Source organism: Chenopodium album, chromosome 11 (genome assembly GCF_948465745.1).
Source record: "Chenopodium album chromosome 11, dcCheAlbu1.1, whole genome shotgun sequence".
NCBI classification, from domain to species: Eukaryota; Viridiplantae; Streptophyta; class Magnoliopsida; order Caryophyllales; family Amaranthaceae; genus Chenopodium; species Chenopodium album.
This window is the reverse complement of record NC_137844.1, coordinates 45,095,703-45,167,791: the sequence shown is the minus strand read 5'-3', so window position 1 is coordinate 45,167,791 and position 72,089 is coordinate 45,095,703. Positions and strand designations below refer to the sequence as shown.

At 35.2% G+C, this 72,089-nt stretch overlaps 3 protein-coding genes across 4 annotated transcripts; 2 read left to right on the top strand and 1 right to left on the bottom strand.

The window, feature by feature from the left end:
* The first annotated feature begins 23,842 nt into the window (after positions 1–23,842).
* Positions 23,843–28,374, top strand: LOC145568948 (protein NRT1/ PTR FAMILY 8.1-like). Of its 2 annotated transcripts, none has more exons than XM_081628326.1 (5): positions 23,843–23,889; positions 25,764–25,939; positions 26,037–26,254; positions 26,579–27,093; positions 27,300–28,374. In XM_081628326.1, the coding sequence occupies exons 2-5, from the start codon at positions 25,828–25,830 to the stop codon at positions 28,129–28,131; spliced, it is 1,677 nt and encodes a 558-aa protein (XP_081484452.1). In that variant the 5' UTR covers positions 23,843–23,889; positions 25,764–25,827; the 3' UTR covers positions 28,132–28,374. The 2 variants fall into 2 exon arrangements, with proteins under 2 accessions (XP_081484452.1, XP_081484453.1); XM_081628327.1 differs by lacking the exon at positions 23,843–23,889 and adding an exon at positions 25,429–25,557.
* Positions 28,375–28,590: 216 nt separating this feature from the next.
* On the bottom strand, positions 28,591–35,661 carry LOC145567606 (digalactosyldiacylglycerol synthase 1, chloroplastic-like). The gene is made up of 7 exons (XM_081626924.1): positions 34,685–35,661; positions 33,919–33,951; positions 32,603–32,690; positions 30,483–30,967; positions 30,128–30,394; positions 29,590–29,939; positions 28,591–29,476 (listed from the first exon to the last, which is right to left on the bottom strand). Exons 1-7 carry the CDS (start codon positions 35,366–35,368, stop codon positions 28,951–28,953), a joined length of 2,433 nt encoding a protein of 810 aa, XP_081483050.1. The 5' UTR covers positions 35,369–35,661; the 3' UTR covers positions 28,591–28,950.
* A 13,506-nt stretch (positions 35,662–49,167) lies between these two features.
* LOC145568947 (exocyst complex component SEC10b-like) lies at positions 49,168–70,811 on the top strand. Its single transcript, XM_081628325.1, has 25 exons — positions 49,168–49,341; positions 49,515–49,577; positions 49,741–49,992; positions 50,094–50,168; positions 50,545–50,646; positions 50,873–50,923; positions 51,001–51,106; positions 51,272–51,391; positions 51,775–51,866; positions 57,159–57,327; positions 57,521–57,597; positions 57,828–57,926; positions 58,019–58,109; positions 58,653–58,738; positions 58,850–59,026; positions 65,254–65,307; positions 65,395–65,523; positions 65,708–65,800; positions 65,874–66,020; positions 66,220–66,317; positions 66,623–66,707; positions 67,980–68,038; positions 69,632–69,730; positions 69,819–69,902; positions 70,276–70,811. Exons 2-25 carry the CDS (start codon positions 49,524–49,526, stop codon positions 70,352–70,354), a joined length of 2,478 nt encoding a protein of 825 aa, XP_081484451.1. The 5' UTR covers positions 49,168–49,341; positions 49,515–49,523; the 3' UTR covers positions 70,355–70,811.
* The last annotated feature ends 1,278 nt before the right edge of the window (positions 70,812–72,089 follow it).

Here is a 72,089-nt window from a genome sequence, read left to right as displayed (position 1 = left end):
TCGATTTATCGTACCGGCATATAATAAAATAAGTTATTCATCAATTTTTGTGTTATCGGCTTATCGCACTCGTAAATTTTTTTTAATTATATGCATTGTTGTTTTTTGCTAAATAATACGGAGTAATATAATAATAGAAAAATATAAACATAAATTAATAAAATTATTTATATGAACTCAATTTTAAAGTTGTTCAAAAAAAATATATATCGATTTATGTATATATATATATATATATATATATATATATATATATATATATATATATATATATATATATATATATATATATATATATATATATATATTAAAAAATAAATAAATAAAAATTAAAATGTTGGGTCGGCCCGCTGCCAGGCAGTGGGTCGTCGTGCCGTGCCGTGGGCTGGGGTGTGCCAAAAATTGGCACGGCACGGCATGGCACGATGCCCATGTTTACTACGCATACACAAATATTCTTATGCACATACGTACCTTGAATATTGCCTAAAATCGGCCACACTTGCTAGAAATCACCTAGCTCGAAGCTTCCTGCAAATAAAAATACATAACTATAATTAATCTACTATTTTCTCAAATTTCCAGTAACTATAATACTTTTTAATCCTTACTAATCAACCCAATTTAATGACATAAAAGCCATAAAACCTTTTCTTTAAGTGGGTACTTTAAATCCTTGAAAAAAGACTTAGTTTTCATGACTTAAATAAAATTCCAGCATACTTATTTGATATAAAATATCACTTTTAGACCTGTAAATCATATTTAAATCATTAAACCTTTTTCCTTTTTATGGGTCATCAAACCCTAACTCAATAATTAAAGAGTAGTGTGTATAATTAAATTACATCATTAAATTGAGGGCTTTAAACTCATTAAAAACATGTTTAAACCATAAATTAATCAATAATAACAACCTAATCAATCCCTAACCAATTACATAAAATCCTCAATTTCTAGGGTTCATAATTTAGGGTTCTTGATTAAATAAAAATTTGAAATTTATATCAATAATTTAACATCATAATCCCAAATCAATACCACAACATAATTAAAATCATGCTTTAAAAACAATAGAATTAAATTAGGAAGAGAAATAGAGTTTTTTTTTTTTGGTACCAAAATTGAAAAGAGGGAGGAGAGAGAAGGTGGCCGACAGTGGTGCGCCGACTGCTGTTGCTGGCCGTTAGTGGCTGGTGGTGGCGCCGGTGGCTATTGGCGTGGGTGAGGGGAAGAAGAGAGAGAGTGGCGTGGGAGAGAAGAGAGAAAAAGAAGAAGAAAAAATAAAATGAAAAAGGAAAGAGAAAATAAAGAGAGAATTTTTGGGATTTTTGTGAAATCTGACAATTATGAATCTTGAGTGGAAAAATCTTGAACTTTTAAAGTATTTATACTCCCCTTTTAAAACAAAAACTCATAATTGCAAAAGTGTCATTACTAAATCCTACTCCCCCTTAACTTTTCCTTTGGGGCCAACTTATTGAGTCCTTAAATTTCCTTAACTCCCCAATAAGTTGGTCCAAGTCATTTAAATAAGATTGACTTAATTAAAAATATTTTTGTTGCCTTAATTCATAACTTATTTAATTTATACACACTTACATAATATTTAAATAATTAATTTCTATTTAAAATGAAATGAATCGTTTTAATGAATAAAATAAATAATTTATATATATAAAAATATAATAAAAATACGGAGTATTACAAATGTGATGCTAAAATATCCCATTTTTATACATATTTCCAAAAATACAATTTAGGATAATAAGCTAAGTGTAAAGCCCGATTTATTTCACCTTATTTTTGCTTATCTGAACTTAACTGGACTGATTTGATCCGATCTTATTGTCTAATTTGACCAAAATTTGACTTTAAGTGTATGATAATCTATAAAGAAAAAATATATCAAGTAGGATCATGTTAGATTAGTAATAATGAGTATTTTATTAATATGTAATTTTCATAATTTTTCATTACGAAATTAAGATATTTAGCGATAAAAAAATTGCACATAAAACGTTAATCTGATCTGAACTTGTTTTTTCTTATCTGATCTGATCTGAACATATTTTTTCTGAAATAATTAAAAATAAGGTGAACTAAACAAGGCCTAAATTGACAAATATAAGATCCAAACATAACAAAAACTCACTTTATTTCGTTATATTGCAACACTTTTCTTTTCATCCATTTCATAATAATTAAAACACTTTTTTATTAGGTCTGAACTCACTGCTATTTTACTATTTAAATAAATATTTTATTATGTCTCTTTCCAATCAATTTCACTTTAGGCTTGTTTGGTTCACCTTATTTTTTCTTATCTGAATTTATTTAATGTGGTCTGATCTGATCTGATCTAAATGTCAAATTTGACCGAACTTTAACCTTAAATATACGATAATCTATATGGAAAAAATTATATCAAGTGAGTCTTGTTAGATTCGTAATAATGTATATTTTATTAATATGTGATTTTCACAATTTTTTCATTACGAAATTAAAGATATTTAGCGACGAAAAACTGCACATAAAACGATGATTTGATCTGAACTTATTTTTTCTAATCTGATCTAATCTAACTTATTTTTTCTGATCTGATCATCATAACTTATTTTTTATAAAATAAGTAAACATAAGATGAACTAAACAAGGCTTTACATACATTTTTTTTTTACTTCATATATTTATTTTTCCTACTAATCATTAAATATATAATCCTACTAACTATAATTTACTACATATATTATAAAATTTCTTCTTTAATCCCTACCTTATAATTTTCCTACTACTTTGTAAAGCTTCTAATGTGGTTACAATTTACGAAATGAAAGGAATAAAAAATAATAAAAAAAAAGTATAAAAATATATGCGGAGTATAATCTTCATATCAGAATAATTGACACAGTTAAACTTGACATACATGTCAATGCAGTAGTTTAATTTACATGTATATAATTAAATGCTGCGGAGTAGTAAATAAGTATCAAAAAAAATTGACACTCCCTCCGTCCCTTACGCTTTGTTTTAATTTTATAGCAAATAAGGAAGGGCAGGGAAATAAGAGGAAGGGAAGGGGAAAGAAAGGTAGGGAGAGGTGAACACCATTTTCCCTCCAAATCTCTCTATATTTGGAGAAATTATGCTTATTAAAAAAAGAAGAAAAATGGATCCCTCCATCTCTTTTCCCTTCCTTCCCTCAATCTTTTACTCAAATAAGAGAGTTTGTGCCCTTCCCTTCTCTTATTTCCATTTTCTTCTATCCAAAATAAAGTGTTATTAATTGTCCTTTTTGGCTAATTTTTAGTCCCAAAATGTTCATTCCATTTGCTTTCTCTAACAATCATCAATCAATAACTATATACTAAAAGACACACCAGCAATGACGCGTGTCATCTCCTGGTGTGTCCTTAGATTTTTTTTTTATTTTTTTTTTCTTGGAAAACAAATTATGTTTGAGAAATAAATCTTTACATATATATAATAATGAGTATTTATGGAGTAAAATAGAAGATTTGATTCATCCTTTCAAAAAAAAAATAAAAAAAAAAACATTTGTGAAATATGGAGTTTTATTTCGGAAAGACATATTATATACTATGTTTATTACAACAATATATATATATATATATATATATATATATATATATATATATATATATATATATATATATATATATATATATATATATATATATATATATATATTTCTTGAATATAATTAATATGAAATCGAAGCTACAAATTTTCACAATGAAATGTGAATATCAAATCAACAATTGATACTTTTGTTATTTACTTAAATAATTTATGATTAATTAATCAATTAATAATCTACGTAGTATAATTAACTATGGGCACTTTAATAATACTTGACAAGAACAATACAGGTTGTTATTCTTAGTTTGATTTTTCTTACCATTTTTTTGTTGTGTTTACAGCATTATTCGATTTATATGAATATAACATATGAAAATTGGATATTTAAAATAATGTTAATTTAAAAATTAGTTATTGAAAATTACCGTGCATGGCACGGGACCTAACCTAGTTAATATTAATTTTTTTTACCATAATTCCCTTCAATTTGCAATAATATTTGTGCACATGTAAATTTTGCTTTTCCATGTACTTTCATTTCTTTTTTTCTCTACTTTTTTGCATGCCCAATATTAATTTACCTTTCCAATGTACTTTTACTACAACTTATTTATTTTTATTAATTCCCGTGAAAATTGCCCATAAGAGACTATCATTAAGGGTCGGAGAGAGTATTATAAAACTTTATATTACTCGTAATACTTATGTACAATTTATCATTTATGCATGACAAAATTTTTTGTTTCTATTATGTTATTAAATAGCTATGGTCAAAATTAGTTTATAAATAGTGAAAAAAGTCAAATGTGTCAATTATTCTAAGACAGATGGATTACCTTCTAAAGAAATCCCCCCCCCCCCCTTACTTGAGAATAGGTTATAATGTTGTGTTACTTTTACTACTTTCTATGTCACTATTATATGGTAATATTAGTTGTATTCATTTTATGGTTATATTCCTTAACTTTCTTAAAATAGAATGCTAATTCTACACATTTACCCCTATTTTTTCACACTTCAATATAGTTACCCTCATACATAATATATTTCCAATGTAACTATACTCATCTATCAAAATATCTACATACAGTATTCCAAAACAACTATTTTTATTTACCAAAATATTTTTCTCTTCCTAAAAATTTACTAAAATTAGCTATTTTCAAAATGCGTATTCTTATTTTACATAATCTAAATATTTTTTTAATCATCAATAATCAATAACTATATACTAAACGACACACCAGCAATAACACATGTCAGTTTCTGGTAGAGATGTCGATTCGGGTAAATGGGTCGGGTTTGCGTTGGGTAAGAGTGGGTCGAGTCAACTTGGGTCGGGTCAATTCAGGTTAATGCCATAACCTATGTGGGTCGGGTTCGGGTTGGGTCATTCTTGAGTCGGGTCATGTCGGGTCATACATCTTATCGGGTTTAGGTCGGGTTAATAACAGGTCGGTACATTTGGGTCGGGTAAACAAAAGGTCAAGTTTAATTCGGGTTTTCACAGGTTAAAACGAGCTAGGGTAATTCTCGGGTTCGATTCGGGTTCGGTTCAAGTCAATAATTTGCAGGTTAGAATCAAGTCGGGTTATTCTTGGGTTTGAGTCGGGTTCGGTTCAAGTCAATAATTTGCGGGTTATAATCAGGTCGGGTCATTTTCAAGTCGGGTCATTCTTGGGTTCAAGTCGGGTTCGGTTCAAGTCAATAATTTGCGGGTTATAATCAGGTTGGGTCATTTCCAAGTCAGGTCATTCTCGGGTTCATGTCGGGTTATGTTCAAGTCAATAATTTGCAGGTTACAATTAGGTCGGGTGATTTCCAAGACAAGTCATATTCGGGTTCAACTAACTATAAATAGATAATTATCATTTTATCAAGCTAATTATTTCCTTTGACTATAATATATATGGCAACATACTAAGGAACTATAGTCTATAATTTAGAAAGATAATTATCTCTTTTGACAATACAACAAATATATACTATATTTAACTCTTAAATTAGGGGATGATGCTCCTTTCTTTTGCTGGCCTAGACCGACTTGGTCTCACTAAACAAAATGCTTTGATCAACAATAATAAGGTGGTCTAAATTGAATTTATGGTGATTTGAAATTGGGTCAGGAATAATTTGGGTTGAATTTAGGTCGGGTCAATAACAAGTCATGTTGATTTTGAGTCGGGTTAGTAACAGATCAGGTAGAAGTTTTAGGTCGAGTTAGTAATAGGTCGGGTAAAATTCAAGTCGGGTCAAAAACAAGTCGGGTTGAATTTGGGTCGGGTCAATAACAAGTCGAGTTGATATCGGGTCGGGTTTGTAACATGTCGAGTTAAATTCGGGTCGGGTTAGGAACGAATCAGGTTGAATTCAGGTCGAGTTAATAACAAGTCTGGTTAAATTCGGGTTTTGACGGGTTAAAACGGGTTTGGGTCAATTTTGGTTCAAGTTGGGTTTGGTTCAGGTCAATAATTACGGGTTACACTCGAGTCGGGTCATCTCCAGGTCGGTTCATGTTCAGGTTCGCACTACTATAAAAATAAGCAAAGAGACCCGTTGAAATATCCTTTACAAACTGCCTATCAACGGGTCTCTATCTAAGGGGTCTGTCAGATAAACAGACCGCCTATAAGGATAGGGTCTGTTATTAAATGAAAAAAGAGCCGTTACGCAAAATACCAGGTTTGTTAGAGTACTTTTTTTAGAATAATTTATTAAAGATAAGAGACCCGTTGTAAAAGAAATAGGGTATGTTTGCTAGATATAACAGACCCGTTAAAAGAGAAATGAAGTCCTTTTGAAAATTAAATTCAGACCCTATATCAAAGATATGGGGTCTCTTTGGTTTTTTATTTTTTTATTTAATTCATCAACCTGTAAGATCCGTTTTTAATCTAACAGGTCTGTTAGCATACCTTTAATTTTTTATTTTCCAAAAAATCAAAAAAATAAAATATTTAAATGGCTTTTTTTTTTCCAGCAATTTCTTCAATAATTACCTGTTAATTTTCTTTTAAAACTAATTAACCTGCATATATAATATGTAATTCAATAAAATTTCTTGACAAATAAATTTTTAAACCTACTTCATATATAATTCAATCAATCCCATTACAAAAAACACACCCATATAATTTTGTGCCACCCACGATTACACCATTACAAAAAAATAACTAACCCTTAACTTTCTCCCATTCTACCATGTACACCATTACAAAAAAAAAAAACCATGGCACTATACATCAACCATTGTTTCCAAAAACATCAGCACAACATATATTCAAAAGCGTAAGTGCTGATTAAAAATTTGAACCAAAACGCAAGCAGTTACCATACTACTGTCTTTGATTTCGTCATTAGCTTAGTTTAGTTGCTTAAGCAAATATTCAACCCAAATATCTCGTATCTCATCAATTTCTTCTGCTGAATAAGCTTCTTGAGTAAAGAACTGCAATGCAAATAGCAAAAAAAAAAAGAATTAAATAGGATCATGGAAGTAGTGTTAAATTTCAATTGAAAACTGAATATGTGAACCAAAGCTCATAACTGAATTTCAAAACCAAACAAAAATTGAATTTCAGAACTTATTTTCAGAACTAAATTTTAGAACTAAATTCTAAACAGATTTTAGATCTGAATTTCAAGACTGATTTCAGACAAGGGCAAGGCAGGGCAGGCGGTGTTGCGGGGCAGGGGGTGTGCAGGGTAGGGGAGTGTGCGTAGGGGGTGTGGGTGCAGCTGCCCTGCCAAGGTAAGGCGGCTGCTGCTGCCCTACCAAGCCAAGGCGGATGGCTTTTTTTTTTTTTTTTAGCTCGAATATTTAGCTAATTCCTGCCATTTCTTAGGAGGGGAAATATACCTTTTTCAGACATCTGGTGAATGATGGTTTAATCAACCCAAGAAAAAAAATAAATGAATTTACTTTAAGGAGGATGTCTTTGTTTAATGATTATGGAGTATTACTTAAAATACTAATATGTGTTACTTTAATCACAAAGTCATAGATAGAACGGTTTCATAGAGAATTTTTCGTGAAAGGCAAATATTAGATGATTTCAGCCACCAAATAAGTCTCTTGGGTGTAGGAAGAAGCATCTCAAAGCCTATATACTACTGAGTTTCGAAATATTTATTAGAGGCAAAATTAAGTCTTTATAATAAAATATACACGACTTCAAACCTTTTTGGGGCTTTTATTTAGATTTTCGAGATCGATGTCAAAAATTCAAGTGATAATAGAGAATGTTTTTTAAGATTGTCAAAATTTATTTGAATTCATATACACTCACTAGTTGGTCACATAAAAGCCTAAAATGATCTTGAAGCAATAAGGCGCGTACATACTTCATAGCAAACTATTTAAAAGGCATGCATTTTAATAGAATAAAATCAAATGAGTATCATAACACAATTACATTCAAACAAAATTCAAGTATCCAGTCCCAACTCAAGACTCGAAGGCGGCTGCAGCTGCTGCCCTGCCAAGGCAAGGCTGCTGCTGCTGCGCTGCCTAGGCAAGGCTGCAGCTGCTGCCCTGTCAAGGCAAGGCGGCTGCTGCTGCCCTGCCTAGGCAAGGCGGCTGCTGCTGCGCTGCCTAGGCAAGGCTGCAGCAGCTACCCTGCCACGGCAAGGCTGCTGCGCTGCCTAGGCAAGGCTGCAGCTGCTGCCCTGTCAAGGCAAGGCTGCTGCTGCTGCCCTACCTAGGCAAGGTGGCTGCTGCGCTGCCTAGGCAAGGCTGCAGCTGCTGCCCTGTCAAGGCAAGGCGGCTGCTGCTGCGCTGCCTAGGCAAGGCTACAGCTGCTGCCCTGTCAAGGCACGGCGGCTGCTGCTTCCCTGCCTAGGAAAGGCGGCTACTGCCGCCCTGCCAAGTATAGCTAGGCAGAAATATTTTGGTTAAAGTGAGCAAATTTTGGTCAGAAATATTGAGTTGAAACAACTAAAGTATCCGAAGTGCATAAGTTCTAACCTTGTCAGTAATCCATAACACCCTTTTTTCTAAAATCTCGAGCATGTACCAGCACAAAACGTATCCATAATCCCTCTTGTGTTTAGGTTGGCTAGGACACTACAACAGATCATTCATGAGTTACTTTATCATGTCCAAGACCTACAACATATCATTATATGTTAAGTTTACAAAGAAAAAGTGATACCTTTGGTTGCTTCCACCCAATATATGCATCCTTTTTTATTTTCTTGATATCCTTGCGATGGACAACGCTAAATTGTTTGATTCCCCTACATAATTATGACAATATCAAATGATAATAATGATTGTTATACCAATTACTTGAACATCAATACAAACATAATGAAGTCATTAAATGATTACTCAATTGCTTACTCATTGATGATTGTTTTAGCAAACTCAGGTATGCTGTCTGCTCTACTTGGGTCCAACCAATAGACTATCCCATTCCAAGGGCTAATAACAGCTAACATCCAATTCCGACTACATACAAATTACACGAAAAGTTAATAAAGTAACATATCAATAATTATCAGCTATTGTAGAGAAAACACATATTGCACGTACTTTTCATTATAAGGTGTAAAGAATAATTGGTTACGATTCTTTCCTCATTGCACCCAAACACACAAGCTAAGTATGTAGACGGGTTTTCCTCTTCTATTGTTGAAGTCATTGGGGATAGAACATTGGAATCGCAAAATCTAAACATACCCGAAATTCCTTCTTCTTGACATTGCTCTTTCAAGTACCTTTCCCCGCCATCCATAAAAGGTCAAACATGTAAGAAGTTACTGAAAATAGAAATTCTCAAATCTTAAAAATGTAAATGAACTTACTTCATGAAAATATTCAAGTGAGCTGCTCCGATCTCTTTCTAGAAACACCAATTAAGCAAATCTTCGTAGTTAAGAGTAACATTAACCACATGTTCAGTCAAAAATACAGTTTTTTGGAAACTTAAGGAGATGGATTCACTCCTCTTTTTTATTCCCAGAGCATGACTTTTTAACGATTGTAACCAACTAGTAGTCACTTTTTCACAATCTTCAGCACTGAAAAGATACATGTCAGTGCTTGATGTTTGGGATGATGCCGATCTTGGGGATGGAGTAGTCACATCTTTTTCCAGGTGCACATTAGCCTTTCACATAAACAAACAACATATATCAAGTAAATGCAACTCTTATGTTAAAATCAATTCTGAACTAAATTTAGTTCTTTAAAAAACTAATATAACATTAATAGGGAAAACAAGGAATTTATAGTTAAAACTTTCAATACAATACCTTAACTGGAAGAATCAAGTGAATTGGCCAAGCAGTGTAACTCTTCTTAGCTTGGCAAACAAAGATTAATTCTTCGTTTGGACATGGCAAGGGAGCATTCGGCACAATATCTTCTATAATAGAGACTCGGCGGTGACCAGGGGGTAGTGATTGGACATGATTTCTGATGACTTCTTCTGCCTTCTCTATATAGACTTTCCTATTAGCAACAATTACATGTCCTTTATCACCATCCTCAATAGCCAGTTGACAATCACTCCAGCCTTATACAAGTTATCACACAATCAAATTTCATATACATAATTTACATTTGAAGATGTATGACTTTTAATACAATACCTCAGGAAAACTGAAATTGCTCTGTTGGAGGCCAAGATCAGTTGAGATATCATCATGATTGTTCTGATGTGCATGGTCAGGTTGATTAATTTTCTCTGTTTGAGGCCAAGAAACATGGTACATCTCAACCTCAGAGCTTTGATGATGAACCTGGTGCACGGGAGGACTTAGTTAAGCCTCATTATCATGTAAAACATTAGCAGCATCCTCAAATTGAGACTCTAACAATTGATGACCTTCACTTTGTTGTCTCTCAACCCCTCTAGTTACTAGTTGTGTAAGTGGAATGTTAAGCATTCCATGGTCAACCAAATTATTTAATTGGGTAAAACCTAACCTATTACCATCAAGACCACCAAAACCACCAAATTCAGCTTGACCACCAAAACTAGTCTGACCAGAAGAACCAACCTGTTGACCATGACCAGACTGACCACCAGAACTAGACTGACCACCAAAAGCAGGCTGACTACCACCATTGCCAAATTGCCAACCAGCCCACCCAAACTGCCAAATTGACCAAAAGTATTTGATTGACCAAAGATGGCCATGAACGATTTCAATTGCTCCTGATTTAAGCATGACATGATGAAAGACAATAAAAAATTCTGATTATTTTTCATAGTTCCCATCTCTGATTGCATTATGTCGATTTTTGCATACAATTGGCTTGGTGCGGTTGGTTTGTTAAAGCCAAAATATTCCTTATTTGTGATACCTGATCCAACTGCCCTCACCGAACCACCATGCTCACGCTTATTCAATGCTCTTGCTAATATGTCATCCCGACCATTGCACACGAATTATCCTCTTTGAGCTTGAGCCTCCACTGCAATCTGCAATTTAATAGATGAAACCAATTGACATAAATTCAAATCAATAAGTCACAAGAATTTAATGAAAAAAAAAATTGTTGTGCAGAAGAGTCTTCATTAGATTTCTTACTATAGCTTCATGGATTTCTCTATCGACTGGATTTTCAAAAAATATGATTCCATCTTTGACCTGAGAATGAGCTTTGATCCAAGTCAAGTGTCGAGGCACTTGTGACACATGGACTCCCTGTTTTTCAAGTTCTTTTCCTGGCATTGTACAAAATTAATTTAGACTTATGTTTGAAGTATATTTGGAGGAAAATTTCAACACCAGTACTATATATATGGCAGTTACATATACAATAAATGTCAAACTCACTATTTGTTCTTCAAAATATTGATACCCAAGTCGGCCTCCTCGATACTTTGAGGTCTTCTTCTTTGCCCTCACACGATTTTTTTCACTCAATTCCTACAAAAAAATTTGAGATTAAATTCACTATACACTATCTTGGTAGAGGAAGCTTAACATAAACTTATAAAGCATCAAAACATATAAGCTTTGTAAAGGGGATAAACTGAATTTCAGAGTTGAATTTCTTTTTTTTTTATGGGAAGTAGTGGCAGAATTTATTAAGCAGCAGGGGGGCTGAAATCAGCCATTACAAGCTCCATAAGTGCACCTGGGATGTCTTCCATCCATACCATAGCATCCTCATAGTTACTACTTAGAGAAGCTATACTATGAGCAACTCGATTCCCCTCCCTCTCGACAAAAGAAAAAGAAACAGAAACACAAGACAAAGAAAGCTGTAAAATGTCTAAAATTATTTAACCAAACTCAGAGGGACTAGCATCAGACTTTCACCAAACAGTGGTAAAGTTTCAAGCAATCGGTTTCTAAGCATAGCCTATTGAAACCAGATTGTAGGAAGATGCTCAGAGCTAAATTTCAGAACTAAATTTTAGAATTGAATTTCAGAACTGAAATTTAGATCTGGATTCAGAACTGAATTTTAGAAATACTGAATTTCACAGCTGAATTCAGAACTGAATATCAAAGCTAAATTCAGAACTGAATTTCAGAAATGGATTCAGAACTGAATTTCACAGCTGAATTCAGAACTGAATTTCAAAGCTGAATTCAGAACTGAATTTCAGAACTGGATTCACAACTGAATTCCAAAGCTGAGTTGTTTCCTAAATTCAGGACTGATTTAAGGAAATGGTAGGAAAAAGGGTGTTTGCAAAGCAGGGGATTGTGTAGGATCATGTAGCTAAATTTGAATCTAACACTCAGATTATTTCATAAAAATATAACAGCTACTTGAAACTCCTTCGAAGTACAATATTTGACGAACATCTCCCAATCTGTATCTTTTATAAAAGGATATTTTCATGGGGGTTGTTGTCTAACTGCTCCATCTTCTAGATACATCCATTCAAGTCTTAACCTAGTCTTGAAAGCTTTCCATCGCTTAGAAGCTTGTGTCAGTATCCAATTTCTGCGATTCTCGATGACATAAAATCCCTTCTGCATTGTTGATACAGAATTATTAAACCTTCCTTTGTAAAAGTATATTGTATGACTTATTCAAATAACTTATAACTGAATATGTTTGCTTACTGTGATAGCATTGTAGACTTCGTCTAAGACTCCATTTGGAAGGTCAGACCACTCCTTATAAGTAATCGTTACTCTTTCACGGGCAACAACACCAATGTAGGTGGAGAAATGAGACGTGTGCCCTCCAACCGGAATTCTTTTAATAGGATGCCACTCCAAACGAATCTTGGTGCCAGCTTGGATCGCCTTCCCCACCATAGCAAGTACAGTATGACCCCTCTCATCCTTACGCCTTATTTTCTCATAATCCTCATAATGTAGTGTGTCACCATCATTGGATGGGCGCACACGTTTTTTCTTTCTAGCCATCAACCTATAAAAAAACAAAAAAATAAATTTAATAGGTTAGTTGAATGCAAAAATCATTGTAATAATAAAACCAAAATTTTAAGTAGGACTTCCTAAAGAAAAACCAATAATAAAAACAAGTTAACACTTTATAAAAAAAAATATTTACATGTTTTACGAGATCGCTTTCGCTTGACATTTTTTTCTTCTTTTTATCTTCAACCCATGTAACCTCATTATGATCATCTCTCACATATATTTAAGAGTCATCAACATTATCATCCACTACTTTTCTTGTTAAAGAAGGAGTCTCCAACACACTATAAAAACAACAATCATCAATGGAGTGTCGAGGCCTTGGTGTTATGACTACTGACCTTCGCTTATCTAAGGGGTCAGTCATATAAAAAATTTGCTTAGCTTGGGTAGCTAAAATAAAAGGATCCTCTTTGTGACCAACCTTGTTAAGATTGACCAAAATAAGTCCCAAATTACTTTCTTCAACACCGTTGTTGCTGTCAACCCATTGACATTTGAAAAGAGGAATCAAAAACATGGTGTAATGCAACTCACAAATCTCTTCAATGACTCCACATTATCTCATTGTACCACACACGGGATTCTTATCTTTTGCACTAGCAAAGTGAATAGCTTGAGCCTCTAAAGTGACCCCACTATTTTGCATAGTGCTATTTTCATCTTGGAACTTTGTGTAAAAAGTGCAACCATTTATAACATATCCTGAATAGTATGTTGCACTAAAGTCAAGTCCATATGCTAAACTCTTGACTCGATCTGAAATTACTATTGAAGAGTCATCGAGCTCCCTCATTACTTCATCTTTGAACTAAGAAATGAATGATTTGCTATGTTTGTTAGCTAATGCCTTTTCGCTTGCTCTTGGATTGTACTTTCTCAAGTGTCTCATATGTCTTTCAACATAGGGTGCAACTTCATCCTCATTATGCAGAATATATGAGTGTGTCTTCTGCCAATTGTCATAACACATATCACGTTGCTTACGATCTAAGGTTCCCACACCATCCATTCGTCCACTATGATGAGATGCAGGAATCCCTATTCTCATTGAATTTACCATAAAGTCACCTGCATATTGTAGTACTTCTTCATAGAAAAGTCGCTCAGCAATACAACCTTCAGGTCGATAAGCATTCTTCACATACCCTTGGTATGTTCTCATTTGCCTTTCAAAAGCCCATTGAACTCTCAAATATATTGGACCACAAAATCTTATCTCTCTTAAAATGAACCATGATATCAAAAAAAGATGGAGGAAAGTTCATCTCTAATTGACATAAAATTATAATAATTTCTTCCTCCAAAGCATTCAAATGTTCGGGATCAACGACTTTACTATAGATTGCATTAAAAAACAAACAAAGTCTAGTAATGGCATATCGAACATTTTTAGGCAATATTGAACGAATAGCTACAGGCAACAAATTTTGCATCAAAACATGACAATCATGAGACTTAAGGCCCACAAGTTTCAAACTTTCCATGTTTATCAGGTTGCGGATGTTAGAAGAATAACCTTCTGGAAATTTCACCCCGGCCAAGCTTTGACATAACTCGATTTTTTCTTTTCTAGAGAGCGTATAAGCAGCCGGTGGCAAGTACTTTCGACCATTCTCATTCTCAACCACATGGAGTTCATCTCTAATCCCCATTTCCTTTAAGTCGTCTCTAGCTTTCTCCACATCTTTGGTCTTTCCACTAATATTTAATAGTGTACCAATAACACTATCACACACATTTTTCTCAATATGCATCACATCAAGCGAATGTCTCACAAAAAGGAATTTCCAATATGGTAAGCTCCACAATATTGAACACTTTTTGAATCCTTGCTGAGGAAGAAGTTTTTTATGCTTCTTACCATATGTGATCTTGAGATCTTTGATCTTTTGAAACACCTCTACTCCAGATAGTATCTTAGGGCGCACCCTATACTCTTGTTGTCCATTGAAGGCCTTTTTCAAGTTGCGATAGTGATGAGTACATGGCAAAAATATACGATTCCCATCAAAAACATTCTTCCTAGATGCACTCAACCACCTTCCTGGAAAACCCTCCATGCATACGGGATAAGCAGTTTTCCCGTAAACAGTGTATCCTGATAGATTACCATATGCTGGAAAATCTTGAATAGTACAGAACAACATTGCTTTTAAATTGAAATTTTCGTTTCGATGTGCATCGAACACCTCTACACCTGTTTCCCACAACATCTTCAAATCATCAATTAGTGGAGCCAGATACACATCAATATCATTACCAGGCTGCCTTGGACCAGAAATTAGTAGTGATAACATCATATACCTTCTTTTCATGCAAAGTGCAGGAGGTAAGTTGTAGGTAATCAAAACAACAGGCCATGTACTATAAGTGCTACTCAATGAGCCAAATGGATTGAAGCCATCTGTAGACAAAGCAAGCGTAAATTACGCTTTTCTTTGGCAAACTCTGGAAATTCTCCATCAATAAACCTCCATTGTGGGGAATCAGCAGGATGTCTAAGCATTCCGTCATCCTCTCGACCATAGGCATGCCATGTTAACTTTTCAGCATCTCCGGCATTAGAAAACAGCCTTTTAAACCTAGGTATTATTGGAAAGTACCATAATACCTTAGCAAGCACTCGTCCTTCATCATTTTTGTATCGCGAGGCATTACAAATTGCGCATCTCTCTAACGATTCATTCTCGTTTCGATACAACATGCAATCGTTAGGGCAAGCATGAATTCTTTCATAAGGTAAACCCATGACACTCAATGTCATTTTTGCCTCATATGTACAACTCGGAAGGACATTATCATCTGGAAGCATGTCTTTTACCAATTCTAGGATCATATTAAAGCTTTGATCAGTTAAACCATGACCCACCTTCAAGTTATACAGCTTAAGTATGGCAGACAACCTTGTGTATTTAGTGCAACTTTCATACAAAGGCTTTTCAGAGTCACTTAATAAGCTCTCAAATCTAGTGGGATCTTCATCAAAATTCTCATGTACTACATGGAGCATTTCCTCTAATCTATCTCCCTCATTTGTATGTTGACCTTCATTAACATTATCTGAAAAGTTACTCACCGAAGCTTCATCCCTACATTCTCCATGCCAAATCCAACGGGTATATGTTTTATCAAATTCCCATTTCTCCAAGTGATTAAGTATCTCTTCGGGTCTCTTGTACTAGAAATTATGGCACATGTGACAAGGGCATGGTAGCTTATGGCGGCCTCCACTATTCTTAACTGCAAACTTAACAAATTCTCTTACACCTACTTGATATTTTGGGTCACCTGGCTTAGTTGTTGTTATCCAACTTCGATCCATTTAATATTGTCTACAGAACAACTAAAATAATTAATCCCATTCTAATTATTTTATTTAGTTTTTATACACTCCTGCCCCTGCCCCTGCCCCTCTCCCTCTCCCTACACCTTTCCCCTCATATTCTAATAATTAAATTAACAAAAAGCATAACTCAGGAACCAATAAGCAACGAAACTCACGATTTTGAGTACATGCATGAATCTATAGTGCATTTGTAATAAAAAAAAACAATTTGGAAATCCCAGCCACAATAAAGATGTCATACAATCTAAAATTATGAAGTATTTAAAGGGAAAAACCCAGAACATTAAACATCATAAAGCATAGAAACTAAAACCATCATAAAACCCAGAAAATAAAACGACGAACCAACACTTGATATGAAAATTCAAGTAGCAGAAATCTGAATAGACTTACAACTTTTAATAAGCAACCCAACATTAACTAAAATAATAGCAGATTTTCCCAACATTGACGAGTTACTGGTGCAATTTCTTTTTCATTTCTATAATAGCAGATTTCGCCAACAAATGTCGAACAAGATAAAATTTTTATTTCAATAATTCATCTCCACAAACAAACCAATAAGTCTAAAATAAATTAAATTAAAAAAGTCACAAACAAATATATAATCGATACACAAGACCCAAACAAAGCATACATGCATTAATTGAGCCAAAATTCTAACCTTTAAGTTTGCGGTGGAGTCGTGGAGGAGCTGTGGAGGAGCCGTGGAAGAGCCGCTGCTCTTTCTTTCTTTTTTTTTTGTTTTTTTGAAGAAAACCCAAAGATGGGCAGCGCTACCAATAACACTGGCCGTAGTACAATCGATGAAATCAAATGTTCATTTGGGAATTTGATGAAAAATTGAAGACATGAAATCCAATGTTCTTCGGCAATAGAGGCAGCAATTGAAAAATTGAAGAGGGTTTTTTTTGATGAAATTGAAGGGTTTATTTTGGGTAGGAATTTGGGAGGGAATGGAAAATAAGATAGGCGGCAATAATGGAACTCTGTAGAAATCGAAGTATTAGCATTATTTTTTTACCTTACATGTATGAGACCCGTTGTAAACAACAGGTCTCTTACCTAAGAGATCCGTTGTAAATAATAACGGGTCTTTAATATTACCTTGTAATTTTAAACCGCAAAACATAATATTTGGCGCCTACTATTACAGACCCGTTACGTGTAATGTAGGGTCTTTTATATAAAATAAACCCGTTAAATTGTACAACGGGTCTCTTAAAAGGGGTCCCTTTGCCACTTTTTGTAGTAGTGTCGCGTCTCACATACTCGGGTCTAGGGTTGGTTTCCGGTCGGGTTTGGGTCACCATTTTTTCGGGTTCAAATGGATCGGTTAATAATCGGGTTCGGGTCGGTATTTCGGGTTGGGTCAGCTTTTGACAGCTCTAGTTTCTGGTGTGTCCTTAGTATTTTTTTAAAAAAAAAATTAAAAAAAGAAATTATTTGTAATTTTTTTTTTTTTTGGAAATTATTTGTAAAATTCAGTTAGTATATATATGAGCAATGATATTTACATTTTTTAATATTGACATTCAATCAACTAATATGGAAATTTAATAACATAAAATAAACTTTGTAAAATATTTTTGAAAAAGGAAAAATTGATAAAAATAATCTCAACTTTTGTTAATCCCAACTTTGAATTATTTTTAAATAATTCGAACTTTGGGGTTCATTCGCTCAAAATGATCCCAACCAGTTACCTAACCTGTTACAACAGGTTAAGGTGACACGTGTCACCATGTAATTGGTTGAAAATTAAAAAAATTAAAAAAAACTTAAAAAAATTGAAAAAAAAAGAGAAAAACTTTTTTTTAAAAATAAAAATAAAAAACAAAACAGCTCCACCCACGACCACCTTCCACACCACCAGCCACGCCCCTGCCCGGAACCCCCCATTCTTGCCGGCGGCCAAACAACCTTCCCCCTCCCTAGAGCCGGCGACGGTGATGCCCATTGCCTTACCCACTGAACCCACACAACAAAACCCCTAAAAAACCCTCCCCTACCTCATCAAACCTCTTGAACGACCCTAACCTACCCTCGAAACGGACTAATTAGGGGTTTCGGGGCTGCGGGAGGGTGGTTCGAGGGCTTAATGCAATAGGAGATGGTTATTTTAGGGGTTTTGGTCTGCAGGTTAGTGGTTGCGGTTTGGTGGTTCATTGGGTAAGAAATGGAGGAATGGGTTTCGCCAGCGTCGGTGGGGGGGGGAGGGGGGAGGTTGTATGGGTGCTGATTAGGGAGGGGTTGTCGGAATAGTGGTGGTGGTCGTGGGATTGTGTGGGTTTGGTTTTTTTTTTTAAATAATTTTTTCAACCTATAAAGGACTGACACGTGTCACTTAAAACTTAAAAAAATAAATTATCTATTCAACAGGTTACCGATCACTTGGGACCATTTTGAATGAATAATCACCAAAGTTCGAATTATTTTAAAATAATGCAAGGTTGGGATTACTTTGAGCAAACCGACGAAATTTGGGATTATTTTTAGGAAATTTTAGATTTTAACACCACACAAAAACCCGAAATTGGTTTTTAACACTCCCATAAAAAAAATTATTTTAACACTAGACAAATTTTAATAAAATGGATTTTACTACCACTTAACTGATTCCATTTAGGAATCTGTTAAGTGGGGCCATAAAGCCATGTGTCGCTTTATTTTTGACAAAAAAAAGAAAAAAAAATTTAAAAGAGAAAAATTTTAAAAAAAAATAAAAACCTAAAACTACCTAAGCCACCCCAGCCCCACCACTGCCTCCCCCAACCCACCACCGACGACGCATTTCCTCCCCCTCCCTCCCCCAACCCACCTGACCCCCATTCCCTTTCCCATAACCGTAATTGGCTCCAAAAACCACCAAACCCAAAACCCTCCTTCCCCAAAATGGCCACGAATTCAGCCACAAATGGCCGAAATCAGTCGGTTAAGGCCACTCAGCCCCCAAATCCGGATTCATGGCCGCTTTGGGGAAGGAGGGTTTTGGGTTTGGTGGTTTTTGGAGCCGAAATGGTTGCGGGAAAGGGAGGGGGACGATTCAGGTGGGTTAGGGAAGGGGATGCGCCGCCGGTGATGGGTTCAGGGAGAGCAGTTGTGGGTTGGGGGAGAGCAGTAGTGGTCCATCTAGAATAGGTAGATCGGGGTCCATAGAAGAATTTGTAGACCTTAAGAAAAATCAAGCCCAAAAAAATAGCAAACTCTTTTGATTTTTGTATTGCTAGACAGTGTCCAACGCTATGAGACGGGCATAGGCCCATTCTTTACACCTTTACCCAAAAAAAAAAATAAAAAAAAGTAACAATTCAATACTATGGAGTATTTGGGCAAGTGAACTAAGATTTGATTCAAAAATATTGGACTAAAACAAATGGGATAGAGAAAATTATAAAACATGATTTGTTCTTATTTATTGCGAAAAGTTTGGAGTAACTTAGCTTGTTTTGTAGCATAGAGAGTTCATTTTAAAAGATGATTTGTTCATTTTAATTACAACTAGTTTTCAAGCTTGTATAGGCAAAAAATAATGGCGGGGGATTGTGGGTTCAAACCCCACTAGAGATAATTTGGGGCGGGGATTCCTTAACTCAAACCGAGAAGATATATAAGAGGTTTCGATCTGATAAGATCCTTCTTCTTACCAACTTAAGACCCTTCTCCTTACCAGCCTTAAAAAAAATGAACATGACACACTACAACCTCTTAGATACTCGTACACATATAGTGTTAATTAATATTTGTGACCTCTTTTAACTATAACATTTTATTGATTATGAGTAACTTATTAACTGTAACTTTAGCAGATTTTATAATCTTTAACAAAAAAGTGTAGAACTTTTATAAAAATATCTTCAATATGATGAATTTTCAACCATAACTTTGGTAGAAATTGTTAGGATTTTAACAGAAATCAGTACTCCCTCTATTTTTTTAATTGCAACATTTCATATAATAGGTCATAATTTAATTGCAACACTTCTTTAAAATGGAAATACACTACACTATTTTATTATATCTCTTTCCTTACCTTTCTCCACTTTTGACTTACTTACACTTTTTATTACCGGAGCATTTCTTTTCATTTATCTCCCCTTACTTTTACCTAAACTATCGAGGAAGCCCTAGTTTATCATCATGATAAACAAAATCATTAAACAAAATCGTTTATCTAGTGATATTTTTGTAAATAAGTCAATCTAAATTCCCACTCAGCATGACATTTTTGTAAACAAATTAACATTTGTGGGCCTACATTTAGTAAAAAATTGTTGATTTATTTACAAATATACCACTAAATAAATGTTTTTTTTGTTTATGACGATGATAAACTTGGATTTTCCCTAAACTATTCATATATTATTATGTTTTAATTTGTGGGCCCACATAAAACTCTGCGTGCGATCAAGCTAATGCAATTAAAAAAAAGAGAAGGTATTGTGTGCGGACTATTGTACACATAATTACGTGCGATAGACTTGGCTGATATGTTTCATTTGTTGGCTAATATGTTTTTTGTGTTTCTTGATATATTCCTTTTGTTGGATGATATGTATGTTTTTTAGTATTTTTTATTTTATTTTATGTTTGATATGTTCCTTCTGTTGGCTACTATTAGACATCAGTTGACTGATATGTTTCTTTAGTTGGCTGATATATATATTTTAATTGTTGGCTTATATGTTTTATTTTGTTGGCTTACCTGTTGCTTTTGTTTGCTGATTTCATCCTTTTGTTGGCTCATATGCTTCATTTGTTGGCTAATATGTTCAATCTGTTGGTTGATATGTATCTTTTGTTGGCTGATATGTTTCATTTGTTGGCTGATATGTTCATTTTGTTGAATGATACGTTTTTATTAATGTTTGATATTTCCCTAATGTTGATTGATATCAAACATCAATTGGTTGATCATATGTTCTTTTTATTGGCTGATATGCGTTATTTGTTAGCTAATATGATTAACAACATACGAAGTATATTTTTATCTCCTTCTCTCTCTTCTTTCCCCCTTTTCCTCTCATTCTTTCGCTCTCTTTCAAATGAGTATGGGGTTTCTTCTATGGCTCATTGACAATAAACAAATAAAATCCCACACTCCACGCCCACAAACTCACTCCCTCACTCAAACTCAACGACTCGCCCACTCTTCACCACCCCAACCACCTACTTCACCACCACTCGCCGCCCTCTCCTCCGCCGTATTTCCCTCTCCACCACCACCACCCGCTCCACCTTCACGACCCCCACCACAATGTCCACTATCACCAACTCCACCATCATACACATCGTCCTCTTTAACGTAAACCCAACAAAACCCACTATCGAACAACCTTCTCATGCCACCACCGATCCCAACAGCCGTAATTCGCACCGCATCACCAACCATCGTTCACAACGCATCACTAGCAGCGAACTCCACTGCACCGCAATTCGCACCGTTTCACCTTTGTCATCGTCATCTTCATTTTGAGGGGTTTTCGACTCAATAAAAAAATGCATCATTCTTTTAATTCGGTTAGCTAGTTCAAGCATAATGATGATGTTGTTCTGTGAATTGTAAGCCCTAAAATTCCAGTTTTCTTTGAGAATTGAAATGAATGGGTGGGCTTCTTATTACAGTGGTAGTTGTTGTGTTTGAAGGGAAAATAGGCCGCCGCACGAAATATTTGGTGCAAACTGGCGCACCTAATAGTTTGTGTTAAAAAAAACAATTAGAGGTGATCAAGGTTAGCTCAGCCTGATTTTGGGCAGAATTTTTCGGCTCGGTCCGAAAAATTAATTTTTTTTGGACGGGTTTGGGAATACATTTTTACGCATATTTAGTTTATTTTTAGGCCCGGCCCGAAGGTTTGGGCACTAAAATTCCCGCCCAAAGCTTGGCCCGGCCCGAGAAGTGGGCATAATTTTTTAGCTTCGGCTCGGCCCGCCTAATGATTTTTTTTTGACACAAATCCAAGCTTAGCATTTATTAATTCATTAAAAGTTCAACATCATTACAAATAACCCCATGAAGCTCCGGAGGATATTCCTCCAGCCACACACCGTACTCATTAAAATTATTATTTAACAAAGCTAAGCTATGGACAACGCCATTCCCTAACCTCTTGACAAAAGAAAAACAGCAAGAAAGACACTCCCTAGACATACGTATGATATCCTTCACGACATTCCCAAAAGCATTAGGTGGCCCGCCCAATGATTACCTCTAAAAAATGGAGAAACTTTCATTAAAATTTAAAATTCAATATAATGAGATTTCAATCATAACTTAGAGCATAAATTCTTGCAAAAATAAAATTAGAAAAAACTTGAGCAGAAATCTAATCTAATATATATAAATAAAGTAGGCATTTTTCGGGAGCATTTGGCGCGCCACATAAGAAAATGTATTATTTTGTCCAATGAAAAATTAGATTAATAATTTATTTTAGAATTAAAAAATTTACTCGCCACAGTGACGAATAAGTTTTTAGAATTTTGACACATAGGTAAAAACAACGAATAGAGAATAATTAAAATTTAAATTATTTTTAAAAACCAATAATTATCTTCTCAAAAAAAAAAAGTAATAATTATCTTTTTTACATATATGGATGCAAATTTTTGATCGCAAATATCTTTAATCTCTCCCTAACAAATATTATAAAAGTTTGATATTAATAATGTACTCATCGAGACGAATAAAACTATCTCATATGACTAATTTGCCATAATTTTTAATAGTTAAACGATTATAAATGAGACTAACATTTTAAACAGAACGAGTATATTAAATTAACGCATAGGCAAAAGACTTATTTTGATCAATAAGAAAACGAGATTTGTCATTTCTTTTTTGAATTAAAAATTTAAATTGTCACATAAGCAAAATTAGTGAATAAGATTTGGGATTTTAAATTCAAGCATCACATAAAATAAATAAAACAACAAAAGATAACTTTAGGGATAAAATTAAAACTTATGATATTAGGAATTTTATCCCTATATTTAATGAATGATCTTCATAAATTTACAAAATTTTAAATTAAATAAAATGATTTACTAGAAACGTGCATTGCACGGGATTACATCTAGTTATCTTTATTTTCCATTGTTTTCTTAATTCACATTATTAAGGAATAAATAAATTATTTCATCATTCATATAGAAAAAACAACCCCATAATTAATTTTGACGTGAATTTACAGCTAATATATATATGTTTTTTTTTTTTTTGAAAGAAATTTACAGCTAATACATATTTTCTTTTTTTTTTTTATGTTTTCGGATAGAAAATTACAGATAATATATTTTTTTTCTTTTCTTTTTTTTTTTTTAATGCTTTCGGATAGAAAATTACAGCTAACATGAATGTACACACATAATTGTATGTATTTTATTAAATTGAATCATGCCATATTTTCAGGACTAGTAACAAACAAAATAGGCAGTTCACATTCGAAATCTTAGTCAATTAATACCCCCTTAAATAGGTCCTACCAGTCTACCACCACTGGAATCTTTAACTCAAAACTTCTACTTTCTCTCTTCTCTGATTCCTCTAATTCTTCTGCGAATCAAGTTCCTAGGTACTCTTTCTCCTACTCTTTCTAAATTTTACCCCGTATCTTTTTCACGTTATTTTTATTTCACTTTAATTTGATCTCTGTTTTTTCAGATTAAGTTAATAATTTGTTTTGCAGCGGATTTGCTTAAACAATTAATTTATTTGACACTAATTTTGTTTTTTATACGGAGTAGTATAATTACGTAGTAGTTGATTACAAATTTGTTGTGACTTTTTCAATTAGTGTCAAATTTGTTGGCCAATTTGAGTAAATTAATCATGTTTTGGATTAGTTTTTTTAGGTTTAATTTATTGTATTAGCTTAATTGTGCCTGAATTTAGGTTGATAAGTAGTCGTTGAGTATTGTGTGATTTTCTAAAGACTTCGATTAATTTTTTAATCATAGTCAGGTTTTTTGGCTTGTGCAATGATGTTAAGGTTTCCAGCTTTATATAATTATACTACATTATTTAATTTTTTAGTCCTTCCGTCCCTTAAAATTGCTCCTCTAATGCGATTAAACCGTAAATATCTTCATTTTCATTTTGGTAAAAATCATACAGGTGATATTAGAAAAAATATACATCAAAGATCAAAGTGGCAAATTTTTAAGGGAATTTTGACTGAGCAAAATGTTATTGTACATCCTTATTGAATAAGGTTTATACTCTGTATATTATTAAAGTTAGGTGCAACGTCAAACTCTAGCAAAATGTTGCGTATATTAAGAAACTTAAGAAGTATCATTATTATTTTAATGTTCGAGTTGATTAAGAGTCAACGTTCTAATCATAAAGATTGCGTGTATGTTTTGGTAAGTGGATACGTTATGATTGGCGGTCATCACTTCTTTGCTTGTATCTTAAGATTTACCATAACTTTTGTGTTGTTGTTTGTCGTGGTAGGTGGAAAATCTTAGTACAGTATAATATTGTAGTAGGACATTTATCCTCGTTAAATTTTGTTGGGGTGGAGGCTTGGACGGATGTTCAGCAATTCTTCTAGGTTGCACCGGGGTCCACGGAGCCAAACACCCACCAGCGCTTGCACTCGTACTATTGCGTTTAATTACACGCCTCAGCGTGCCCCATAATCCCGGGTGTAGGATATAAATTGTTGGTTTTAACAAAGGGGGTTAGTGGGTTTTCATTGAGCTAATTGATTGTTAATAAATTAGCCCACTTGTTATCTGAGTGACAACATTCGGACCTTTTGTTTTATGCACAAGGTGTTTATCTTCATAGTACATAAAATTAAATTAATGTGGATCTTGGTAGTGAATAAAATAGGAGTAGAATTAGTACAACAATTTGATCCATTCAAAAATTCATCCTATTTCATGATTTAAAATTTAATGAAATGAACTACCTTAAACTGTAATAATATCTGTGGACCTATATATGGCACACAATTCACTGTCATGCTGACAGTAGGCTGACTGCTGAGAGCAACTATGTTATCATTGTTTTCAATGCTATCTTTCTGAGAAATATTGAATTTAGGACCAAATTGTTCTTGATTTGTGAAATTTTTTAGTTGGCTAGTGGGTGGACTTGTATATGATAAGATAATAAGCTAAAACTATTTATGTACCAAACAATCTTAAACTTTCTATAAGCATAACTTCTTTAAGGCCTTGCATAATAGAAGGCAGTCCATCTGCTGTTTGAGAGTGCTCTTGTTATATAGGTGTGTTCTTCTGTGATTGTTCGACTGACTTTATGTTTTTCCTGGTAATTTTGTTAATTTGGCGAGTCATGTTGTGGATGTTTTTCCGGCCCTATCCTTTAGGGATTAAGGCTTCGGTTTGCATGTGTTTAGTTAGCTTATACTTTGTATGTTAAGAGTTTATATTTCCTGTTCAATAGAATTCTGAAGCATTTTGCATTTGACAGTTAACAAGTGGCATTGTAAGAAATCCATCAGTAAGAGGGAGAGATACTATATCTGGTACCAAGAATGATTGAGACGGGAGAAGACTCTATTGTGAAGGATGGAACTCTTGACATTAATGGAAATCCAGCTGACAAGAAGAAAACTGGGAACTGGAGGGCTTGCTTTTTTATCCTTGGTATGACATTCACTCTGATTAGAATTTAACTTTATTTTCTCTAATCTGAAGACAATTCATCATTGAGTTACTAAATTTGACATCGTGATTTTGTCAGGGAATGAATGTTGTGAAAGGCTGGCATACTATGGAATGAGTACTAATCTTGTAAACTATTTCATCGACCATATGCATCAAGGAAATGCTACTGCAGCAGAGAACGTCAGTAATTGGTCAGGGACATGCTACATCATGCCTCTTCTCGGAGCCTTTTTAGCTGATGCCTACTTGGGAAGATACTGGGTTATTGCCATCTTTTCGATGATTTATGTTATTGTAAGTTTGCTATAGCCTTCTAGTCTTCTCTTGTTTAATGTGTGACTGCTTGATGTCTTATCCGCAACAATTTTGTATACCATACACTATGACTTCTTAGTTGAAGGCGTGATGTAAAGTCGTGATTATTTTTGTTGGTATACGTAAGTTTTATGTTTTAAATTTGTTATACTAGTATTTTTTTCCCCTCTAATCTTGGGTTACTGGAAAATTTTGCTGAACTATGGATTTCTATGCACATGATGTTAAACTTTTCTTATGGTGTGGGACACCCTTTTAATATTAAACTACTCTAGTTTCTTACAGATGATTTGTATGATGTAGGGAATGGCTCTGTTGACGGTCTCTGCTTCCGTGAATGCACTGAAGGATACAGTGGCATTTGCATTTGTAGCTCTCTACTTAATAGCCCTTGGTACTGGTGGAATCAAGCCATGTGTCTCTTCCTTTGGTGCGGATCAATTTGATGAAACTGATGAGAAAGAAAGGGTGAAAAAGAGCTCCTTCTTCAACTGGTTTTACTTCTCGATCAATGTGGGTGCCCTTATTGCTTCCTTAGTCTTGGTTTGGGTCCAAACCAATGTTGGTTGGGGATGGGGGTTTGGTATCCCAGCTGCTGCTATGGCTGTTGCTATCGTGTCCTTTTTCTCGGGTTCCAGATTTTATCGATTTCAGAAGCCAGGTGGTAGTCCTTTAACAAGGATTGCTCAGGTTTTGATTGCAACCTTAAGAAAAATTAAGGTGAAAGTTCCTGAGGATACATCCATCCTGTATGAGACACCTGATAACGCATCCAATATTGTCGGAAGCCGAAAGCTTCAACATACAGCTAAACTTAGGTATGTTTATATAGGACTATATTTGCTTAATCCTTCTGTTCCACATTTTTTGATGGGAAAAATGGTGATTCTCTATTTCTTTTTGTAGACTTGTTTATATGTTAGGTTTCTTCATGATCTCGTCTACTTCTATATTTTACATCTTACATCTCTGCTTTACTATTTTGTACCGCTTCTTATGTTAAATGTTTATGTTTCCATTTCAGGTGTTTTGATAAAGCTGCCGTACCAACTGAAACTGATGATATCAAGGGAACTCCAAGCTCATGGAGACTCTGCACTGTTACCCAAGTTGAAGAACTTAAAGCCATCATTAGAATACTTCCGATTTGGGCCACGGGAATTGTTTTTGCTGCAGTATATAGCCAAATGAGCACCATGTTTGTATTACAAGGCAATACCATGGACCAGCACCTTGGCCCAAAACTCGAGATATCAGCAGCCTCTCTCTCAGTATTCGATACTCTGAGTGTCATCTTTTGGGTCCCTGTCTATGACAAGCTCATCATCCCATTTGCTAAGAAGTTCACTGGAAATCCACGTGGTTTCACTCAGCTTCAGAGAATGGGAATTGGCCTAGTAATATCCATCTTTGCTATGATTACTGCAGGAATTCTGGAGGTTGTTAGGCTGAACATTGTGAAGGAAAACAACTACTACGATTTGAAAACAATTCCTATCTCTATCTTCTGGCAAATCCCACCTTATTTCCTCATTGGCTGTGCAGAAGTATTTACATTTATAGGTCAAATAGAGTTCTTCTATGATCAGGCACCTGATGCGATGAGAAGTTTATGTTCTGCTCTGTCTCTTACAACCAATGCATTGGGGAATTACCTAAGCTCTTTGCTCGTTACGATTGTGACTCATGTGACTACGAAGCATGGGAAGTTAGGGTGGATCCCTGATAATCTCAACAGAGGTCACCTGGACTATTTCTTCTGGCTGTTGATGATCCTTAGTATTCTTAACTTCTGTGCTTATCTGTGGATTTCAAAGCAATACACATACAAGATGGCGGCTGGGCTTGCAAAGTAACCTTCAAACAGAGTATTACTTTGTTACGTACAAAGGTCCTTTAACTGCTTGTAAATAGTAAAGGCGTGGTAACATTAACCTTTAATTTTAGTTTGAATGGTTTGATGCTTATTGATCCATATGTTCCAGTTATTATTGTTGAATGAAAGCACATTCTTTAATAAAGGAATGTAGTGTGAACTTTTTAGAGAAGATCAATAAGATTAATGTAGTCTCTTCAGCCTAGTATCTTTTCTCTATTCTCCTAGATTGATTATCCGTATCTCAAGTCTCAACCCTTTTTCTTTACGTATCTTTTTCCTCATATCGCATCTTTTCCTCAGTTTTCCTCACATCGCATCTTTTCCTCAGTTTTGGTTTGGGTCCAAACCAATCTTTTGGATCGATTAGGCGTTGCCTCTAATCGTTCTGGAGTTTACTCCAATATGGAAAATAGTTAATGTGCGATAAAGTAAAAAATAATTATGAAGGTGACTTTATTTCTATGTTAATTAGTGAACAGAAATGTACAAGAATTACAACCAAAATGCTCTGTAAGACCGTAACAAGGAATGCTGTGAGGGTAAACTAATACGCTTACAGCTTTCGTGGATATTTTCTATGTTATTGCTTACAGCACTGTCAAAAATACATACTTCATATATACTATTATCAGATTCTCCTATATTACAAACCCAAGGCTAAGAGAGTGCTTGGATGGCAACCTGTAAATATAACAAGCCACCCACAAACCATAGAGGAGCTCTAAGAACTAATAAGACATCCTACTATACAGTTATGCACAAGATATTAGAACTGCTCCCTAGCTGCCTAAATTCATCACCAATGATAAATTGGATTTTCTACCTGTGGAGGCAACAGATTCAGATCCTTGCTGTGCTGCTTGTCATAATTCCGAGAGCCAGGTATTGCTCCTGTTGCAAGCCTTAAGAGTTCGCTCCCAGTGAAACAATAGTGAGCCAATGCCAGCCCTCCATCAACCATATCAGACAAATTGGGCATTGAAACTGATTTTGACATGAAGTTTTTATTGGACTTGATGCTGCTTTGATCCATTCCTAGGACTTTTTCAAGATCAGAATGTTCCATAAATCTTTCAGTGGCGGCTTCCCATGAAAGTTTGTATCTTTGTTCTGGGGTAAGTGGCTCAGGCTCCTTGACCAATGCTTCCTTCACCTTGGTAACAAAGTTTTCAGATGTCTGATATGTCAAACAGTTTGGGAATGACCTGAAAAACTCGTTTGATGGATGGTCTGCGCAAACTACAATCTTTCCCATTGCAAGTGCTTCAGCAGTAGCGGTGCAAAGGACATCACTGACACTAGGGTTTATGAAAACTTTGTATCTGCAAGAATAAATATAAAGTTATGGTTTGAATGTGGGCTTAATCTATGCAAGCATTAAAAAGATGTACTTCGAATTTTCAAGAGAAAAAAAGACAAAACAAAAGGTCCATACCCATGCAGGGAATCATCAGCATGGTCTCTTCCCTTTTGGAAGTTGAGGCTCAGGTTCAATTTTTTTGCAGTATTCTGGACCTCATGTGCATCCTCACCATTACCAAAAACATCCAAATTCAGGCTGCCAAGCTCATTTTTGTGCTTTGAAAATAGATCTATTAGTTCTCGGTATCCCTTTGCCCAAACCATCTTGCCCAAAAAATATGCTCCCTTGGGAAAGGCTTGCTGACCAGCGGCCCTTTCAGAAGCCAACTTTTCTCCAATTTCCAGGAACTTTGGATTAACACCATGGACATTACATATAATAGACTTGGGCAGATCCTGGGTGGCAGCAGAAAGCCGAAGAACCTGAGGCACAGAAAGTAACTATTACTATCCCAATAAAACCAGAACAGCACTGTTTCCTTATAAATTTTTAATAAAACAGCTAAACAGCAAAAAAAAAAAAAAAAAAAAAAAAAAAAAAAAGCTGGTGAGCACAGCTCATCCCTAGATCAAATCCAAAATATATAGATTACAGGAAATCTGTATCTTACCTTGTGACAATGCGCTCTTGCCACAATATTATTAATATGCTTCACAAAGAAAGCTTGTATAGCACCATTCTTCTCTCTCTTTATATATTCCAGATAATTGGTGTGTACGACACCAACAACATGATTGAATTTATCAGTCCACCGGTTACCATGATGATACCAGTTCAAATGCTCTGGTTCTTCAAGGATAGCAATGTCAGCTTCCTTAGAAGATATGAACTGAGAAGTATCACCAGCTGGAAGTATGCTCCGCCTTTCTTTGGAAAACTGCAAATATACCAGAATGTCAAATCATAGTATAGATTGCTACTGTAAAATCCACAATGTAGCATTGACACGAGTCGTAAAATCATACCTTTCCAGGGTAAAATGATATTTTAAAATCAGCCTTGAAACCAATCCTTTCCTCCAGCCAGTTTCGTATATAATCCTCCTGTTCTTCTGGTGAATTGAATGTAAGCTTGTTTGGGTAAACTAGCTCTTGGTCAGACTTACAAAGCCATGGAACCAATAGAGTAACCTTCTGCTTTGCAGATTTAGCCAAATAAGCAGCACGAAACAACGGATTTACTGCTGTTCCCGTCATCCAAGGAAGGCTAGCAGTGGTAACAATAGCAACATGTCTTTTCTTTTCAGATGGATTCTGCTTCATTAAGTCTGACCAAAATCCACCTTCATAGTGATGACCAGTACTCTGAAGGACACTGGCTATCCTTAAATCAAGTTCATCATTAATGTTATCACCCTCAACCACAGAAGATTCCCCACCTGATACGGAGTGCAAAAGAAGCTGATTCTTACGTTTACTACACAAATTCTCCACTATCTTGTCACATAAATCTGCATGTAAAAAATTTAGAGGAAGCCTGAGCATTTTATTCTGATGTTGTCCAAGTGTCCAACATGTTAAATGAAAAGGCAGGAGCTGAAATATTTTAGAAGATCAACAAAATGTAGTCTTAGAAACAATTACAGCACACTTTCAAGTTACATATTATTCCATATCCCAATATGCCATATTGAAGTCTCATATACCTCACAAGGCTCACACTTGCAGATGAGATGCACAACGGAAATTTTCCATCAGCTACCCAAGCTCCAATGTCTAACCTTATATTTTCAGTATGTGATTTTTACAGCTTAAATGTTATCCTATCAACTACCAAGCAAACTTGCATTTTCAGCATAAGATATTACTCAAATATCATCACTTCTTTGAAACAATGTTAGTCACAAGTGCTGGATATAGACTACCTACATATGATGGGTTCCGTTTTAGGTGTTAATTTACATATTTGGTTGGCATATGTGTTGACTTTGATGACTTTCCATTAAAAAAACCAACATCTAAGGGCCTGTTTATTTCCAGTTTTTTGTTTATTTGAAAACAAAAAAGAACAAAAACAGGAAACTAGAAAAAGTAGTTTTCAATTTTCTGTTGTCAATTTTCTTCATAATCATGAATTCAATAAGTCAAACTAATTTTTAATTCTTTATATGACATACATCATATGCCTAGAAAAAACCAAAAAACTGAAAACTACAGTACCAATGAACGGGCCCTAAGCTGCGAAAAATCAATATCGATCAATCAATCATCAATATCAATCAATAATATAATATTATTCAAACTCAAAGCGACAACATGGTGACGACATGTGTCACTTGAGTCATAATGAAATTTTTATGACATGACGCCACATGGATAATGACATGACGTTCCATATAAAAACTTGAGCCATATTAAAACCCCTACACCACTTGAAATTTCCAACTTTTATTGCCATTATTGTCCTATCAATGGACAGTTATTTTACATTGATTCACCATAAATAAAAATTCTTTTTACTCAATTGTATTTGTTGTTTTTATTTCACAATAAATGTCATTTTATTACTTAATTAACATTAATGAGTTATAATTTTTCATTACCTTGGATTCCAACGGCTAAATCCCAACTTAATTGTAAAACATACTAATATAGTGCTGCATCTTTCCTTCTACCTATACCTTTTAAATTTTCCATTTCTATATATTTTATTATTTAACTTCAAGTAATGTTTTTAAAATGTCATTATTCTAACTTAAGGTAATTTTTTCATTTTGTATTTACGCAAAATCCAGGGCATCGCCCGAGCCACAAACTAGTTGAGCATGATATCACCAACCCAGACAGCCCCTTGTAGACATCATTTGAAGCTAAACGAAGGCAGACAAAGAAGAAGTGGCATTGACCTATAATGACACGTCGACACTAAGCATAATCTTTGTGAAACATACTATACAACAAATCAAGATCCATTAAGAAGCTTATTACAGATTATCAAACAGATACTGAATGACACTCGTCTACAGAAAATACGATAATCATGATGATGATGTCTGACAGGCATACCATAACCATTATTATTTTTTTATTTATTAAGAAGGCCCATACATTAAGAAATTATAAGAGATTTAAGACAGTGCATATACCTTTTCTAACGCCAAGTTGATCCAAAAAGGGTTCAGACTGCCTAACAAAATATGCCAGGAGTTCAGGTACATCCAATGGTGGTACTTCCTGCAACAAATCGGACACAAACATGAGTCTATGAGACAAATAGAGCTGTCACAATAAAACATAAAAATAAAAATAGAGGCATAAACTTAAGACAGAAACGAAAAAACTTCAATTTGGAAGCACCACAACAATACAACATGCATTTATCCTAACAATAGCAACTTAGGCTTTGCGCTCTACGCCTGAGTTTTACAGATTAATATGACTTTAAATAATACTTCCTTTGTTCTTTTTTACATGACCTGTTTCTTTTATCACGCTAACCATGCAAAACTTTAACGATCAGTAACTTTAATTCTCCATAAGTAAAAATTATAAAAGTTATATATTATCATATTATGATAGTCCTTATTGAGACAAATTCAAAAAGATCCCACATGAATATATTTTTCCTTACATATTATTCACTAAAGACAGTCAAATGAGGGGTTGGTGAATAGTGTAAAAGTCAAAACGGATAAGTAAAAAAGAACGAAGTAGAAAGTAATTCTTTAAGTTTAAGAGGGGCAGGGCCTTGGGAATTGCATTCACTACTTCACTAGTTATAGACTTATAGTAATACATGCTAGCTTGTTACATTCTTCCTTAAGCTTATCAAAAGAAACATACTCCCTTAGTCCCATAATATAGTTCTTGTTTGTGTTTTTTCACGGTATTTAAGAAATAGGAGGAAAAAGTGGATGAAATACATTAATAAAAGAGAAAAGTACAATTATAGACAAAAGTTAGAGAGAGAAAGTGAAAAAAGTACAAGGCATATGCAAAATTCAAGGGAAATTTAGGAAGTATAATGAATAAAGTTAAAAAAAGTGAGGGTATAATGGGTTTTACATACTATCCAAAAATAGAAATAGGAACAGCATTTTGGATCTCCAAAATAAAAAACATGAACTATATTATGGGACGGAGGGAGTACTAAATTATTGCACAAGTTACACATCGATTTCACAACATGCCTTTATAAGCACTGACACAGTGATATGTACCACAACTTTGCTGGAAATACAAGTTTTCCAATTTTTAGAATTAGTAGAAAATAAATTATTACTACTGCTGCTATTTGTACAGTAATGCTTGTCATTTATTTTTTTAATTTTAATTCTGATCAAACATGTACTTTCAAACAAGAGGGAAAATGCTGGCTGACAATTTAATTAAAAAAAAAAAAAACGTTTCAGCATTCATAGGATTTGCACAGGATATCAGACAAAGAATTCTATATACCAACCTTTGAATCCAGGGAATCCCACCGAAATGCTTTCTGCATAATAAACATAGAAAAATTAATCATCTAACAAACAACACATAAATATTCATGGTGAAAATGGTAAGACAAGGTTATTATTGTCTACAAAGATAATAGTCATACAATCTAATTTGTCCTTCCGCCTTCAACAGTTGACAAGTTTTTAATCTTTGAGATTATTCCAAAGCAAGTTAAGAAGAAAAAATTGTCCTATTAGCTAATATTTCCTTCAACTTAGATTTCTATCTCCATAATATAGTTACTGATTGATTCTTCATCCCTTCTCTACCCCCTCCAACTAAGAGAGGAATTAAGAAAAATATACAATCTGCATAGGAAGATTAATGAAGATTGAATAGATAATTCACTTAGTTGGATAAGAAAACCAAGTAGGAGCTCAACAGTTTCCCCAAACTCATCACTGGTTGGGCAAGTAACCATTTTCTTGCTAGATACCAAACTTCATTTTACAACTAGATACCAAAAATCGTACAATATGTTGCATTCAGCTACAAGCCTAAAACTACAAATCTCAGCCATCAACATTCAGCTATAAATTCGTCCAAACTCGACTCCCAAACAATAGCAAAATCAAGCCCAATATTCTACATCACCATACATTCATATAATAACAGTTAATAAAAATAAAAAATAAAAAAAAAATAAAAAAAAAAAACACTACAAAAGCTATGAAACTATAAAATTCGGAATATTAAATTAAAGATAGATATAAGAACAAGAAATATACCAAACTAGCCTTGAATTTCTCAACCAGCTCACTGTTCTTCCAGGCGCCAAAAATCTCATCAGGCGATTTCTTCACCTCAAAATCTTTCAATTTAGTCTTTAAAGCTCGAATCGGCTCCCAATCCTTAAACCCTTCTTCTCCTTCTTCTCCTTCCCCCTTCCAATCCCACCTAAAATCAGTAAACCTAACATTCCCTCTCCTACTCTGTCTCAATCTCTCACCTCCATCAACCTCCACTTCCTCCAACATTGCATTCTTTATCGCCGACAAATCGATACGAATCCTCGGTGTTGTAGGCCGACTCCACTTCTCCAACACTTTCCGGCTAAAATCCGGCGATGAATAAACCCTCCGAAACTCCGACAATTTAGGCTGCAACTTCTTCACAAAATCAATCTCAGTCGAAGAATTGCTCGCCGAATACGACTTAATCGCCGGAACCGAAAACGCCGAAGCAGAATTGATGAAATTCTCCAACTCCCTATCTAAAGAAGATGCCAAATTCTTGAAGGAATTCGCCCTATCTCTCATCAATCGAATATCGGCATCGGCGGAATCTCGCACCTCCCTCCACCCCTTTGAAATGAAGGATAATGCGCTCGCCGGTGAACCTCCGGCGGCCGTAGCCGGTGAAGTTCGCGACGTCGACGCCGATGTAACGGCTTGAGGGATGAAATTGTTCATGGTGATGAATTTATGCCCTAAGAATTTCCCTAAAGAGAGAAATCTAGGGTTTATGGTTGGGTTTGAGCAGAAGAAGAAATTGGGGATTTTGGTAGTGAAGCTGAGGAGAGAGAAAATGGAGGATTTGAGAAGATTGATTGATGGAGGAGAGAGAAGAAGAGAAGAGGTTGGCGGAAATTTTAACGGATTTTTGTATGTCGACAACAACAAGTCGAGGCGTCCAAAAATGGAGGAGATTATAGTTGTGTATTGGTGACCACATTTCTCTTGTGACTTGTTTTGTAATTGTTGCCTTATACCAATGGCTTCTCTAGAGTCCTCTTTTAGATATATGCTTGGTATATGCTATTGTTGCTATCGATAGTCCATCACGATGATCGTCATGGTTATATGATGTTAAGTGTCGTTGGACTATTGTGTAATTTATCGAGATTAAGGGTCTGTTCACATTTACTGAACTGAGTTGAATTGAATTGAACTGAATAGAGCAGAAATAATATTTTATGAGAGAGGAAAATTAGGAGCTGAACTGAATTGAACTATTTGGAGCTTAACTAAACTAAACTGAAATTAAGGTGAAGTGAACAGGCCCTAACTCTTATTGATTCATCGTGTTTATTTAAGAGTAAATCGAGTGGTAAAATATATTGTAGTGTTAACTGAACACTTATGAAGACACATGTCTAGTCATTATGACATTTAAAATAATGATGCACGTTCATGGAGAAGTTTGATGCAAGGCTACCAATATTTCTGTAAAACGATGAAAAGAAATAAGGGAAATTCTCTTTGGAAATACCCAATTTCTTATATTTCTCTATGGTAAATTGGAAAAAAAATTATTATCTTTGGTAAACTTGAATTTTTAGTTACCAAAGAGAATAGCTATTTTAATTAAAATAGCTAACCATGGTTATTTTATAGTAATTAAATAATATTTTTTAAAAAAAAATCCTCCACCACCAGCCCAGCCACCCTGTTCTCCTCCCCTTCACTATCGGCGTTGTCGGCCCACCTTACCCTGCCGATGATTTGACTCCCTTGGTCAGCCAACCCTAGCCCAACACCAAGACCCACCCCTGATTTCCCCACTCCCTTTTTCCCCCACCACGACGCCCTCCTCCCCTTCCTCCACCACGACCCTAAACCTAGGAAATGAAGTTTTAATTTGCGCCCAATTTCTCACCCCCATCGGCGATTCCCCACCATTATTCGAAAACCTTCAAATTCTCGAAGTCTGGTTAGTCGTTCGCCATTGTTACAGAAATTCGAGGTTGTTAAGCTTTTGGTTAGTCGCCCTTAAGCTTCAATCGAATTCAAATTAGGGTTTTTCGGCATGAAAGGCTTTTGGAGGGTCAAAATGGGGAGATTTCAAGCCAAATTCAGTGGATTTCGTTTGAGGCCGGAAGAGAGATTGATTAAGGATTTGAGGGGTTGTTGGGGAGGCGGGGTACAGTGGTGGTTTAAGGTGAAGGAGAGGTGCGACAAGGGTGGGGGAGGCCGGCTCACGGTGAGGGAGGGGCTGGGCGGAGTCGCCAGCGTGGGTGGGGGCGGGAGAGAGGTGGCTGGCTGCTGACGAGTGAAGGTGGTGATTGAGAAATGTGGCAAGGAAGAAAGAGGGGAGGATGAAGATGATGATCTTGATGATTGAGGGTATTTTAGGAATTTAATTATTTAAGTGTAATAAGTGGGAATATTTTAGGAATTTCAAGTTTTTTTATTTAAAAAATATGCTAACCATGGTTAAAAATTAAATAAATTATTTCATTAAGTTCACTGTTGAAAAATTATAACTAATTAAAGTTTACCAAGGATATTAAGAATTTTTACAATTTACCATTGAGAAAAATAAAAACTATAGTGTTACCAAAGAGAATTTCCCAAGAAATAAATATAGCTTTATATTATTTTTACTAGAAAAGAAGTAAATCTTGTATTGTGTTGTTCTAATTTATCTTAGGAAATAAAATAAACGTGTTAGAATATGTCTTGAATCAGTTAACCCTCTTTGAATGACTATCACAGGGGTGTTTGTTACGAGGCTATTATTTTTGGGCCTTTTTTGTTTAGGACTATTATAAAAACTCCCTTATGGATATTTTGAAATCTATTAATAAAACTTTTTCTCTCACTTGTTTGTGGACATAGTTATTTCATTGTTGATATATCACTTAAAAATGTGTTCTTATTTGTTGATTACTTTAATCTTTCTTGCATCTGTTATAACAATATGCAAAAGGTTACATATAAAAAGCTTAAAATGATGGGATCAATCTTGATTCGATGACCATTGCATGGGGTAGACAAGTGAGAGCTGAATAGGATATACCCTAGCATGATGACGTGGGAAGATCTAGTGACATGGAAGGACATGATTGGGCGGAAGGGATTTGACCCATATGGGGGTGGGGTGAGGAGAGAGGATATAAAATTGTGGAAGTAGAATATAGTGGATGTAGAAATTTGGAGAATGCTAAAAAATGATGTGTTGTTTGCCACAATTGACATTGTGGGGTACCCACTAAACTCCTAAATTTAGACGGTTACAACGTATTAGTTGGTAGATCAAGCACGTGGACTAATCGATGATTTAATTTGTGAGGCTTGAAAGCTTTAGGATGTGATTATGCTTACTAATGCGTGAGTTGAAATAAACTACCGTATAAAATGAATGGGGGTAGAAAAAATGAAGTACAAAACAATGGGTACCAAAATGATTATCCCTGATCGATAGGTCTATATCCATCCCATTCTCAAGTGTTCATTTAGTAAGTAAATTACAAAGTATTCTTTCTGTCCCCTTTTTTTATTACACCATGGACTCGTTTATATGAGAGCGTTATGAGTCACATGGTGTAGAAAAAGGAGACAAAGAGAGTAGCTTTTAAATATGAGCATTGCCTTGAGTCAGTAAATTTTTTCTTACTTGTATTAAAATTTTTGATTTAAAGGAACATCAATTATTACATTGTTAAACATGAGCATTGCCTTGAGTCAATAAAGGGGTCACTGATGCCGGCCAAATCTTTGGGCGTCGGCCGCTGGTGGGGGGAGGGTGGCTGGGCTGGGCAGTTGAGGGTGGCTGGGTTTTTTATTTTTATTTTTTTAATTTGCTTTTTTATTTTTTGAATAAACTTAATGGATTCCATTAAGTGATAGTGAAATTTAAATCTTGTAATTTTAGGTGGTAGCAAAATAAAATAAAATTTTAGATGAGTAGCAAAAGTAAAATATGGATGTTTGAGTAGTAGCAAAAAGTAAAAATTTCCTAAAAAAAACATCTTTGAAAAGGGAGAGTCACACTTGACACCTACTAGATTACTCTTATTTAGAAACATGCTTCAATATATTACTTGTTTGGTTGATGTAGGAAGTATTCTCATGAGAAATTCTAATTCATGGAAAATTACTTCCTTTACTAAAATTCCTAGGAATTGCATAAATATGTTTGGTTGTCATGTGAAAATTTGTAAATCCTAGGAATTGTGAATGACCAAGGGGCAAGAGAGGGGTGGGTAAGTAACTTTTCATGTTTTATGGGAAGTGAAAATTCTCATAAATTGTGACTTTTCCCATTTTTGCTTTTTAATGTCAACCAAACAACATACTTAATGAAATTCATGGGAATTTTGAGTGCCCATGAAAACTAAAGGCAACCAAACAACAACTTAGTAATCTGGCTGATAAGGGGAAACTGTCTCATCAAATATATTGACCCCTTTAATTAGTGGTAATGTTAATAAATTTAACCTCATCATAACATAGTGAAATGAGATAGATATAATTACATTCAAATTGATCTTTCCCATGCGTAACTTGTTATACTATTAAGATTTCCAAGGTTATATGAAAAGTAATTTTTCTTCTCATATATGTTTTGTACAAGTTTAGTTCGTAGTTTTATGATGATTGATTGCAACGGATTGTTAAGGTTGGAGATTAGGATAAGTATTTACAAAAATCAATGAATCATTTGAATTTAATGAAGTTATCATATGTTTTGCTTGAAAGAAATGTCTTTAACATGTCAAAGAAGAAATTGTTGATGACATGAACATTGACTTCGTGACTTGTGATGTAAAAGTATTTGAAAAGGAATTTTCCTATTACAAACAAATTATGAAAGAAAATGTACTGAAACTACCCAAAAACATCATAATCAACAATTTGGTCATATTAGCACGTTGATAAAATGAGGGGCCAATTTTGATACATTTATAAAATACTTGAGGCTTGAATAAGTTGAATTAGGGAGTTTATGTGGGCAATTATAATTCTGAACCCACCACTTCATCCTTCTAGATTTGTGAGCTTTATTTACATAAATACATACTGGTCGTTATCTAGATTCTAGAATTGTTTTAGCCTTTTTTTTTAACAATAGTAACAACCAAACAAAATTATTTTACTTAATTTCATTTCTTTTTTCCTCATACTAGTTGGGTGCTACGTGCTAAGCACGCATCAACCAACTATAATAATTAATAAAAAATTTCAACTTTAAATTAAATATTTAAATTGTATTAATTAAAAAATGTAATGTAAAAATCTAATATGCATTAAAAAGTAATTATTAATATCTTTTCTAATTATTAAGATGGTTATTAATAAGTACGTGCATGCACAATAAAAGTATTAAAAGAGAATGCATAGTACGTGTTATTATGGATCATTGTTACCAAAATTAATACTCCCTCCGTCCCCAAATGATAGTCCCTTAGAGCACTCTCATTCATGGGCAAAAAAATGCCCATGAGGAGAATAATGGTAAAAATGCTAAAAATGTTATCCCACTCATGAGCAAAAAAAAATATGCCCATGAGGAGATTACCAAATGCCCATAGGAATGGCAAAAATAAATTGCTACAGTACCTATGGGCCCATGAGTGTTTGTGAGAGAAAATATAGGAGAGATGGTGGTGTGGTTTTTTTTTTTTTGTTTAGCCCATGAGTGTGGGAAGAGTTCTTAAATAAAATAAAATGCCCATAAGAAAAAATGGAAAAGAGGAGTGAGAAAGTTAGTAGAGAGAGAGTGGCATTTTTATTTTTTGCCCATGAGTGAGAGTAGTCTTATGGGCAAATTTTAGTCCCAAAATGTTCACCCCATTTGCATTTTCCAACAACCATTAATATTAATTTTTTTACCAAAATTCCCTCCAATTTGCAACAATATTTGTGCAAATTTAACTTTTCCATGTAAATTTTGTTTTCCCATGTACTTTTATTACTTTTTCTCTCTACTTTTTTGCATACCCAATGTTAATTTACCTTTTCAATGAACTTTTACTATTCTTTATTTATGTTTATTAATTCCAGTGAAAAATGCCCATAAGGGACTATCAAAAGGAGACGGAGAGAGTAGAAATTTAATAATATTAATCGACAACCAAGCTATATCAAAAGAAAGAAAAATAATTATCGTTTGACATAAATCCTACAAATAAGTAAGTTAGATTGGATTAAAAAAAATCATTTTAAATTGAAAGGTTATGTGATGTACTGTGAATAATAACATTAATAATTAATTAATAAAAATCATTGCTTAGATGCAGAGGCTTACAATAATATGTGGTACAAAGAGCGAGCCTAAATATGATATGTATAAAATATTTATTACTTATAATCTTCATTAAAAATAAAAAAGCCTGTTTTAGTTATGTTTTGGGTCACCTATATTCATTCAGATACTTAAGTTGACTATAGTCTATATTCATACATTTTAAAAAGATTAAGAATATTTAGATTATACCCTCTAAAATATTTATGTAATTCTCTGCCCTTGTTAATGATAAATGTCTTTTTTTAACTTTCAAGAATAGTGTGCGGATATTGATACCTCTAAGGGGATGTTTAGTTGAACTTCTTGGAATGGGTTGGAATGGATTTAGAATCCATTCTATGATTTTATTTGTTTGGTTGGGTTATTTAAGTATGGAATGAATCTCATACCTGGGGGATTCTAACTCCACCACATTCCCTTGAAATTTCATACTCACCTCTCCTCCAAGGATTCATAATCGATACTATCACTCAAGTATGAGAATCCATTCCATGATTAAACCAAACATCTTTAGATTGGTATGGGATATAGAATCCATACCACTCAATTACTCAAGTATGATAATCTATACCAATCCATTCCACCTTAGTGAACCAAACGAACCCTAAAAATATTTGTTTATATATTGTCCCTCATTATTAATGATGCCAATAACTTAAGTTAAGACAAAAGCCAAACCAAAAATATTTTTCGAATATGGCTAATTGTATATGGCGTGTGTTAGCTGCCTTATTATAATATAAAATTATTTTTAAAAAGTCACAACGACCTATATCTATCATCTTCTATTCTTTAACATACACACTCATTTAACCTTTTTGTGATAAATGCATTTGAATATTGGAAAAATAGTCATGCGTAATCTTATTTGATTCACCTTTTTTTATTATTATTTTTACTAATATGTAATTAAACCGTAATTAAATTGAAGGTATTAATGATATAAACACATGCATTGATAACAACCTTGCAATAGGTTTATAAGGGGTACAATATATTTTAAAATAATAACGTCCACAAATTCTTGAATACGACTGAGTTTATTATCTTAACTTATTGAAAGACAGGTTAGAGTTATTCTAAAAGTTTTTAAAGTTACGTTTTTTATATAATATTAAATTTAGTACTTGTATATTTAACAAAAATTTACCCTTTAAAACACTAAATAAATAATGTATATTAGTTTGATCTTATTAGCCTTATAACTAACATGCATCCATTTGGAATACACATTAAAATATAATCAAAATCATTATAAATTAAAAGTTATCCTTAAATTAAATGGGAAAGTTAATTGTTAAACTCACTATAATATTGACTGTCATTCAATAAAATTAACATAAGTCCGCCTTAATTATACAAGACATATTAGAAGGAGGCAGACTCAATTATATGGAGCATTACTCTATCAATTAACCATATAAAAAATATAATCCTATAATATATACGATATAACATTCACAATTCTATCTACTTACACATTAACAAAGGCTAACTATTAAATTTAATTTTCCCTTAGGATTTTTTTAAACAAAAAACACTACATTAATCTTTTTTTTTTTTTTTTTTGTCAACAAAAAAAAAAAAATGTTGTATGTATCATGCTTCATGCATTATCTACATTGATTTTTTTGAAAATATTTTCTTTGATTTATTTGTTTAGCAACAATAGGGTATTTGTTGGAATCGTTTCAATGAGTATATTATTAACTTTCAAATGCTATTATTTACATTTATTTATAATAAAAGATATTATTTGTCAAAAATTTTCCGAGGAGAAATAGAGCACTTATTAAAATGACAAACTTTTAAATAAATCGGATGTATAATAAAATATTGTACATCTGTTATAAAGTTACCCTAAAATGAGCAAAAGTTACTCTAATATGAATAAAGATTACCCTGACAAAAATAAAAGTTATGAAGTATTTATACTTTATTGATAAAAGATACCCAAAAAGTTGTAAAAGTGACCCTAAATTTGATAAAAGTGACCCCCGAAGTATAGTAAATTACTGTACACCAGATGTATACAAAACTTACTCTATTAAAATATAGAGGGAACAATATATATATACCATAAAACTCCCTCCATTTTTTTTATAAGCTAGAGTTACTATTTTCGTCCGATTTTTAAATAAGCTAGAGTTTCATTTTTGGAAATCTTTTACAATTTAATAATATATCTTTACCCACTAATGTCCCCATTGTTTTTTTTTTTTTTTTTTTTTACTTTATCATCTCTCACTCCTTCAATGGTTCTCATTCCTTCTCACACCACTTTATTTTTCAACAAAATAATAACCTTTATTAACCCCACTAACATATTATTTTATTAAACAACCTAAAACTCCGTGCAATCTCATCTTTAACATATAAAAAAAACGATGGGAGTACTAAAAAAGGAGTTAAAATAACAAACGAATAAAATTACATAATGTTTCATATAAATATAGAGTACTAAATACAGAGTATTTCATTTTTACAAAAATAAAACAAAACGTGCATCGTACGGGTTTCATTTCGTTATTAGACTTATTACGTACTCCCTCCACATTTAATACTCCATAAATGCTCCATTATTTCTTTTTGCACTGTTCACTTGACCTATTTTGACTAATACTCCGTACCTGTTATTTATACATAAGCAAAAATATAGTCGTACGGGTACTTATTGAAATCGTCTCAATAAATAGTTTATTATTTTTCAATCTTTATAAATTATAATGTACACTTATTAATAATTAGAGTGTTTATTGATCAAAAAATTACATTGAAATACATTCTAAAGAGAAGTTTAACACTTACTAACATAAAAAGAGAGTAGTATATATCAAATACCCAAAAAAAAAAAAAAAAATTACCAACCCTGCAACGCATTTATTTAGTGTACTTTAACAGTTGAACTCTATATGATTTTGTAAAAAAAAAAAAAGACTAAAATAAAAAGGGATATGGATGGAATTTATGTAAAACAATTTACTGTGCATATGCCCTTTTCAAGCAAACTATGTTTTCTCTTTTTAGAATGTACGAATTAATAGATATTTATGTGTTTTTTTTACAATTTTCATATTAATTGGGTCAAGATTTTTGGTAATGATAGGCCCAGACCCAAGTTGAGGTGAAGGGCCAATCATAATTGGTCTGTACTTTGTAGTCAGACTAGTCACCATATTTTGCAATATGTGATGGACTACTTCATTTTTTATTTATTTTTTTAACGTATATTAGTTTGACCGAATATGTATATCGAGACACTACTAATTCTTCTATTTGTCTATTAATAAAAATAATATTTAAAAAAATTCATTCCATCATGTGAATAATGTAGTGTAGGAATAGTTGTAGTGAAAAGAAGATAGAGCAAGCTTCATTAATGAGGAACAACTCTTTGATCGTTTTAGTTTGGAAGTGGAGAGCACTCAAAACTAAACTCAAAATCTCCTTGATGATGCAAAGTTCCTAACACGAGAACCTAAACTGTAATACTTGTACACAACATTTTAAGATCTTAGAGTAATTGATTTTATGAAAGTATGTATATTGTGACTAGAGGTGATCAAGCCCGACTGCCCAACCCGGTTTTGGACAGGCAATGGACATGAAAATTCAGCCTAATTTTTTATTTTTTTTATTTTTTTATTTTTTTTTGAACAGGCTATGTACAAAGCATTTTTTCACATTTTTAAGTTGGTTTTTTTTTTCTTGTCTCGAAATGGCCTAAAACCTACTGGGACTAGATAAAGTTTACAGGTTTGGACAGGCATTTTCGGCCCAAGCCTTGGCCTGACCCAACTTACCAGGCTGATTTTTTGTCTTTTTGGTCCAGCATGATCTTGGCCCAACAATATAAAACTTAACTACTACGTACTTAAGCTTTCAAATAGGGAAAAGTGTTGCATGTGAGAGTTGTGTAACAATTGAAGTAAAGTGTGAAGGTAAATAGGTCAGTTTGGTAAAACAAAATAAAGTGTAATTACGTGAAACCAAAGTATGGAAAACTTGTCCTATATCCTAAACTCAAATCCAACCTGAAATTCATAATCACTTGACATGACCTTATCATGAAATTCTTGATTGACATTACAATCAGCAATTCTAACAGATAAGGATGTTTGCAGGCTGAGTATTGGCATGATCGAGCTAGGCTTGATAAGATACACGAGATCGAACTCAAGTTGAGCTTAACCTAGCTTTAAATTCACATGTTCTAGCTTGCTTGAAGTATTTTGTTGTTTGAACATGACTCATGAGTAGCTTGATTAGTTCAAATTTAAGTTTGAGTTCGAGTCGAGATACAATAATTTAAATGAGCTTTAATACTAGTCTTGATAAACAAGTTAAGAGAAAAAAAAAATGACCGTGTGTACTTTAATTTATGTTTTGAGATACATTTCCTCTGTTCTTGTTTTTTTTTTTTAATTAATTTATTTTTTTTACAACACTTCTTTTTTCTCTCTTGCTAATTCATTATTTCAATCGCTAATATATTTAATTACCACTATGTAAAAATTATACACATTTGAATAGTATAAATCGAGATAAATCTAATAAGATATTACATGACTATATTGTTGCTTAGCTATGAATCATCAAGCTAGTCAAAATGAAGCAAATGAATAGTGTAAAAATCAAACGGTTGCAAATAAAGAAAATGGAGTAAATATATTATAAATTGTAGGAGTTTATAGGTACTATAAAGTGGAAAACATGAATCATATTCATAAAGCACCTAATCCCAAGATCGCATGCATAACACACAAGACACATAATCATACCTTTGAAGCGTGAATTCCACATAACAATTCGACAGAAAAATCAAGGAGAGAATAGAGCCCCAAGCATTTCTCCTCTACTCAGTCCACGAGATTCGAACGAGCCGTCCACCAATACTAGATTGGTCGAGTGAAAGAGGAAAACCGCGATCACCACCTTTAATGGACTAAACCGACCACCACGAACCACCACAACCGGTGTCGAGGAGGAGAGAGAGTGCCGTGAGAGAGAGAGGAGTTTGAGAGAAGCTGGTTTCGTGTGTAACACTCTAGAAATTCCTTTCCTTTAAAATACCTGTTTTGCTCTTTTTAAAACCCAAAATTGGAAAATCTAAGACATTACCGCCACCGTGAAAACGGCTAATATAAGGCAACTATCAAAGACACACAGCGGAAGACTATCTTTAAAAACATTCAAAACCATTCAACTTAAAAAGTCAACCAAACGAAAATAAAGTCAAACCAAATTAAAACAAAGTCAACCTACAACTTGGAACCATTGTAGGCTCTTATCAAACCAAACCAACTTAGAAATCTTTGCGTTAGTCTCACAAGCATAATATAATAAAATAATTAAAGCAAATAAACACATCATAAACTTATGGAAACTAGCATGATTTGCTCTTCACTCATGCCCATCATGAATATGCTTCATCACCTGAAAAGCTTCTCTCTACTTGTTTCCACTACTCTCCATTAAAAATGGGTCATCATAGGGCCAAGGTAAAGACAAGGCCAACAAACACACAAACTCACAATCAGCAATGCTGAGTACATAAGCGTAATTAAACACACTAACATGCTATCATCTATCAACACACAACTTACCTCGTTGCACCTGTTTACAAGCATACAACATACAACACGACTCTCAATTAAATATCTAATTGATTCTTTTAGCATTGATTACGCATCGAACGAGTTTCCCCCTAACCTGCCCCAATAAAGGGGTACTCACACGGGAGCTAACCGTGCCAGTATAAAATAACCACTCGTAAGTGGCGGAATTCCTGCGCATAATAATAAAAGGAAAATACAATGTCTTGTACTCCCAGTAGAAGTTATGGTCAAATATAAAGTCGCGTAACTCCCCCCATATGTTCATACTCAAGGTATATATGTTCCAAGAGTTTTGGTACGTAATCTCTTTCACTTTAGTTATTTACATATTATTAAACTTGGTGATGACTCTCAAACCATAACAAAAACAAACATTATAATTATTCAAACAATTAAACATTCCAATTTAGTTCTTGAATAATTAGTGACCATATAACATTTAATGTTGGAACCCTTTTTAAATCTATCTCGGTATCAAAGACACCTTAAACGCATAATGCGCCCAAAATTCCTATCCCTCGGTGTTGGAAACACCTTAAGCGCACTAAGGCACCAAAATATAATTTATTTCTCGTGTACATAGACACTTAAATAGCTCTTTTCTCATGCTTATATCATCAATAAAAATTATATGAACCATAATAAAATTCCCTTTTAATATTCCAAACCTAAATAAACATTTAGTTTAATTAAACATGCTCTCTATCATGCCAATAATAAAAGTGTGGTTCATATACAACATGCCAAAATAATTATTTCTATTCAATAATCCGTCACAAATAATTCATGCTTCATATTTCAATCACCAACATCAACCAAATAATAAATTCCAATCAAAATCTATCATGATACTATTTGGAATCAATTATTCAAAGTCTAGCATGTTCCTACATCACCAGATAAATACCAAGTATGCGTACGTATCTTGAATACGATCTTAAAATCGCCACGACTAACAGAAATCACTCACTTAGAAGTCTCCTACAATCCAAAATTATAACATGACATTAAAATCTACTCCATACAAATTTCCAGCAATATATACTTTTATTAAATCACTCATAATTTAATTAAAACAAGCTGAAAATTAATTTAAAACCTCTTACTTTAATCCCAATTAATGGGTAGTCAAAATTCCTTCAAGAAACTTAATTTTTAGCTTACTAACAAAATTCCAGCAATATTAATTCATAAAAACTTGCTGTAAATATACTTAAAAACCCTCAAATTAAAGATTTAAACCACCCTAAATCATATTCCTTTAATAATCAATTATTTACAAATCTAGGGTTTCAAATTTAGGGCTTTTTAATTAAAATTAAAATCTGAAAATTAATTTGCATCATACTTATAATCAATCATCATAAAATCATCACAAAACCCATAATTAATAATTAGATTAAGGATTAAAACAAAAGAATAAAAAAACAGAATATTTTTTTTGTTCGACAACCGCAAGCTGCAGCCACCATGGCACGGCTGGGCTGCTGTTGCGCCCTGCCGGTGCCGCTACGGCTGCTGGCGCTTGCGCTGGTGGCTGTGGTGGCGGCCGATGGTGCGTGGTGGTGGTCCGGCCATGTAAAACAAAATTGGAAAGGGAAAGAAAGAAAAAGAAAAAGGAAATAAAGGAGAAGGGAGAGAAAATTTACCTTGGGTATTCTCCACTTTGAGTTAAGTTTAATTTGCCCATGTGTTGAATATTTATACCCCTTTTTCTAGAAACCCTGCTTACCTTAATTCCTCTTTCTATCCTTACTAATCCCTTTCCTAATAAAACTTAACTTTTATAAAGTTTTCCTTTTTATAAAACTTTCCTAAAATAATCCCAACTTATTAAAATAATTAATTAAATAAAACTTTCCTTTTATAAAATATTTCCAAACTTATTTAAAATAAATAATTGAAATGCCATACATAATTCATTTCGAATTAATTAAATACTTCGCAAAATACTTATTTAAAATAAAATATGTATAAAAATACGGGGTATTGCATCGTGTTTGCTAATTAGGGTTTCAACTTAACAGTAAAACTGTTATGTGGAATTACCTAGGCACCTAGTCTACTTATAATCATATTATAATTAGACTAGGTTAGGAAGCCCGAAACCTCTCTAAATCCTCTTTATGGCCGGCCATGCTAGGGGATGAGGCTCATCATGGGCTTCGTCCTCTCATAAAGTTTAAACGAGTTGAACTTATAAATGAACACAAGCGAGCATGTAAATGAACGTGAACGAATCATTTATGAGCTTAAAAGAATCGAATATTAAATTGTTCGGAGCTAGTCTCGTTTACTAAACAAGCTTGAAGTCTTTTGTTCGAGCTAGTTTGTCAAACAAATAAACTTTAACCGAAGTTATTCACGGGTACATTGGTTCATTGATATCCCTACAAATGTTATTTTATCGTAAAAAGCCAATTTACCGTACAAGCAACTATGATCCAACTCGGATGAGTTCTCATTCAAACATGGTCCGACCCGAATAGAACCAACCCGACTACCACCTGTTAGACTCTTACCAGACTCAATCCTATGAGCTGTAGTGCTAATCACTGCACCACCTCTCGAACCCCGTGCTAAGCTCTACAGCCCGTGCATACATTATGACTGCAGACTAACACGCGCATCGCACTCAATTTCTTTCATCATCAAAATTACCTGCCCACAATTTGACGAACATATAAGAACATTCAAACCAAATTACTCCGGCCATTTTAAACTTTTCCGACCGAAATCGATCAGAAATTTGTCGGATCTCCCTCAAATCTGGATTTGGGATTACTCACTCTTAGGTATTTTCTCTATCTTCTGCTGCAACTCAACATTTTTTCTTCATTTTTACATTGGCAAGCTCATAAAAATTTCCAGATTTGGGGGTTCAGTTGAGCCCAATAAATTCACCTTTGTTTGTAATTTTGCTAATTTTTCATTTGGGTTTATGTAATTAATTTATTTTTGTATGCAGAAAAAGGAGATGAAAGAGGGTACTGGAAACGGGGCTTTGATTTTGGATATTGAAGATTTTAAGGTATAAAGAAAAACCCAACACATAGTATTACTTAATTTTAGGGAGTTAATTTAATTTGAATGATAGCATTGCCAATTTGTCTTACACCCTTTTGATGTTAGATGTTGAAGAAGGAAGAAGGGTTTTGAGTTATAATTTATTGGATTTTTTTTTTTTAATGTAGGGGGATTTTTCATTTGATGCATTGTTTGGTAATTTGGTAAATGAGTTGCTACCCTCTTATAATGAAGAAGATGGCGAAGCGGCCGATGGTCATGGTAATTTTAGTGGTAATGATGCATTGTCAAATGGGAATTTTCGAAATACGGATGCGGCAAAAGGGGTCTCCAACTCCATGCCTTTGTTTCCTGAAGTTGATGCTCTCTTGTCACTCTTTAAGGATTCTTGCAAGGAGTTAATCAATCTCCGGCAGCAGGTGTTAATTTTATGCCTTGGTGTTCAATTAGTGATTGTGGAGTATGATATTTTTAAGTTATAATTGGAGCTTCTAGCTTATATATGCAATTTGACATGAAGGTTGATACAAGGCTTAGCAGTCTTAGAAAGGAGGTTTCCCAACAGGATGCTAAGCATCGAAAAACACTTGCCGAGGTTTGTATGCTAATGGTCTAATTGCATCATATTTTCGCATTGTTAATTTAATTCTGTTTGATTGGATTTATAATTTAGTATAGCTTAGTATTTTTCCCTTTTAAAGTAATAGAAATTATAATGGCATGAAATAATGCTATGCGTATTAAATGAGTGCTTATTACGTGTCATGAGAAACTATCAATTGAGACTATTATCAGCTTCTACCAATCCCACTAACTTTTTCTAGCATGATATGTATGAAGTGTGTTGTTTTTCCTAAATTTTTCTGATTTTGCTATTGTGAATAGCATACCGTGGAGCTTTGCATCTGAAAATGTTAGACTATTGATGTGCATGAGTTTGTGTTCATATTTCTCTTAATTATTGCTTTCAGCTGGAAAAAGGTGTAGATGGGCTATTTGATAGCTTTGCAAGGTTGGATTCTCGAATCTCAAGTGTTGGACAGACTGCAGCTAAAATTGGAGATCATCTGCAGGTGAATTGCCTTTTTTATTTGAAGCTTATGTAATAAGAATCAGCTGGAAGTGTATTTGAATTTGCTTCTAGACTTATCCTTTTGTCCATTTTGGATCCCCAATTTACTTTGTGCTGAAGTTGTGTGTGTATGTGTGCTGGTGTGTGTAAATTTCTTAATTAAAAATTTCCAAATATGTTTTGGTTAGTTGCCAATGTTAACCCTTGTAATACTTTTCTATTGCCAGAGTGCAGATGCTCAGCGAGAAACTGCTAGCCAAACGATAGATCTTATTAAGGTAATATTAGATGCTGGAATTTCTGGAATAGTTTGTCATTGCAGGCCTAATTTGTATTTGTTTTATAAAATTTACAGTATTTGATGGAGTTTAACAGCACCCCTGGAGATCTTATGGAACTTTCGCCTCTGTTTTCTGATGACAGTCGTGTTGCTGAGGCAGCTTCAATTGCACAGAAGCTACGTAAGATGTCACATTAACCCATAAAGTTGAGCTTATAAATTTATTTTCTTATAATTTATATTCTCTATTCATGTGTTGTTTAGTAATAAAACAGAGGATTGTCACATCTGTGCATTCTATTTCTCTATTCATGTTGAATCTTTAAACACCCATTCATATTTACAGGGCAATTTGCTGAAGAAGATATAGGAAGACAGGGGATAGGAGTACAGACGGCCACAGGAAATGCCACTGCCAGTAGAGGATTAGAAGTCGCTGTTGCTAATCTCCAGGAGTACTGCAATGGTTAGTTTGTTATTCTGCTTTAGGCATTCTGCTTTAGTAGTTTAATCACTAATGATATTCACAAAAGATTGAAGAAATCAGGTTTTATTAAATATATGTCATTGATTAATCATATAAAACACCACCTAGTCTTTTCTGAGAACTTGACAGCAGCAATTTTGAGTAATAACTTTCATATCTTTCTTGCTTATGAACCAAGAAGAGGTGTGGAGCTATTTTAAGACCGGGGAATCATTTGATATTGTTTTATAACTTTGAAATATATTTAGCATTGCAAACCTTTGTTGTATGGTTTCTAAATTTAACTGCCTCCGGATTTTCTGGACCTTGTTTGGGTCTTGGTTTCTTCTTATAAACTTTTAATTGTTTGTCTTTTTCTTAAGAATTGGAGAATAGATTGTTACAAAGATTTGATGCTGCATCACAGCGAAGGGAACTATCAACCATGGCAGAATGTGCTAAAATATTGTCCCAGGTAACATCTGCTTAATTGCCTTTCCAAAAAGTTTCATGTGGTTTACCTTGTTTACATGAAATAGTATGTCATCTATCATCACATAAATGCAAGTATATCATCTAGATGAGCGATTACTGTAGTAAGTTGATTATTTTTGACATAAAGTCATTTTTGTTTCTTATAAGATAATTTAGTACCTCGCTCCTAGGACATTAGATGGGCCAGTTCTAGTGTTTATATTTTTTTTGGTCATCTCCACATTGTTACAGCATTTTCCTTTTGCCATAATCTGTCAATTAATCTTCGCGCTTGATGGGTATCTAAAGATTGTGATTACTTGTATAGTTGCATGGCTTGGACTCATGATTCATGATAGTATAGACAACAAACAAATGCCTTCTTCATTGGCCTTATGCCAGCTGGGACCGAGATTTGAACTTATGTAGATATGATGATCTGATTAGTACATCTCGTAGAGGCTCCATTCGTCCAATTTTGGTCTTTGATTCAGGAGCTTCTATCAGCTTCAAGGGATGGATGTAGCTGAAAAGCCTTCTTGTTCTAGGTGTAGTTTATTCCCTACATTTTATTATAAAACCAAGGGAAATAGTAATGGTAGATTTTCCCTAGATAAAAATGCTAGTTATTACAAATTAATCCTGATCTTACTTTTTCTTTCCTGGGTTGCAAGCTGGTGCACTTTAGTCTGTAAAATTTGTTGATCAAACATATCTCTTTTTTAATACTTGTTTCATTTCATTTCTGGCTTTAGCCCAGCAGAAGAAGCCAACTACTATAGATAATGATGGTTTTAATTGTTAGTGTAAAATTCTATAGAGAGCTAGTTGACACGCCATAATATTTATTTGGATAGTTGTTTCTGCTAAGATTAATTTAGCTTGTTTAGGAACACACAGATTTTCCTGTTCCATGCTCCACCAGACCACCAGTCCTTGTGCACCTAGTGGACTATGTTCAGGCACCTCTCCTGGCCACTTTTCTTGATGAATTTCTCTTCAAGCTCTCTGAGATTGCTTAAAAACTCTGGGGCAGTGCCTCTCATTAATAATGTCCCTTGCTGCTGATCCTGAGACCTGATTACTAAAAAGTAGAAATGCTTTGGATTTAGAGCTGCAAGGAGCATAAACATATATCTGACCTGAACGGGGAGTAGTATGCTGCAATCTTTTTCAGCTAAAAGCAGCATACTGCAAAATGCTTTATAGAAACTAGAGGGAAATCATTTCTAAGGTGTCTTGAGGAAATTCACAGTTCATGCCTCTTGCTATTCTAGCTAAGGTCTTATTAAGTCTCCCGTAAAAAAAGTATGTACAAATAGGAAATTTCAGTGAGTTTCATAATTTGATTTTGCAAAAGGTGATTCTCTGGAAAATGACTACGTATGAATGGTGATAACCTTCCTTGGATTTCCATTTTAGAATGGACCCTTAAGAGTGTTGGGGGAATTCTTTACTCATGGTTCCATTTATAACCACCTTCAAGTATTGCCAATTTGTAATTTTTCCCTCTTTTGACTTTTATCCAGGCTTAAATTCCAAAGCGTGTGAAAGCTTTTTGCCTAGGTTAGTAGTTTGGGGATCCTCAAACCTCAATACTGGAGATAATTTGGAGGCTCAAAGACCACACAATACTTTATCCCCTCACGTGTACATTTCGTCTTTTTAATGATGAGACAAGGGAGCATTGTTTTTTGGGTTGTCATCTACGAATACTTTATTAGTTTCATTGGAATCCATTGGATGTATACTCATGGAGGTCATTGACACCATGTATGAAATTTGGAAGGCATAAGGGGCATTCAGTTGTGGCAATATGCCTCCTCCCACTCCCTATAATGTGGGATAAGATTGATAGGATTTGTGGTCACGATTCACTTGTCTTTCTTGGTTACTTTATGGGAGCAAGCGGTTTGAATTTTGAAATCTGGGTATTGCCTGACTAAAGAATTCCGGAATCCAAATTTCAAACAATTCATCATAAATGCTCATGAGGCATTATCCTTTGAAAGTTGTCTCTATATACCCTCTTGTGTTTGAGGGTTTTCGCTATACTTCGTTTTCATGATCTTGCTCCCCTATGCTCTCCCTCATTCTCTTCCACTTCTACTTTCACTTCCTCACCTCCTTTCATTTTCCTTTTTTATTTTTTTATTTGTTTTTTATTTTTTTATTTTTTTATTTTTTTTGTTTTTGTTTTTGTTTGTGTTTTTGTTTTTGTTTTTGTTTTTTTTTTTTTTTTATTTTTTTTGTTTTTTTTTTTATTTTTATTTTTTTATTTTAGCTTCTTTAAACTTAATTTTCACTTTTCTTGATCCATTTTTCTTGGACGACTTCTTATGACAATTCGTGTTAGCCAGCCCCGAATCATTTTGGGACTAAGGATTTACCGCTGTTGTTCTCTCTCTCTCGCTCTATGTGATTGGTCTCTTTACTTTGTATCTTTTCTTTTGCTATCAATCTGTTTATTATAAGAAAATATATATTTTTTGGTTCTTTAATTTATGAAGAAAAATTGATTCTAATAATTCAACATTTAAGCGGCTTGCAAATAATTATCCGACTTTTTTTGATTATCTTTTTAATAATCCAACCTTTTGCACATATCTACTCCCATTGATCCCAATTTACTGTTAACCGGAAGAATAGGTCATATTTAATTTTTTTTTTTTTTTTTTTTTCCATTTTTTTCTTTTTGACCATTGTCAACACCTTACAGCCACCACTAACACCGTTTGACCGCCATCACCTTTTGACCACCTCTATTCATTCTCCTCTTCCTCCCTTTCACAGTCCACACCCAACGCCTGAACCACCTTCAACACCACCGTTTCAAGTCTTTGTGTTGTGAAACGACCACCTAACCACACCGTGGAATAAAACGGCCCACACATGATTCGACCTTAACTGTCAATTTTCCTGGCGAGGGAGGAGAACTAGAGTAAGGATGTGGAGGGGTGGCGTTGGTGGAGCTGGGTTTTTGAGGGTGTGGGTAGGCTCCATTCTCACTCCTCGAAAACTCTACTGCAAATGAGCAAAGGGGAGCTATAGGGAAATGACATTGAAGGGTTTTGAAGATGCAGGTGAGGGTTAATCGCTGGTGGGGCTAGGCTTTCCAGTGTGAGGTTGGGTTTTTAAAGGTAGTGGGTAGGCTTTCTAGTGGGTGGGTAGGGTTTGGTGGGTTTGATCATGGTGGTTTCTTGGTGGAGGATGTGGAGAGAGGAAGATGTTGGTGGATGGGGAGGAGAGAGAGAACTTGCGAGTGGTGGGAGGGGGTGTAAAAAGAGCTTGCTGGCATTGGGGAGAGAGGTAGTCAGTGCTTGCCAGCAGTGGAAGGTAGGTTGTCTGGTCGGCAATGGAGGCTGGGGAGGTGGTGGGTAATTGTTGAAGGAGTATTAATTTCTAATAATAAGTATAAAATAAAATATATACTTCGACAAATTAGAAAGCGACACGTGGACAATTAACCTCCCATGGCAAGGTTATGGCCTATTGGGATTAATAGAAGTCAATAGGGGTAAAAGGTTGGATTTTTAAAAAAATTAATCAAAAGTTTGGATTATAATTAGTGTGTCACTTTAAGGCTGGATTGTTGAAATCAATTTTTCCTATTTCTGATTGATTTCTTTACTTTGTATCAATTTTTGCCGTGTGGATTTTGTGTGTTATACAATAAGGTGGACTTGTTTTATAATCGCTAATGTTTAATGCATTTTTCTGTTTTATACATATTTGGGCTTTTGGATTTCCCATTATCTCAGCATGCAACATACGTAGACAGCTTTTCAAATTTGAGTTCTATTGTTTCCTGAAAATTTGTTTTACCATGAAGAGCATCAGTGGTCTTTTCTGCATCTGATGGTATTTCGTGATGGTTAACAGCAGCAATGAACTGCAATTCACTCTTACTGTTCCAGGGAGGATGGGATGTAAGCAGCCCTAGTGTTGCTAGGCTGTAAAAGCTTTCTTTAATTTGTGGCATATTGACAAGTTTCAATTATACTAGTTCATATAGGGAACAAGTGTCAGGTATTTATGAGAATAAGTATCCTTCAAGAACTCTTTTTGCATTAGTTAGTATGTATTCTTGGTCGGTGATTATTCTTGTCCAACGCATGCAAGCCCTGTTTTGGTTTCTTTTTACCTTAGCCTTTTTTAATATCTGGGACTCTGGGTTTCCCCTGAAGGTGTTTTCTTCAAACCTTTAGCAGGGGTCATAGAGTTTAATATAATCAGTAGGGAGGGGTATGATTGTAATTGCACAAAAATCAGTTGGAAAGGTTGAGGAAAAGATGGAAAATAAACTTTGGAGGGAAAGAGGAATCAGGAAGTCTATAGAAAGAGGAGGGTAGGAAGATAATGGATTATGAAAAAAATTGAGAAGACTATTTTAGATTTGCTTAATTAGCTTTGGGAGAGCGTCAAGTTTCTGGAATACTTGACATTTATCTTCAATATATTGTTATTTCAGCTTTATGAATCAAAATATATTTCCATTTCCTTTAAATCTGCTCCACATATACTACTTCATAAACAGTTTACTTCTTGACATTTGTTCCTTCCTTTATATAGGCCAAGTCTTGAATCATTTGCCATTGTTTGGCTATTAGTCTTAGTCTCTGTGTTTCCATGACCCTCCATGTTTCTATAATCTCTCACCTCTTCTGCAATTGTGCTGCCATTTGGCCGTTTAGCTAAGCTCTTTCATTACTATCATTGGTCACTATCTCATATGTTACACTATCACAACTTAGGCTTTGTTCTCTTCACCTAAAATAAGGTGTTGTCTGAATTTTTTTTAATCTGGTCTGATGTGATATGAGTTTTTCTAGTCTGATCTGATTGTCTAATTTGACTAAACTTTAACCTTGGTGGCTTGGTAGTACGTTAATGTATAAGAAAGACATTATCAAGCGGGGTCTTGTAAGATTTGTGTTGATGTGTAGTTTTCAAATATCTAATTTTCACAATTTTGAAAAATACAGAATTAAAGGTCTATGTCTATGGCAATAAGCAAACGGAATTAAGAAAATATGAGCTGGTCTGATTTTAACAAGAATGAGAAATAATTAATAAGAATAAGGTGAAGAGAACAAAGCTTTGGGGAGATAGACTGCATTAGTGACCTATACTTTATGTTCTAAACTTTTTATTGTTGTTATAGAGAGGTTGCATTAATTCTGTCTTATTGCAGCTCGTTTGATGTTCAGTTTGATTTGCAATTGATTTTGATATTCAGTTTGTTGATGATTTGTCATTTTCCATATCATTGACTTTATCATTTTTTGAGCAGTTTAACCGGGGTAGCAGTGCCATGCAACACTATGTGGCTACACGCCCAATGTTTATTGATGTGGAGATCATGAGTGCAGACAGCAGATTGGTTCTGGGTGATCAAGGATCACAAGCCAATCCTAGTAATGTTGCTCGAGGACTTTCTTCACTATACAAGGAAATTGCAGGTTGGTTTCATTCCTGATGCACTTTAATGTAAATATCATATGTATAACGTGAGGAGAAAATAAAGAGGATTGGAAAAAAGAAACAGGAAGCTTTTTCTGATGTTCCAAGAAAAATTTTGGAAGCCTGATTTTTATCTAAGATATGGGCAAGTTTTTGTGCCCTCAATTTCTTCTAATTGAAAATCTGTGACAGATACTGTGAGAAAAGAATCTGCCACAATAATGGCTGTTTTTCCTTCACCAAATGAAGTTATGGCAATCCTTGTTCAGGTATCTATGCTTTCTTTTTTTTTTTTTTTTTTTTTTTAAATATGTAGGTAATTGTGTAGGAGCTAGGTCCTCAAATTCTCCTTTTCTGTTCTCTGATTCTCCTACTGTCATTATTTTGGAAATTCTGAAACTTATTAGTATTGTTTAACAGTCAGATATGTATGTGAGAACCACATGTGTTGTTAAGCCCCTTAAGCCCCTTTGTTGATTGTTCCTGTAACTTGTTGCAGAGAGTTTTGGAACAAAGAGTCACATCCCTTTTAGACAAGCTGTTGCGGAAGCCATCTCTTAACCATCCACCTCCGATGGAGGAGGGTGGACTCTTAGTGGTAACTTGTGATTCCAAATCCTAGACTCTTTTTATTGCTGTTTTGTAAAGGGTACTCAAGTATTCAACAGTCTTTTTCCACGTTTGGTGCAGTACCTCAGAATGTTAGCTGTGGCATATGAGAAAACACAAGAACTTGCTAGGGACCTTCGTGCAGTGGGCTGTGGAGACTTGGATGTTGAGGGTAATGCTCTTTGATCTTAGTTTTTTCTATTTTTTTTTTAGTTTTGTTTTTGTGTTTGTATTATTTTGCACGTTTTCTCGAGTTTGTGTTGTCATGGATAGTGGCTAGCTGAGGATCCTCATAGATGAAAAACTTTCCTATTTTCTATTACCAGTCTTTTCTAGTTCCTTACTACTCTCTGTCTAAAATTCTTCTATCTCGCTAAGCTCTGTGCCATAAATTTTTTTTGTTGTGCATGGGATTTGTGTGTGGTCATGTATATCCACCATATCTATTACATGGTATCATCTATAAGTAATGGCTGCTAATCAACAAGTTTCTTAGATTACAATACTCCTTGTAATGTTCATGTGTCACACATTAAAGTTCTTGGGCCTTGTAATTTTGTTAGAGGTTAAGGCGCTAGCAAATTTCGTCATTTTTCTATGACCCACTAAAGGGCTTAGTTGTTGAATCAAACCAAAGCTTTCACAGAGGCCTTGAAACCTTCTAAACATTCTGTAGTCTGTAGGTGACAGCTGATTGATCTTTGTCTGTATTCAGGTCTGACGGAATCTCTATTTTCTGCACATAAAGATGAATACCCAGAACATGAACGGGCCTCTCTTAAACAATTATACCAAGCAAAGGTTGGATCCTGTGCAACCTTTTTTTTCTTTGTATCTAGAATAATATTAGACTATACTCTTTTAGTTATGCTGTAATAATTGGTTTTGCGTGATGTATATTCTACCATATAGATGGAAGAATTGCGTGCGGAAAGTCTTGCCGAATTAGGTGGTGGAACTGGAAGTATTGGACGATCTAAAGGAGCCTCTATAGCATCTAACCACCAACAAATATCTGTTGCTGTGGTCACAGAATTTGTACGCTGGAATGAGGAAGCTGTATCCAGGTGTAATTTGTTTTCTTCGCAGGTAATACTTATTTTTAAGCGTTGTTGATTTCTCTGTTTCTTACCACAAATCGATGTAATTATCTGTGTATTCTTGAAGGCATATATGTGCAGACTTTGTTACTTTATGTTATGCCAGTATCCTCTGCATCCATTGTCTAGTTGAAATCTTAAACTTTCATGAATTGATGTATTATGGGCTATCTGATCTTGGAGTGGTAATATATTCTGGTTATGCTTTTTGCAAGAGATAATCCTAGGCCCGAGGTCCGTTTTACTTATGCTAGGAGGAGAGCCAAGAATAACAGTGCTACTGATGTGTGGAGCTGAGCTGGACAAAGTTAGTTATGCTGGAGGGCAGAAGAGTAATTCAGATTATAGTTTGTTATTTTGATTCCCTGTGTTAGCTGTAATAATTGAGTTTGTTAGGCTAATTTTGATTATAAATATGGTTAAGGGGTTTGGGGGGAAGTATCTAGAAAATATTGTTGAGTTGTTTGGGAGAGAGCCTTCCTCTCGAAAGAGGGCATTTGTGTTGTATTCTTTTCTGGAATTGCAATACAAAATATCTGGGTGGCTAATATCTTCTTTGATTGCTTGAATCATACTCTGTTTTCATACAAAATTCTAGCAAATTTGGTATCAGAGCAGTGACGATGGCTCGCCTTAATCATGGTCAGCGTTTGGACTTGCTGGAGCAGGAAATTGCAGGGCTGCCCTCGCGCGTTCGTGAAATTTCTACAGCCATGGCGGCTTTTGAATCGAAGATTGCTGTTGGTCAGGAGAAAATCCGATCGGAGGTGCGCGCCACCGTGACCAATGCACCGAATTCTGGGGAACCTCTCAGTTATCACTGGGAAAACCCATTCTCTTCGCAACCTCGTGGGGATCAAGGAGATGGAGGTTTTCAGGCGGGTCAATCTAATTGGAAGTTGAGGAAACTTGACTTACCAATTTTTGATGGTGTAAATCCTGATGGGTGGATTCTCGACGTTTTTTCCATTTCTACCGATTGACGGAGGAGGATCAGCTGGAGGCGGCGATCGTCGCTCTAGATGGCGATGCTCTGCTTTGGTACCAATGGGAGCACCGGAGGCACACCGTGTCAAGCTAGGACACCCTAAAGAAACTCCTCCTCCGCCACTTCAGATCCACCGCCACGGGGTCACTTCATGAGCAGTGGCTCGCACATCAGCAAACCGGCTCGGTGGCTGAGTATTGTCGCCGTTTCATCGAGTTGCTTGCTCCCATTGATGGAGTTCCAGAAGAGATTGCTAAAGGGCAATATATCAATGGACTTAAGGAGGAGATCCGAGTAGAAGTTCGGATCCAAAACCCACCCACGTTGGATCTAACTATGGATCTCTCCATGCGGATCGAAGAGAAATTGAAATTAAGCCCAAAACCCAGAGCCCAAAACCCGACCTCAAACACGTGGAGAACCCAATACCCATACACACGATCCAACCTAAACACATCACCCACCACGAACCAAAACACTAGCCTAAACACGAACCCACAACCCATCGCCACCATCCAACCCTATCCCAACCGCAACCCCACCTCAAGACCCACCGGAGAGTTGCGTCGGTTGACTGAGAAGGAGCTCCAGCATAAGCGGGAACAAGGGCTTTGTTTCCGCTGCGATGGCAAGTGGGATCTGAACCACCGCTGCCCACGCCGCGGCTTGAGTGTGCTATTGACAGTGGAGGACGACGACGGCGAGGACTCCGGTGAGTTCTCTATGGCCGAAACTCTTCTTGATGAGTCTATAACACCACCTCTTCTCTCGGAACCACCGCCGGAACACGTGTCACCTTGAGTTCGGTGATGGGGTTAACCAGCCCGAAAACCATGAGGTTGGCCGGAACTGTTAATGGTTGCTCCATGGTGGTGATGATTGACCCCGGAGCAACGCATAATTTCATATCCTCCACTGCCGCGACGCACTTGCAGATTAAACCGATTTATGCTAAGAATTTTGGGGTAACCTTGGGGACAGGGGAGTCTGTATAGGGGGAAGGAGAGTGTAAAGGTGTTGTGCTGGACCTCCAGGGGGTGACAATAGTGGAGGATTTTCTCGTGTTGCCTCTGGGAAACTCCGACATTATTTTGGGAATTCAGTGGGTGGAAAAATTAGGAAACACCACCACTAATTGGAAAACTCAAACTCTTAAGTTCCAGTTAGGTGGTAATACAGTAATCTTGAAGGGGGAACCTCAGCTTGGTAGAACGGGAATTTCACTAAAAGCCATGCTCAAGAATTTACAGAAAGAAGGGCGGGGGTTTTTACTTGAGTTCAATCGAATGGAACGTGTGGAGGATGATGTTGAACCTTCACTACCAACAGTGTTTCAGCCCTTGGTGAAGGAGTTCCAGCAAGTGTTCAATATGCCACAAGGGTTACCCCCGCAACGACAAATTGAACATGCTATTGTTCTCCGCAGTGGTGCTAACCCCATCAGCGTTAGACCCTACAGATACCCTCAATCACAGAATGATGAAATTGAAAAATTGGTGTCTGATATGCTGAGTGCTGGAATTATTCAATCTTCAACAAGTGCTTATTCGAGTCCTGTGCTTTTGGTGAGAAAAAAGGACGGTTCCTGGAGGTTCTGTGTTGATTACAGAGCTCTGAATAAGTTGACAATACCAGATAAATTTCCAATTCCTGTAATCGATGAATTACTTGATGAATTGGGTGGTGCGGCCATTTTTACAAAACTTGACCTGAAATCTGGTTATCACCAGATACGAGTTAAGGCAGAAGACGTGCATAAGACTGCTTTCCGCACGCATGATGGCCATTACGAGTTTTTGGTTATGCCCTTTGGGCTAACCAACGCTCCAGCTACGTTCCAGTCACTTATGAACGAAATATTCAGGCCGTTCCTTCGCAAATTTGTCCTCGTTTTCTTCGATGACATCTTAGTGTACAGCCCTTGTGAAGAATCCCACTTGGACCATCTTAGACAAGTGCTGGAAACCTTGGCCACACATCAACTGTATGCTAACTACAAGAAGTGTGAGATTGGCAAGACACGGGTGGCATATCTTGGGCATGTAATTTCTGCAGCAGGGGTTGAGGTGGATGCCACTAAAATTCAAGCTATGGTGGATTGGCCTCCTCCCTCGAATCTGAGAGAGCTTAGGGGTTTTCTTGGTCTCACGGGCTATTATCGGAAATTTATCCAAGGTTATGCCCTTATAGCTCGACCTCTCACTGACCAACTTTGCAAGGATAGTTTCGGGTGGACAGAAGAAGCTACTATAGCCTTCAACTCTCTCAAGAAAGCTATGGTCAACGCACCTATCCTTGCTGCCCCTGACTTTTCTCTCCCTTTTGTGTTAGAAACTGATGCATCAGGACACGGTTTGGGTGCTGTACTCCTTCAGGCTGACCATCCAATAGCTTATTTCAGCAAGATTATAGGTGTACGTAGCAGGAACAAGCCCATATATGAAAAAGAGTTGATGGCGATTGTCCTTGCCATGGAAAAGTGGAGGCATTACTTGCTTGGTCGCCACTTTGTGGTGAGGACTGACCAAAGGAGCCTCAAATTTCTTCTGGAACAAAGAGAAGTGGGTCAGGCATATCAGAAATGGGTTAGCAAACTCTTGGGTTACTCATTTGAAATTCACTATAAGCCGGGCCCTACAAATAAATTGGCAGATGCTTTGTCTCGTCAATTTTCACCAGAGGTGGAGTGCTTGACTTTGGTGACTTCGTGTGGCCTTCGTTGGGACTATGTGCAATCTTTTATTCAGAAAGACGCGGTCCAACAGAGATTAATCTCTCAAATTCAGGCTGGAGAGTCAGTTCCCAAATGGTTTTCTTTGGTTAATGGGGTCTTGAAATATAAAGGCAGGTTGGTCTTGTGAACTTACCAGCAAATTGCTTCGAGAGTACCATGATTCAGTAATTGGGGGACACGCGGGTGACTTAAAGACTTACCAGAGACTTGCTGGGGAATGGTTTTGGTTTGGTATGAGGAAGGATGTCCGGGTTTATGTGCAACATTGTCATGTGTGTCAGCAGAACAAAACCTCAACTCCCTTGGGTCTCCTTCAACCTTTGCCTATTCCGGAGAGAGTGTGGGAGGATATATCCATGGATTTCGTTGAAGGTCTTCCCAAGTCATTGGGGTGGGACTCCATACTAGTCGTGGTGGATAGGTTGACTAAGTACGGGCATTTTATTCCACTCAAGCACCCTTTCACTGCTCAGAGCGTAGCTGAATCCTTTGTCAAGGAGGTGGTCAGACTTCATGGCATTCCTAGCTCTATTGTCTCGGACAGGGACAAAGTTTTCTTGAGTATTTTTTGGAAGGAAATCTTTCGATTACAAGGCACTCAGCTCTTGCGCAGCACGGCTTATCACCCGCAGACAGACGGGCAAACTGAAGTGGTTAACAAGGGTGTGGAAGCCTATCTGAGGTGCTTTGTCAATGGCAAGCCCCACAGTTGGGCAAAGTGGCTTCCGTGGGCAGAATATTGGTACAACACGTCCTTTCACACCGCCACCATTTGCTCTCCTTTCAAGGCACTCTATGGACGTGATCCACCTCACTTGGTTAGGTTCTCTGCTGGGAGTACCTCTGTTTCTTCTGTTGAAGAGCAGCTACAAGAGAGAGATGCCATGCTTGATGAACTCAAGTACCACCTGGTACAAGCTCAAGTTTATATGAGATTTCATGAGAATAAGGGCAGAAGGGAGGGCTCTTTTCTTGTTGGGGACTTGGGCTATTTAAAGCTTCAGCCTTATAGACAGAAGTCCTTGGTGCGCAGGTCGAATGACAAGCTATCTCCGAGGTTTTATGGGCCATTTCCTGTGGTTCAGCGCATTGGGAGTATGGCTTACAAGTTACAGTTGCCTCCTCATGCCAAGATACATCCTGTCTTTCACATTTCTCAGTTGAAGAGGGCCCTTGGACCACATCAAACTCCATCCCAGCTTCCTGCTCACTTGTCAGCTGACATGATCTTAGAGGTAGAACCTGAGGCTGTGCTCGGGGTGAGAAATTCTCAGACTGCCATGGAAGTGCTTATACATTGGAAGGGCCTGCAAGAATTCGAAGCTACTTGGGAATTCTTTGATGAAGTTAATCTAAGGTTCCCTTCCTTCCACCTTGAGGACAAGGTGAATCTTTGGGTGGGAGGTATTGCAAGAGATAATCCTAGGCCTGAGGTCCGTTTTACTTATGCTAGGAGGAGAGCCAAGAATAACAGTGCTACTGATGTGTGGAGCTGAGCTGGACAAAGTTAGTTATGCTGGAGGGCAGAAGAGTAATTCAGATTATAGTTTGTTATTTTGATTCCCTGTGTTAGCTGTAATAATTGAGTTTGTTAGGCTAATTTTGATTATAAATATGGTTAAGGGGTTTGGGGGGAAGTATCTAGAAAATATTGTTGAGTTGTTTGGGAGAGAGCCTTCCTCTCGAAAGAGGGCATTTGTGTTGTATTCTTTTCTGGAATTGCAATACAAAATATCTGGGTGGCTAATATCTTCTTTGATTGCTTGAATCATACTCTGTTTTCATACAAAATTCTAGCACTTTTCCAAGTTTTGACAATATTTTTCCTTCAAGTGCAACAGAATTTCCTCACTGGTCTAACATATATGTGTATCATATTTAGTGTCATTATTAATGTAGAACAGAGGATGCCATACAATTATGTTGACTTAAGGTGGTTACTTGACTAGAGCACCGAGTACATTCCACTCTGGACTATCCCCGAAAGCAAGTATCCTCTAAGAGTCTAAGGTTCATGATTCACTATATCTGCTTTCCAGAGTGCCTTTGAAAGCTGAGAAATCAATATGGCGTATATGTGTATCGTGACTTCCGAAGTTACTCAAGACTTAGAGAATGCGTTTCCTGCTAGTTTTTTAATTAATTCAAGAACTTATGATCAAAGCCAGCATAGTTGGAAATGCTGTTATCTAATTCACTCATCACCCACGGAACCATGAACTAGTATGTATTGGTTTGTGGTATGGTACACTGATTCAGTACCTATTTGAACAAAGTTTGGTGTTATGTTACGTTCCTGTACCCATTCCATGTAGCAGAACATGCTACATTCTAGGAAGTGATTCAGATTATTGTTGAATCTGCTGCTATCTGCATTTGGTTTTTGAATTATGATTAATTAATTAGTCCTAGATAAAAAGTAGTAGTTGTTGAATTGTGTGGATTATTGTTGATGGTTTTTAAATGATTGTAACTTTTAATTATCTTTATACAGCCTTCTATCCTCGCAGCAAATGTAAGAGCTGTGTTCACCTGTCTTTTGGACCAAGTAAGTGGGTTCTTGTTTGCTATGTGGCATTTTCGTTGGTTACTAAAATATGATTACTTATTTTTCATGGGTACTTGTGATGCTCAGGTCAGTCAATACTTAACTGAAGGCCTTGAACGGGCTAGGGAAGGCTTGACAGAGGCTGCAGCTTTGCGGGAAAGATTTGTTCTGGGAACAAATATCAGTAGAAGAGTCGCCGCTGCCGCTGCTTCCGCTGTAATTATTTCATTCCTTGTCCACTGATCAGCCTTAATAATATAATAACAATCTAATGACAATAAGGAAAACATTGTACTTTTTATCTGCAACTGGTAGATCATGACGTCAACGCTGGAAAGAACATGTTTTGTTTTAGGTATCCCGATTCTTGACTTAATTGACTTCGATTGTTTTTGTATAGGCAGAGGCAGCTGCTGCTGCTGGTGAAAGCAGTTTCAGATCTTTCATGGTTGCTGTACAACGTTGTGCCAGTAGTGTGGCTTTAGTCCAGCAAGTATGTCAATTTAGGTTATACTGTTGCCTTGTTTCCTTATGAAGCGTTACTCAAGCACCATTTTTCTCTCCAGTATTTTGCCAATTCGATATCTCGGCTTTTACTTCCTGTTGATGGAGCACATGCTGCATCATGTGAAGAGATGGCCACAGCAATGTCTAAGGCAGAATCTGCAGCTCATAAAGGCCTACAACAATGCATTGACACTGTGATGGCTGAGGTCTGGTATCTGATTCTTGATTAGATTCCTACTTTCAACTTAGGGCACCTTGTTAGATTCAGCTGTATACTTGTTTTGTAGGTCAATATGGCTTAGTTTTCTGGTTTGCCAAATTTCAACTAGACTTTGATTTTAACGTGACTAATTTCATGTTTCTTTATCTGGTAGGATTATTAATTCATATCTTTCCCATGTGCAGGTGGAAAGATTGTTGTCAGCTGAGCAAAAAGTAACTGATTACCGTTCTCCTGAAGATGGGATTGTTCCTGATCATAGGCCTACTAGTGCATGTACTAGGTACTTCTTTCCTTATTTTTGGTTGTTTCTGTTGTTTTTGACCCGAACCAAGCTAAAGCATATCTATTACAAATCTACAACTGCATTTCAAGTTTTCCAACTGTTGATTGTCTCTTTTTTCTAGCTCTGGATAGAGTGGTGTTATTTCTTTGAGGTCTTGAAGAAGGACTTAACTTATGCTGTTTAAATTTAACGACTGAACTTTTTTTCTTTTTTTTTTTTTAAAAGAGAATCTTATATGCTAAGTTGGAAATTGAAGCTAATGCATTAGTGATGTTTTTTACGTCATTATTTCACTCCTGCAGAGTTGTTACATATCTGTCACGTGTCCTGGAATCTGCTTTCACCGCTTTAGAGGGTCTCAACAAGCAGGCGTTTCTTACGGAATTGGTACAATAACTTGTAACTATCTTTTTATGTTGAGGTACTATTGTGTGTTTCATAAGAATCCTGGAAAGAACTGGTTTTTATCATTTCTGATTCTTCTCCACCATGTGTAATGAACTGAAATTACTCACGCTAATAACAGTATGATAATGGAGAAAGCTCTGAAATTTGATTAAACATATTAATGGTTTCTTACAAAGGATAGTAGTAGGTTTAGCCTACAAAGCTCCAAATAGTGACTTTAGGTCACAACTCTCCTAAGAAATCACTCCAAATTTCTGCCTGCCTATTCTTTCCCTTCCCTCTCTATTTATACTAAGGGACTATTAACCTAGCAAACTCATATTACTAAAATTCCCATACTACCCCCCTTAGGTTGGTTTATTACACCATGTTCCATTTTTGGCATGTAGTTTGCGGATTTTCTCAATTTCATTGCCTGCCTTCGATCGAGTGCTATTGGTCTTTTGTGCTCAAGTGCGCATAGTGCATCATTTCATTTCATTTGTCTCTTTTCCGTGTTTCATATCACGTGTTGTGAATCTTATGATAGATAATTCGATAGATCTTCAATCATGAAAACCTTATAAGTTAAACCACTGTAATGAATGGTACGACCAATGGACTCTCAGGATCTTTTTTTTTCTTGGTCTCTTCCCTATAACCCTGTGGGGGGTTTGTTCTTTTTGCATAAAACGTGTGTCCTGCACAGTTGTACCAGAGGAACAATAAATTCTGCTTTGCATCTGTTGCGAAACCTTGTACCATTTTAATTTGTGTTTAACATTTTATAGTTGTGGTGTGTTATGTTAGGAAGGCATTATCCATATAATGCAGTTCATAGAATATGTTTTCATAAGCTGACAGTAAGACCTGTTACGCTTTGTTTGGATAGCAAAGAAGGAAGGAAAGGAAGGGGAGGGAAAAAGGAGGAAGGGAAGGGAAAAGAAAGGGAGGGGGAGGTGAGCTCCATTTTCCCTCCAAATCTCTCCAATTTTGGAGGGATTATGCTTATTAAAGAGAGAGGGAAAATGGATCCCTCCCTCTCCTTCCCCTTCCTTCCCCCAATTCTTTATCCAAACAAGAGAATTTGTCCCCCTTCCTTTCTTTTCTCTTCTTTTCATTTCTTTATATCTAAACAAAGTGTTAATGATATATGCAAGAACTTAACATCATAAAGAGGGATTATTTGGCGAAATTACTATAGTAAGTAAATTGTTAACAGAATTTTCAGTATGACCTGTTCGTTAAATTTGATGGTTGCTTTTTTTTTAGGGAAACCGCTTGCATAAGTTGCTTCTCAGTCACTGGCAAAAGTTCACTTTTAATCCCAGGTAAAATTTCTTGTATGGCATCTTATAGCCCCTTGTATTTTCTTCTGATTGAAAGCATTTTTCCTTCAGTAACTGATTTTTGCATAACATAATGCCAGTAAGCTTTGACCTAGATGACTCGTAATTTTGTTTTATCTTTCAAATAATAATGTAAAAGCTAAATTTTTACTATGGAACTTAGGAGTCACCGGCCGAGCCCTGACATATTTTTTTTCTTTTTTTTTTTTGTTTGGGGGGGGGGGGGGGGGGGGCGGGGGTGGGAGGAGGAGTAATATAAAACATAAATACTTAGCCATTATGCCACCACATTTTATATACATGATCCATGCAATATATTTTGTGTATTTAATAGCACAAAAAAAAAAAAAAAAAAAAATAATTAGGGGGGGTTGGGGTGGGGTTTATAAGTCTCAACTAAGATAATCAGATGTCTATTTATATTTTATGTACTGTCTTTGTTTCTTCTTTTTTTTTCCTTTATTTTTTATACGTTGTCTCCTTGCTTTTATACTATTCTGTTGTGTACTCCTTAAGTGGTAAAGGATGTCTTTGCTGTTAACTGAACAGTAACAATTTCTATAAACTAGACTTCAGATGCGTTTAAGGACAAGCAATACATTACATTGCCTCCTTGGCTCCTTCTATTACAAAACTGTACAATAGTCAGAAGCTGAACCAAACATGCATCTTTATTGCCAACAATTTTAAAAGGGCACCTCACTTAAATAGCTGAACCATAAACATGCATCCTCTTTGCCGACAACAAAATGAGCTTCTTACATAAACCAGCTGAACCATTAACTCGTGAAAACCTCCTATTTAAACTAATTTTCTTGAAAAAAACCCATCTTTCTGCAACATTAGCTCAAGGAAGAACCAGACAGTCCTTAAAACATATTAGTAATCTATAACAAAAGTTATCATCTAGTTCATGGCAAGGGGCCGGGCATCAGTTATGTTTCTTATGAATTACTAAGGCCAAGGTGTACTCTCTACTGTGCAGTATCTATAAAACAGGATGAGACGTTAAAAAAAAAGGAAATGTGTAGTAGGCGTGGACACTATTTAGAAAGTTCTTTTTTTTTTTTTTTGGAATAATTTTGTTAATGTGTGTTTGTTTTGGTTTTTTTTTTTTTTTTTTTTTGGGGGGGGGGGGGGGGTGGTTTAGCTGGAAGAAGAAAATTAGTAAGGAGGTTATATTGTTTATACATTTTAAGAATCCACAATACTTCTCTTGTGTTGACTTGTGAACCATTTCTGCTTCTGTACAGAAGAAAGAATTAACTGTTTTCTTCTTTTTATGCCTTGTTGTATACTTGTATGCGTCTCTTCTTTAACTGGATATTATAAATGCAACATGTCATTTGCATATAAAAAAAGAAGCGTAATTGTTGTTTTTATTGTTTTAGCTCAGAATGTTCTCCTTTTCTTGTTATCAATCTCATTGCTATTAGAGAAATTATGATAGTATATTAACATGCAATTCAGTAGTTTTCTAGTGCCTTTTTTTTTTTTTTTTTTTTAATAATTTTTTTATTTGTAATTTTCATTAACGTATGGTTTTACCTCCATTTATTTGTTTCTACTTTCCAGTGGGGGGTTACGGCTGAAGCGTGACATAACAGAGTATGGAGAATTTGTGCGCAGCTTCAATGCTCCTTCTGTCGATGAGCATTTTGAAGTATTAGGAATGTAAGATGCATGAGACTGAAACCATATAGTATACCATCTGACAATGTTCACAAATCACAGCTAACAATTTTTTTTTTTTGGTCTCCAGTTTGGCTAATGTCTTCATTGTTGCCCCTGAAAGTCTCTCTACTCTGTTTGAGGGGACCCCAAGTATCCGCAAAGATGCACAAAGGTACTAGAATTTCTATATTTTGTGTCATGATGTCCATGGTTGGAATTACGCTAGAATTTTGACCTTCTGTGTTTCATTCCTTACCAATGGCTCTTTAAATAATGAAAGAGTTGTTTATATATATATATTACCTAGTTGCACTTGCATTTGTTGCTTTAGTTTCTGAATCTTCTAGATGTCAAACTGCTCCAGGCAGCATGATATTATTTCGTATATGCCCATTACAGACCTACCGCAATCTGCAAATTTAATCCTAGAATGCCCCTTTACAATGAAAAAGAGAAGCTCACAGAGATATATTTTGTCTTTGTTTCTCTTATCTGAAGCTGTTTGTCAGCTATCTCCTAACTGTGCACATTTATTTCCGATTCAGATTTATCCAGCTTCGGGATGACTACAAGTCTGCAAAACTTGCGGCAAAACTCAGCTCATTGTGGCCAAGTCTTGGTTGAGGTTGCTAGTTCAAATTACTTCCCAAGAATGTCCATGAAGAAGCTGTGGTGATAACTTTTGCCAAATTCTTGAGCCACGTTGCTTTAATCTGGAATTCAATGCCCATCTGGTACCCAGCATAATCACTTCTTCGATCTGATAGCATCATGGAGTTGTATAAAAATTGGCAGTTCTTAATCCAGTCTATCTGCAGTTTCAATTCTAATTTTTTGGTTGTTATATGTATATTTCAGTAGAACTGGTTATGTCGTTTAGTGATTTTTTTTTGTTTCTTGTCTTGATCTTCTAGCACTAGACATTACTCTTCAGCTTGCGTGACAAAAGTTGGGTTTTCTTATTTTATTTTACCGAATTTTTTTCGAAGTAGAAGATGGTCGCACTTATGAAGAGAAATCTTGTAGATAGTCTATCGATGTAATTTGAATATGGTCAATTGTCCAGCATCAAAAATTGTAACCTTGGTCTGACCAGTGTTAATAGTGTGCATCAGAAATATTTTGCATGCCTTCTATGTGTATTCAGTTTTTGCAGAGCGAAGCTGCTTGTACCAAATCGAGCAAGGTTTCCAATTTGAACCTTAACAAGTGAAGGTGATCAGAGGTGGGAATCTTTTTAGCTTTCTCCCCTACTTCTAAGAGTTGTGGTCATGGTGTCCTATTTTGGCTGTTCACAGTTAATCGAAATTTGTAGACGTTCATCAGGCTCATATGCATCAAGTTACGCATCGGAATTTGTCTTGCAAAACGAAAATAACTAATGAAGCTGAGCATGAGCTAAACCGACACAAAATTGACCGGACTTTGATACAAGCCTATTGTAAGCCCATTATGACATGAAAGCCATGGTTGGGACCAGCAGATAATAGCTGGACTTGAGACCAGCCAACTCTAATTAGTCATTCATTGAGAAATGAACATTTATTATAACAAAAATGAATATTTTCTAACTAATCATATAATTTTACAATAATATTGTATTTCTCAATAATTACATCTTCATTTTCATTCCATACGATACTCATTCTTAAAACGAATGTTTATTTTCATGTAATATGATGTTCATTTTTATAAAATAAATATTCATTTTTTTTAATTAATACAAATTTTTGTGTTTGTTCAGTTATATTACATATTCGTTTTTACAGTAAAGGATGTTTAATTAACATTAACATTAATAATGTAAGACATTGTATAATTTAGATTTCAATAAATCTACACAAGTAGTGTAGATATTCGTCCGTCTCCCTATGGTGGAGTGTCTCCCTATGGTGGAGTCGTTAGTTTTTGTTAGTTTAGTTGTTTGTTTATGTTTAGGGTTTGTGTGTTAGGGTTCATAAAAAAAGTAATTATCTTTTGCCCTATTGTCAGTTCTTTAGTAAAGATTTGTTCGGGATCACAACGGTTGTCAGATTTTCAAATGCGTTCAGGCGAATCAGATGAGAATCATCCTTACGACTACCATGAATCGTTAGACTGTCTCTCCGAAAAGGCTGTATATTCCAGCGATGTGTGCGAGAGATGTACACAGTGCAAGATCTTTTCAACGATCGTAGCTCTGATGAAGAAAACCCTAATTTGATTTAATTTTATGTATTTGTTAATTTAGATTTCATTTGTAGATGGCGGATGGTTTTTTATTAATGAATTGATTTGTTTTTTTTAAAAAAATGTAAGACATTATATTAGCATTTTGTTCATTATTAGAAAAACATATTGTTGATTATTTAATTGGTAT

Excerpts from the sequence above, each read along its gene's own strand:
- LOC145568948 (XM_081628326.1), top strand. The coding sequence starts at position 25,828 with ATGATTGAGACGGGAGAAGACTCTATTGTGAAGGATGGAACTCTTGAC. Across the intron at positions 25,940-26,036 it reads GGCTTGCTTTTTTATCCTTG|GGAATGAATGTTGTGAAAGG; the intron begins GTATGACATTCA and ends TGATTTTGTCAG. Across the intron at positions 27,094-27,299 it reads CAACATACAGCTAAACTTAG|GTGTTTTGATAAAGCTGCCG; the intron begins GTATGTTTATAT and ends TTTCCATTTCAG.
- LOC145567606 (XM_081626924.1), bottom strand. The coding sequence starts at position 35,368 with ATGAACAATTTCATCCCTCAAGCCGTTACATCGGCGTCGACGTCGCGA. Across the intron at positions 33,952-34,684 it reads AGAAATTCAAGGCTAGTTTG|AAAGCATTTCGGTGGGATTC; the intron begins GTATATTTCTTG and ends TTTATTATGCAG. Across the intron at positions 29,477-29,589 it reads GCTGATGATTCCCTGCATGG|ATACAAAGTTTTCATAAACC; the intron begins GTATGGACCTTT and ends TTATTCTTGCAG.
- LOC145568947 (XM_081628325.1), top strand. The coding sequence starts at position 49,524 with ATGAAAGAGGGTACTGGAAACGGGGCTTTGATTTTGGATATTGAAGAT. Across the intron at positions 51,107-51,271 it reads TTCAATTGCACAGAAGCTAC|GGCAATTTGCTGAAGAAGAT; the intron begins GTAAGATGTCAC and ends TCATATTTACAG. Across the intron at positions 65,801-65,873 it reads GTGTGGCTTTAGTCCAGCAA|TATTTTGCCAATTCGATATC; the intron begins GTATGTCAATTT and ends TTTTCTCTCCAG.